Source organism: Triticum dicoccoides, chromosome 7A (genome assembly GCF_002162155.2).
Source record: "Triticum dicoccoides isolate Atlit2015 ecotype Zavitan chromosome 7A, WEW_v2.0, whole genome shotgun sequence".
Classification (NCBI taxonomy): Eukaryota; Viridiplantae; Streptophyta; class Magnoliopsida; order Poales; family Poaceae; genus Triticum; species Triticum dicoccoides.
The window spans coordinates 612,853,073-612,925,161 of NC_041392.1; the positions used below are offsets into that span (position 1 = coordinate 612,853,073).

General features: G+C 46.2%; 1 protein-coding gene and 1 pseudogene across 1 annotated transcript; both read right to left on the reverse strand.

Annotated features, from left to right (window-relative positions):
• Nucleotides 1-15,298: 15,298 nt before the first annotated feature.
• Nucleotides 15,299-17,693, reverse strand: LOC119328481 (protein NRT1/ PTR FAMILY 8.3-like). The gene is made up of 5 exons (XM_037601460.1): nt 17,569-17,693; nt 17,351-17,450; nt 16,989-17,206; nt 16,370-16,908; nt 15,299-16,280 (listed from the first exon to the last, which is right to left on the reverse strand). Exons 1-5 carry the CDS (start codon nt 17,620-17,622, stop codon nt 15,476-15,478), a joined length of 1,716 nt encoding a protein of 571 aa, XP_037457357.1. The 5' UTR covers nt 17,623-17,693; the 3' UTR covers nt 15,299-15,475.
• An 11,900-nt stretch (nt 17,694-29,593) lies between these two features.
• Nucleotides 29,594-32,152, reverse strand: LOC119330065 (annotated as a pseudogene).
• Nucleotides 32,153-72,089: the final 39,937 nt, after the last annotated feature.

Here is a 72,089-nt window from a genome sequence, read left to right on the forward strand (position 1 = left end):
TACATGGATTTTACCGAAAACACTCCATTCTTGGTTAGTTTCCAGTGCAACTGGTATGGTTGTTGAGAAAGGTGAACATCCATCAATATTCTCACGAGATGGAGCCAAGTTCCCAACGGTTTGCCGCTAAAGTCCTCCTGAATTGAATATTGAGAGGATTGGACTGTAATACTGTTGCAACGTACGCATCTCTACGCTGAACAATATTATAGAGATAAGGATACTGGATAGCTAGAGGCGTCTCCTCTAGCGATGTATCCTTCCAGAATCTCATGGAAGTACCATCACCAACGATAAATTTTGTCCTTTGGAAGAAGGCTGATTTCATTCTCATCAGTCCTTCCCAAAACGACGAATCGGTTGGTCTAACCATCACTTGGGATAAGGTTCTAGAATGAAGGTACTTATTGCACAGAATCTGGACCCATGTGGCATCAGTCTCTACGGATAGCTTGTACAACCACTTGTTAAGAAGGCATCTGTTCTTCACCTTTAAATTTTCAATGCCAAGACCACCTTGTGTTAGATGTCTTCGTTCCCTCAAAGCAATCTTTAATCCCAATTTGATTTCATTGCATTGCATACACAGAGGTAACTCATCAAGTTTTTTTTCATTTTAAGAATCCACTATTCCCATGCCACTTTAATATCCCAATTTGGTTCCATTGCATATATCCATGTAGCTCATCGGGCTTTTTTATGGCGGAACTAAGATTTCACCCAATGGGGAAGCATGCATGGTTGTGCATCGGACAATATGACCAAAGGAAACAAGAGCTTCCTAGGTATATTGTGGTGAATGGTTGTAGTATGATGCATGTGGTTGATCCGATGAGAAGCATGATTTCCTCAACATTGGGCCTGATGATTTATTAGTGATACTCAATTTTTATATAAATCAAATTATGAGTGAACTTGTATTTTATTTTTATTTACGAATGTTTTTTTATGAATGCACATCTATAGTTGCTATCGTTGTTTTAGATTTAGCCAAGGGTTGAGATGTCTCTACTGTCTCCACTGTCTTTACTCAATGCCTTTTCCGTCTCATATCACCTCATCGATATATTGTCAAAGTAATAAATTAATAGAACAAAAATCACACCCATTTTCAGCCGTATGATTTGCATTGTTCTTTTCCCATTGATGGTGCGGTGCTTCGTAAACCATTCTGAAAGCGAATTCTCCATTTAACAGATACAAATCTTCGTCGTTGTGAAAATATCCTCGTGTAGTTTAAAACACGATTTACTAATTCTAACCTAGAAAAGAATTAACAAAATTTAACTCCCATGCCATTTGATTGTTCGTGAAGATGTATACAAATGTTTTCCATTTGATTGATTTATTTATTATTTTCAATTTTGAGGTTCATTTTATTTTATCCACACCCCGTGCAACAAGTCACTTGGGGTGAGCAACTGATGTTGCACCTTCGCATATTGACGCACAATTGCATGTCAATTGGTCACCCGTAACTAGAGTTGCACGCCCAACTGCTTTTCATTTTAAAAATACACGGTGACATTTTCTAAACACACATTGGACATTCTCTGAAGACATGTCAAATATTTTTCTAAGATACAAGCCGACATTTTTAAACTACATGGTGAAAATGTTATGAGCACACTTTTCTTTCAAAACATGTCAAACACAATCTAAAATCTAAATGCAATGTCCATATTTTTTTTAGATACGTTGAGCATTTCGTATGATATACAATGATTTTTTTTACATACATCATGATCATTTTTTAAACACATGGTGATTTTTAGTTTATTTACCAAAAAATAGAAACATTTTATGATACATATACAATCACATTATAATACACAACGGATAAACTTTTTATGCATGACGATTATTTTTTTATACAGTACAATGGATATATTTTAGCACATGATGTTTTCTAAATATATAGCATGCACATTTTTAATACAAGTACACGTTGAACATTTTTAATAGAGAATCAACACTTTTCAATATATGGTGAAATATTTTGAATTACACTATGAATATTTTCTAAAAACACAATGAAATTTGAAGTACATGAGAAACAATTTTAAATTTTCCAATGAACATTTTCTTAATACACGATGAAAACTTTTTAGAAAGTGTTAACACATTTAGGAAAAATGTCCATGTAATTGTAGAACTTGATAACGCATGATGACCATTTTTATGTTACATGATAAAAATGTTTGAATTACGCCATGAATAATTTTTATTGCACGACAAACAAGATTTTAAATACATGATGATTTTTTTTCAATACCTGTTGTTGTAACATGATGAACATTTTTAGCACACATATAATATTTATCGAATACATGTGAATATTTATATTTTTTAGCTCATGTATTTTACCCAAAAGAATAAAAAATTGAAAATAAAATAAAATGTCATTACAACCCAAAAGGAAAAAGAAAAGAATAAAATAATAGATCGTTCACTCCCCTAGCATTTTTACAAAGTGTGTTGCTAACATTTTCTGTTTTAGATGAAGTGCGTTACTAGCCCTCTTTACTGACGCAAAAATACCCATGAAAATAGCAGCGCCCACCAGACTGTATACCCCGTGATGTGCAGCCCACCGACATGTTCATTCCCGGCTTCATCAGCTCTCCATTACTGACTAGTAAATGCCACCTCCAACATTGCGATGTTCCATTAGGATGAAAGTACTTTTCATGCACTTGTCATTTTGCCCAAAGGCTTTTGCACTGTGTATGGAAATAAGGGGCATTTGGGAATTATCGGCGGAGAAGATGTTCAGATACACATGTGTTGACTGGTTTCTTAGTCTTCTAAGTCATTTGAGCCATATTACGCGGGACCAAATTATTTTCATGTTTTGGAGAGCCTGACATTTGAGAAATGATCTGATTTTTGGTAAAAGAAAGAAATCTATCTTAGCATCCGCTACCTTTGTGGATAATTATTGGTCATCATTTGTTGCTCATGCCGTACCTCTTGTGGACACAAAAAATAAAGAAAAAGGTCCAATGCATGGATTGAGAACTGTTCCTAATTTGGCGGTGACCAAGATGGATTGGAAGGCCCCGCCTCCAGGTTATATCAAGATTAATGTCGACGCAAGTTCTGTGGAGAGCATCAGCGCCACAAGTGTGGATGTGGTGGCTAGAGATTCTTCTGGGTATGTCATTATATCGTCTTGGGATTTCATAGGGTGCTGTAAAAGTGTGGAGGAAGCGGAGCTAAGGGCGTGTATTGCCGGTCTTTATATAGGTGCTATTATTGTTTTTAGTACTCTCCACAATCCTATAATTTTAGAGACTGACTATGCGTTTGTTGCTGCATCCCTTGCAAATGATCTTTTTGACAGGTCAAATTTGCTCGATTTGAAGAACAAAGCAAGAAGTATCGCTAAGCTGATTAATAGCTTACAAATCAACAAGATTAGCCGCTCGGCCAATGGGGTAGCACATTTAATTGCAAAGTTTTGCTTTGATAATAGATCGGATGGTATTCTTATTAGTAATGTACCACCTTGTATGATGAATTCTATAGTGAACGATTGTAACTCTCTTTTGGTTAATTAATATTAGAGGTGGTGTTCAAAAAAAACATTGCAATGTTCCATTGGTCCACGTAGCAGGAGCATGCGAGCTCGTCCAACATATCACCTCTCTCGTTTTACCACTTTATCACTATCTGGCTCAATTCCTTCTCTCACAATGTTTCTTCGAACTCACTTTTCTTCTCTCTCCTCTAACTCAATAAGAATATTAGCCTTTTTTCAATAACAATATAATTATTACATCCTTATAGCCCGCTTATATCGAGAGTGGATATTGGAACTTGTGCTCTATGGGGCTTGTTTTTTGAAAAAATTGAAAATCACATTTTAAAGTTTCAAAAATTCTAAGAAACACACATGGACATATAAATGTATACTACATTACTGTAATATTTCATGATGAAATAGGCTTTGGTGTGAGATGCACAAAAACAATTATGGACTTGGATAGAGAATAGTGCATGTGCTAGAAATATATGATTTTTTTGTGTAGCTCTCATCAAAACTTATTTCATCACATAGATGTAGTATAAATCCCTAAGGTTCATGTTTTTTTCATATTTTTCAAAACTTTTTTTTTGCGGGTGATATTTTTCAAAAACTTTAACATATGATTTTTACTTTTTTTTGAAGAGAGAGCTCCATGTCGCTCGAGCTGAACAGTACCTTAGTTTACTTGCACTCATGAAGTGAATTAAACAGTGGACCTCGAAATAAACAAAGCAAATTAAATACGTACTCCTAATTGATGGGCCCAAGAGCATACAGTTGCCAACATTTGGCCCGCCCGAATCAGACACCACCACCGACCAAACCCTACATCTCCTCTCCTTATTGTCGCCGCCACTCAGAGCATCTCCAACAGGCGCGGCAAAACGCGCGCCCGCGCGGTAAAAGCAGTTTTTCGCGCGAGTCGGTTGGTTCCGCGCGCTTCAGCGATGGCGGGAAGTAACCGCGCGCGGGAAGCGTTTGCGCGCGCGGGGGAGAAAGCGGCACGCGGCCCGGTAGATTTGGCGCGCCGCTTCACGCGCGCCTATAAAGTCCCGCGCTTCGCCACGCGCACAGAATAGCCACGCGCCCTCCTCCTCGCAACCTCGCCGCTTCGCCACTTTCTGCGCCACTATCGCGCCACCATGCCGTCGCGCCGCCGGGGTGCTTCGGGCTTCCGCGGCGTCCGCGAGCGCCCCAACGGCTGGTACTCCGTCGAGATACGGGCCGGCGACGTCCGGCTCGGCCTCGGGACGTTTCGGAGCGCGCGCGAGGCGGCTCGCGTGTACGACGCGGCGGCGTGGCGCTTGGAGAGGCCCCGGTCGCAGATGAATTTCCGGGACGTCTTCACACGCGAGGAGGCGCAGCGCGTCGCCCCTCCGCCGCGTCTCATCACGGACATGGACCGTGCCGACCACTCTCGGCGGCAGCGCCGTCTCCTCGTTGCCGAGGAGGACGAGCGAGCCATGGCGGAGTGGCACCGTCGCCACCCAGAGGACGTCGACGCCGAGCGTGCCTACTGGGTGGAGAGGACGGCAAGGCGCCGCTCGAAGCGGGCGGACCGGCGTCAGCGGAAGGCAGTGGCGAACGAGCAGTGCGACATCATCTCCGCGGGTGGGAGGTGAAGGAAATATGCCCTAGAGGCAATAATAATGTTATTATTTTATTTCCTTATATCATGATAAATGTTTATTATTCATGCTAGAATTGTATTATCCGGAAACATAATACTTGTGTGAATACATAGACAAACCAAACGTCACTAGTATGCCTCTACTTGACTAGCTCGTTAATCGAAGATGGTTATGTTTCGTAACCATAGACATGTGTTGTCATTTGATTAATGGGATCACATCATTAGGAGAATGATGTGGTTGACATGACCCATTCCATTAGCTTAGCACCCGATCGTTTAGTATGTTGCTATTGCTTTCTTCATGACTCATACATGTTCCTATGACTATGAGATTATGCAACTCCCGTTTACCGGAGGAACACTTTGTGTGCTACCAAACGTCACAACGTAACTGGGTGATTATAAAGGAGCTCTACAGGTGTCTCTAAAGGTGAATGTTGGGTTGGCGTATTTCGAGATTAGGATTTGTCACTCCGATTGTCGGAGAGGTATCTCTGGGCCCTCTCGGTAATGCACATCACATAAGCCTTGCAAGCATTACAACTAATGAGTTAGTTGCGAGATGATGTATTATGAAACAAGTAAAGAGACTTGCCGGTAACGAGATTGACTTAGGTATTGAGATACCGACGATCGAATCTCGGGCAAGTAATATACCGATGACAAAGGGAACAACGTATGTTGTTATGCGGTCTGACCGATAAAGATCTTCGTAGAATATGTAGGAGCCAATATGAGCATCCAAATTCCGCTATTGGTTATTGACCGGAGACGTGTCTCGGTCATGTCTACATTGTTCTCGAACCCGTAGGGTCCGCACGCTTAAGGTTTCGATGACAGTTATATTATGAGTTTATGAGTTTTGATGTACCGAAGTTAGTTCGGAGTCCCGGATGTGATCACGAACATGACGAGGAGTCTCGAAATGGTCGAGACATAAAGATTGATATATTGGACAGCTATATTCGGACACCGGAAGTGTTCCGGGTGATTTCGGAGAAAACCGAAGAGCCGGAGGGTTACCGGAACCCCCCCCCCCGGAGAAGTAATGGGCCATATGGGCCTTAGTGGAGAGAGAGAGGGGCAGCCAAAGGTGGGCCGCGCGCCTCCTCCCCCCTGGTCCGAATTGGACTAGGATAGGGGGGGCGGCGCCCCCCTTTCCTTCTCCCTCCCCACTTCTCTCCCCCTCTTAGTAGGAGTCCTACTCCTACTAGGAGGAGGACTCCTCCTTGGCGTGCCATAGGGGCCGGCCGGCCTCCTCCCCTTGCTCCTTGATATACGGGGGTAGGGGGCACCCCTAGACACATAAGTTGATCCACGTGATCATATTCTTAGCCGTGTGCGGTGCCCCCTTCCACCATAATCCTCGATAATATTGTAGCGGTGCTTAGGCGAAGCCCTGCGATGGTAGTACATCAAGATCGTCACCATGCCGTCGTGCTGACGGAACTCTTCCCCGACACTTTGCTGGATCAGAGTCCGGGGATCGTCATCGAGCTGAACGTGTGCTAGAACTCGGAGGTGCCGTAGTTTTGGTGCTTGATCGGTCGGGCCGTGAAGACGTACGACTACATCAACCGCGTTGTCATAACGCTTCCGCTGTCGGTCTATAAGGGTACGTAGATCACACTCTCCCCTCGTTGCTATGCATCACCATGATCTTGCGTGTGCGTAGGAATTTTTTTGAAATTACTACGTTCCCCAACAGTGGCATCCGAGCCTAGTTTTTATGTGTTGATGTTATTTGCACGAGTAGAACACAAGTGAGTTGTGGGCGATATAAGTCATACTGCTTACCAGCATGTCATACTTTGGTTCGGCGGTATTGTTGGATGAAGCGGCCCGGACCGACATTACGCGTACGCTTACGCGAGACCGGTTCTCCCGACGTTCTTTGCACAAAGGTGGCTAGCGGGTGACAGTTTCTCCAACTTTAGTTGAACCGAGTGTGGCTACACCCGGTCCTTGCGAAGGTTAAAACAGCACCAACTTGACAAACTATCGTTGTGGTTTTGATGCGTAGGTAAGATTGGTTCTTGCTTAAGCCCGTAGCAGCCACGTAAAACTTGCAACAACAAAGTAGAGGACGTCTAACTTGTTTTTGCAGGGCATGTTGTGATGTGATATGGTCAAGACATGATGCTAAATTTTATTGTATGAGATGATCATGTTTTGTAACCAAGTTATCGGCAACTGGCAGGAGCCATATGGTTGTCGCTTTATTATATGCAATGCAATTGCGCTGTAATGCTTTACTTTATCACTAAGCGGTAGCGATAGTCGTGGAAGCATAAGATTGGCGAGACGACAATGATGCTACGATGGTGATCAAGGTGTCGCGCCGGTGACGATGGTGATCACGACGGTGCTTCGAAGATGGAGATCATAAGCACAAGATGATGATGGCCATATCATATCACTTATATTGATTGCATGTGATGTTTATCTTTTATGCATCTTATCTTGCTTTGATTAACGGTAGCATTTTAAGATGATCTCTCACTAATTATCAAGAAGTTTTCTCCCTGAGTATGCACCGTTGCGAAAGTTCTTCGTGCTGAGACACCACGTGATGATCGGGTGTGATAGGTTCTACGTTCAAATACAATGGATGCAAAATAGTTGCACACGCAGAATACTCAGGTTATACTTGACGAGCCAAGCATATACAGATATGGCCTCGGAACACAGAGACCGAAAGGTCGAGCGTGAATCATATAGTAGATATGATCAACATAGCGATGTTCACCAATGAAACTACTCCATCTCACGTGATGATCGGACATGGTTTAGTTGATTTGGATCACGTAATCACTTAGAGGATTAGAGGGATGTCTATCTAAGTGGGAGTTCTTTAGTAATATGATTAATTGAACCTAAATTTATCATGAACTTAGTACCTGATAGTATCTTGCTTGTTTATGTTTGATTGTAGATAGATGGCCCGTGTTGTTGTTCCGTTGAATTTTAATGCGTTCCTTGAGAAAGCAAAGTTGAAAGATGATGGTAGAAATTACACGGACTGGGTCCGTAACTTGAGGATTATCCTCATTGCTGCACAGAAGAATTACGTCCTAAAAGCACCGCTGGGTGCCAGGCCTGCTGCTGGAGCAACACCAGATGTTATGAACGTCTGGCAGAGCAAAGCTGATGACTACTCGATAGTTTAGTGTGCCATGCTTTACGGCTTAGAATCGGTACTTCAACGACATTTTGAACGTCATGGAGTATATGAGATGTTCCAGGAGTTGAAGTTAATATTTCAAGCAAATGCCTAGATTGAGAGATATGAAGTCTCCAATAAGTTCTATAGCTGCAAGATGGAGGAGAACAGTTCTGTCAGTGAGCATATACTCAAAATGTCTGGGTATAATAATCACTTGATTCAATTGGGAGTTAATCTTCCAGATGATTGCGTCATTGACAGAATTCTCCAATCACTGCCACCAAGCTACAAGAGCTTCGTGATGAACTATAATATGCAAGGGATGAATAAGACTATTCCCGAGCTCTTCGCAATGTTGAAAGCTGCAAAGGTAGAAATCAAGAAGGAGCATCAAGTGTTGATGGTCAACAAGACCACTAGTTTCAAGAAAAAGGGCAAAGGGAAGAAGAAGAAGGGGAACTTAAAAAAGAACATCAAGCAAGTTGCTACTCAAGAGAAGAAACCCAAACCTGGACCTAAGCCTGAAACTGAGTGCTTCTACTGCAAGCAGACTGGTCACTGGAAGCGGAACTGCCCCAAGTATTTGGCGGATAAGAAGGATGGCAAGGTGAACAAAGGTATATGTGATATACATGTTATTGATGTGTACCTTACTAATTCTCGCAGTAGCACCTGGGTATTTGATACTGGTTCTGTTGCTAATATTTGCAACTCGAAATAGGGACTACGTATTAAGCGAAGATTGGCTAAGGACGGGGTGACGATGCGCGTGGGAAATGGTTCCAAAGTCGATGTGATCGCAGTCGGCACGCTACCTCTACATCTACCTTCGGGATTAGTATTAGACCTAAATAATTGTTATTTGGTGCCGGCGTTAAGCATGAACATTATATCTGGATCTTGTTTGATGCGAGACGGTTATTCATTTAAATCAAAGAATAATGGTTGTTCTATTTATATGAGTAATATCTTTTATGGTCTTGCACCCTTAAAGAGTGGTCTATTCTTATTAAATCTCGATAGTAGTGACACACATATTCATAATGTTGAAGCCAAAAGATGCAGAGTTGATAATGATAGTGCAACTTATTTGTGGCACTGCCGTTTGGGTCATATCGGTGTAAAGCGCATGAAGAAACTCCATACTAATGGGCTTTTGGAACCACTTGATTATGAATCACTTGGTACTTGCGAATGGTGCCTTATGGGTAAGATGACAAAAACATCGTTCTCCGGTACTATGGAGAGAGCAACAGATTTGTTGGAAATCATACATACAGATGTATGTGGTCTGATGAATGTTGAGGCTCGTGGCGGATATCGTTATTTTCTCATCTTCACAGATGACTTAAGCAGATATGGGTATATCTACTTAATGAAACATAAGTCTGAAACGTTTGAAAAGTTCAACAAATTTCAGAGTGAAGTTGAAAATCATCGTAACAAGAAAATAAAATTCCTACGATCTGATCGTGGAGGAGAATATTTGAGTTACGAGTTTGGTGTACATTTGAAACAATGTGGAATAGTTTCGCAACTCACGCCACCCGGAACACCAGAGCGTAATGGTGTGTCCGAACGTCGTAATCGTACTTTACTAGATATGGTGCGATCTATGATGCCTCTTACTGATTTACCGTTATCGTTTTGGGGATATGCTCTAGAGACGGCCGCATTCACGTTAAATAGGGCACCATCAAAATCCGTTGAGACGACGCCTTATGAACTATGGTTTGGCAAGAAACCAAAGTTATCGTTTCTGAAAGTTTGGGGCTGCGATGCTTATGTGAAAAAGCTTCAACCTGATAAGCTCGAACCCAAATCGGAGAAATGTGTCTTCATAGGATATCCAAAGGAAACTATTGGATACACCTTCTATCACAGATCCGAAGGCAAGACTTTTGTTGCTAAATTTGGAAACTTTCTAGAGAAGGAGTTTCTCTCGAAAGAAGTGAGTGGGAGGAAAGTAGAACTTGACGAGGTAACTATACCTGATCCCTTATTGAAAAGTGGTACATCACAGAAACCAGTTTCTGTGACAACTACACCAATTAGTGAGGAAGCTAATGATAATGATCATGAAATTTCAGAACAAGATACTACCGAACCTCGTAGATCAACCAGAGTAAGATCCACGCCAGAGTGGTACGGTAATCCTGTTCTGGAAGTCATGCTACTAGATCATGATGAACCTACAAACTATGAAGAAGCGATGGTGAGCCCAGATTCCGCAAAATGGCTTGAAGCCATGAAATCTGAGATGGGATCCATGTATGAGAACAAAGTATGGACTTTGGTTGACTTGCCCAATGATCGGCAAGCAATGGATCTTCAAGAAGAAGACTGACGCTGACAGTAATGTTACTGTCTACAAAGCTCGACTTGTCGCAAAAGGTTTTCGGCAAGTTCAAGGGATTGACTACGATGAGACCTTCTCACCCGTAGCGATGCTTAAGTCTGTCCGAATCATGTTAGCAATTGACGCATTTTATGATTATGAAATTTGGAAAATGGATGTCAAAACTGCATTCCTGAATGGATTTCTGCAAGAAGAGTTGTATATGATGCAGCCGGAAGGTTTTGTCGATCCAAAGGGAGCTAACAAAGTGCGCAAGCTCCAGCGATCCATTTATGGACTGGTGCAAGCCTCTCGGAGTTGGAATAAACGCTTTGATAGTGTGATCAAAGCATTTGGTTTTATACAGACTTTTGGAGAAGCCTGTATTTACAAGAAAGTGAGTGGGAGCTCTGTAGCATTTCTGATATTATATGTAGATGACATATTACTAATCGGAAATGATATAGAATTTCTGGATAGCATAAAAGGATACTTGAATAAAAGTTTTTCAATGAAAGACCTCGGTGAAGCTGCCTACATATTGGGCATCAAGATCTATAGAGACAGATCGAGACGCTTAATTGGACTTTCACAAAGCACATACCTTGACAAAGTTTTGAAAAAGTTCAAAATGGATCAAGCAAAGAAAGGATTCTTACCTGTGTTACAAGGTGTGAAATTGAGTAAGACTCAAAGTCCGACCAATGCAGAAGATAGAGAGAAAATGAAAGATGTTCCCTATGCCTCAGCCATAGGCTCTATCATGTATGCAATGCTGTGTACCAGACCTGATGTGTGTCTTGCTATAAGTCTAGCAGGGAGGTACCAAAGTAATCCAGGAGTGGATCACTGGACAGCGGTCAAGAACATCCTGAAATACCTGAAAAGGACTAAGGATATGTTTCTCATATATGGAGGTGACAAAGAGCTCATCGTAAATGGTTACGTTGATGCAAGCTTTGACACTGATCCGGATGATTCTAAATCGCAAACCGGATACGTGTTTACATTAAACGGTGGAGCTGTTAGTTGGTGCGGTTCTAAACAAAGCGTTGTGGCGGGATCTACATGTGAAGCAGAGCACATAGCTGCTTCAGAAGCAGCAAACGAAGGAGTCTGGATGAAGGAGTTTATATCTGATCTAGATGTCATACCTAGTGCATTGGGTCCAATGAAAATCTTTTGTAACAATACTGGTGCAATTGCCTTGGCAAAGGAATCCAGATTTCACAAGAGAACCAAGCACATCAAGAGACGCTTCAATTCCATCCGGGATCTAGTCCAGGTGGGAGACATAGAGATTTGCAAGATACATACGGATCTGAATGTAGCAGACCTGTAACTAAGCCTCTTCCACGAGTAAAACATGATCAACACCAAAACTCCATGGGTGTTAGAATCATTACTGTGTAATCTAGATTATTGACTCTAGTGCAAGTGGAAGACTAAAGGAAATATGCCCTAGAGGCAATAATAATGTTATTATTTTATTTCCTTATACCATGATAAATGTTTATTATTCATGCTAGAATTGTATTATCCGGAAACATAATACTTGTGTGAATACATAGACAAACCAAACGTCACTAGTATGCCTCTACTTGACTAGCTTGTTAATCAAAGATGGTTATGTTTCCTAACCATAGACATGTGTTGTCATTTGATTAATGGGATCACATCATTAGGAGAATGATGTGGTTGACATGACCCATTCTATTAGCTTAGCACCCGATCGTTTAGTATGTTGTTATTGCTTTCTTCATGACTTATACATGTTCCTATGACTATGAGATTATGCAACTCCCGTTTACCGGAGGAACACTTTGTGTGCTACCAAACGTCACAACGTAACTGGGTGATTATAAAGGAGCTCTAGAGGTGTCTCCAAAGGTGAATGTTGGGTTGGCGTATTTCGAGATTAGGATTTGTCACTCCGATTGTCGGAGAGGTATCTCTGGGCCCTCTCGGTAATGCACATCACATAAGCCTTGCAAGCATTACAACTAATGAGTTAGTTGCGAGATGATGTATTACGAAACGAGTAAAGAGACTTGCCGGTAACGAGATTGAACTAGGTATTGAGATACCGACGATCGAATCTTGGGCAAGTAACATACCGATGACAAAGGGAACAACGTATGTTGTTATGCGGTCTGACCGATAAAGATCTTCGTAGAATATGTAGGAGCCAATATGAGCATCCAGGTTCTGCTATTGGTTATTGACCGGAGACGTGTCTTGGTCATGTCTACATTGTTCTCGAACCCGTAGGGTCCGCACGCTTAAGGTTTCGATGACAGTTATATTATGAGTTTTGATGTACCGAAGTTAGTCCGGAGTCCCGGATGTGATCACAGACATAACGAGGAGTCTCGAAATGGTCGAGACATAAATATTGATATATTGGACGGCTATATTCGGACACCGGAAGTGTTCCGGATGATTTTGGAGAAAAGCGGAGAGCCGGAGGGTTACCGGAACCCCCGGGGAGAAGTAATGGGCCATATGGGCCTTAGTGGAGAGAGAAAGGGGCAGCCAAAGGTGGGCCGCACGCCTCCTCCCCCTGGTCCAAATTGGACTAGGAGAGGGGGCGGCGCCCCCCTTTCCTTCTCCCTCCCCACTTCTTTCCCCTCCTAGTAGGAGTCCTACTCCTACTAGTATCGGGGAAGAGTTCCGTCAGCATGACGGCGTGATGACGATCTTGATGTACTACCGTCGCAGGGCTTCGCCTAAGCACCGCTACAATATTATCGAGGATTATGGTGGAAGGGGGCACCGCACACGGCTAAGAATATGATCACGTGGATCAACTTATGTGTCTAGGGGTGCCCCCTGCCCCCGTATATCAAGGAGCAAGGGGAGGAGGCCGGCCGGCCCCTATGGCGCGCCAAGGAGGAGTCCTTCTCCTAGTAGGAGTAGGACTCCTACTAGTAGTCCGGGGATCGTCATCGAGCTGAACGTGTGCTAGAACTCAGAGGTGCTAGAACTCGGAGGTGCCGTAGTTTTGGTGCTTGATCGGTCGGGCCGTGAAGACGTACGACTACATCAACCGCGTTGTCATAACGCTTCCGCTGACGGTCTACAAGGGTACGTAGATCACACTCTCTCCTTGTTGCTATGCATCACCATGATCTTGCGTGTGCGTAGGAATTTTTTTGAAATTACTACGTTCCCCAACAGGAGGTCGTTCTTCACCTCGGACGATGAACGTTGGGACGACATATGGCTCTCAACCTCGGACGACACCGACGAGAATGATGATGGTGATGGTAGCGACTTGGAGTAGTTTTCTATCTATGTATGCCGTAGTAGTTTCTATCTATCTATCTATGTTGTAGTAGTATCTATCTATCTATGTATGTCGAACTATCTATCTATCTATGCCGTAGTAGTTGCACCAATGTAAAATATCTTTGTATCGTTTTTTTATCTATGTAATTTTAATTTAAAAAATATTGTAGAATGAGTGCGCGCTGCATTTTACCGCGCCTGCTGAAGCTGCGCGCCCGCGCGGCTTTTCAGCGCGGCTGCTGGAGCAAACGCTGCGCGCCGCGCCAAACCAGGCGATGGGCGCGCGCCAAATCCGTTTTTACCACGCGGCGCGTTGGGCGCCTGTTGGAGATGCTCTCATTCACAGACACCTCCTCGCTCCTCACTCGTCGCTCGCCTCTCCGCCCAAAACCCTAGCCGGGCTCCTCGTGCTCTGCTCTCCTCCCGCCGCCGGCGGCCATGGACGCGGAGCAGCTCCTGCCGTACATCTACACCTGCCTCCCCGAGCCGCCAGTCTCCCACACCGCCCGCCTCGCCGCCTGCCGTACCGCCCCCTACCACGGCGTCGACCGCATTAGAGGCCTCTCCGACGCGCTCCTCCACGACATCGTCTCACGCCTCTCCTTCAAGGAAGCAGCGCGCACCGCCGTGCTCGCCACACGCTGGCGCCGGGTCTGGCTCTCCGCGCCGCTCGTCCTCGTTGATAACCACCTCCTGGAGTAAATGGCACCGGCGGTCCGAGAACTTGCGCTGCGGATGCAGTTAAGTCACGGTACTTGCAAAGCGAAGAAACCCGTCATAGAACTTGCATTACGGATGCAGATAGGTCACACAGGTCATCTGAACCGGCCAGCTGTCCGGTTTTCTCCCTCTAACGGTCAAGCGCGATAAATTTGTTCACGACTTTAAAAATATATGTGATTCGTGACTTTAAAAAAATGTTCGTGAACGATAAATTTGAAAACTATTTGTTCACGACTTTAAAAAAATGTCCGCAAACGTTTCAAAAAATATATTCATGATCCACGACTTTAAGAAAATGTTCGTGAACGATAAATTTGAAAACTATTTGTTCACGACTTTAAAAAAATGTTCGCGAACGTTTCAAAAAATATATTTGTGATCCGCGACTTTAAAAAAATGTACTTCCTAAAAGCGAAATTGTACTTCCTAAAAAGGGAAAACACTGCCTATGCTATTGCGAGAAGCAAAACTATGCTTTTCGAAAAGGCAAAAACTTAGTTGTGCTTCTAAAATTAAGTGAAAAAGTATGACTGTGTTGGGGCCACGCATCAATAATTATCGAGCTGAATTGGGGCTGCCAAATGCTCATCGAACGGTCCTAAGGTCGTTTGGATCTAAAACTAAAATCCGAACGTTCGGAAATTAGAAATTTCGTTTTTTTGAAATGGTTCACTATTCTTGATCTTTCTTCAGGCATTTCTCTTTCGCTGATGAATCGTGCATTTGTCTTGACCTCTTGGCATCATGCACCGTGGGCTGCAAAAAATCTCTGCCCACGGTGAAGCAAAATTATCAACCCTTCCTGGATTTGTACTTCCTGGCGCAGCTCCCGAACGCTATCAGATTGAGGCAACCAAGTCCGGCCATCATCCAGAAGAAGCGATCCAGGTGACCCTCGTTCAGGTCGTCGGGGATCCACCCCGGCGCGCCGCCAGTCGCCGTCGCCCATTGCACGGTCGTCAGTAGGAACGAGCTAAGGTAGCCGCCGGCCGCTATTGCAAGGAGCCCGAGCGCCGTGCACACGGTCTTCATCGCGGCCGGCGCTTGGCCGTAGAAGAAGTCGAGCTGCCCGATGGTGGTGAGCACCTCGCCCACGCCCATCAGCGCGTACTGCGGCGCCTGCCATAGCACGCTCGTCGAGTTTGGCGCAGCACGGAGGCGCGCCGTCTCTAGAAGCGCTGCAGAGGCCATCGCGAGCACGGGCATGGCGAGTCCGGCACCGATCCTCTGCAGCTCCGAGATGCCTTTCTCCCTCCCGGTGAGCCTCCTGGCAGCCGGAACGAAAGCCCGGTCGTAGAGCGGGACCAGGAGGATGATGGTGAGTATATCGAAGGTGGACATGGATGCCGGCGGGACGCGCACGGAGCCGACGGTGGCGTCCATCGCCATGCCTTGCTCGACGAATGTCGACGTGACCTGCGCCGACACGGCATAGAAGAACACGGCGGACGCCCAGAGCGGCAGCATCCTCACGAGAATCTTGAACTCCTCGACCTGCGTGACGACGCAGAGTCTCCACGGGCTGGTCCGCGCTGGCGCGGCTGCCGCCTCCACCTCCTTGTCCGAAGCCACGAGAATGGCGGCCTTGTCGAAGAATCTGATCAAGCAAGCAGCATATCAGTCATTCAGTCTAGTGGTAACCAAGCACGCGACGCGAGGTAAACTCAGAGGATTGTAGTAACTGACCGGAGATCGGTGGTGTGATCGATCCTCGGAACTCCGGCGAGGCCGTCCTCCAGCATGCCGTAGAGCAGAGAGCTATCGGCCGGAAGCTCGATGCCGCACTTTCTCACGGCAGCGACGACGACCTGGCACACTCGGATGAGCGGGCTGCCGCGGGTACGCTGAAATCTATACGTCCGCAACGCCGCAACCAGGCAAGACAGGCCGGCGGCCAGGACGACCGCTGGGATGGTGAGGCCCAGTGCCCAGCCGCAGTGATCCTGCACCCACACGATGGCCGTGCTGGATATGAGCGACGCGCAGTTCATGTTGAATATGTACCAGTTGAAGAAGGAGCCCTTGGTGGCGCGCTCCGACGGATCGCCGTCGTCGAACTGGTCGGCGCCGAAGGACATGAGGCACGGCCGGAGGCCGCCCAAGCCAATGGCGATCATGTAGAGGCCGAGAAACAAGACGAATTCCTGAGACGGCACAATGTTGGACGACACGATGTTCTTGACGAGCAGCGGCAGGTACGCTGAGAGAGCTGTCATCAGCATCCCCTGCAAGCGAAAACAGAGAGCTGTCAAAGTCTAATAATCTTGCAGAATTCAATTCAAGTCAGGATCAGGCAAAAACTTACTGCGACGCCGATGAAGCAGGAGACGACCATGGTGCGGTACCTTCCGCAGTAGGAGTCTGCGACGACGGCGCCGCCGAGAGGCATGAGGAAGCAGGTGGCCTGCCAGGTGGACACGTTCCTCGCCGCCGCGACGTTGCTCTGGCCCAGGACGCCGGTGAGGTACGTGACGAGGTTGAAGGAGATGCCGTGGAAGGCCAGGCAGTAGCAGAACTCGGTGCCTGCGTGGCACACCATCGATCAAACTAAATTAACCATCACGCAGAGACACCATCGATCCAAGATTAAAACTGAACTAATCATCATCACACAAAGAATTTTATTACTAGTACCAAGAACAGGTGAATAAAGAAGAAATAGATTACCGAGAATTGAGCGGCACGCGCGCCATCCACCCGTGCGATTCTTGAGCGCCGGGTTCCCGTCGAAATCAAGGGACCCGTCGGTGGTGTACGCCTCCGCCGCCTGCAACGGCGATCCCCACCAAAGTTAACAGCGAGACATCATCCATCTCAGGGGTTGAAATAATACACAGGCGAAAGGGAGAAAGAAAATGAAGGAGGCAAGGCTAGGGGGACCAGACCTCGGCGGGAAGGCCGGCAAGCAGGGCCACCGTGTGCTCGCCGGTGGAGGCCATGGCGGGAGCTTGGGAGCGTACACCTGTCGTTTGTAAGATGCTGCAATTGGGCCGTGCAGGCAGCCTCGTCCTCTAAGCTGGCCCCATGTTGTTGGCATAGAGAAAATTTCCGCAGACTATAATTAAAACAGCAAGAGCATCTCCAATGGGACAAGGGGAAGCGTTTGTCTAGACTCTTAGGCCTCTTTTGGTTCATAGAATAGGATTATCATAGGAATAGGAATCTTGTAGGAAATGAGATGACATGTATCTCAAATCCTATAAATAGAAATAGAAAACAAGATGTCATTTGGTTGACACCAAAGAAATTTTTCCACTGAGTCTAGACTCTTTTTTATTTTCCTATGAAATGTGGAGGATACGAACCAATCCTATGTATGAATAGGAATCCATTCCTATGAACCAAAGGGCTCTAAAGGAAAAAATCCTATAAGAATCCTATCCTCTAAAATTCCTATGAAATTCCTCTAAACCAAAGGAGGCTAGAAAAGATTAAATATCACAAAACTGCTCCTGGACTCGGTCCAGGGCCAGGGCAAGAGGGTGCTGTGGACCAGCATAGGCGCGATGCTATGGTCCCTGTGGCTGACACGCAACAAACTTACCATTGAAGGACAGCTCCTGACGCATCCGGCTAATATTATCTATAAATGCTCTTTCCTCTTGCAGCAATGGAGTCCGTTGGTGAAGCCGAAGGACGCTGATCTCATGAAGCATGCCCAAGTCTGTATTCACCAGGTTTACGTTGCGGCTAGGGAGCCGGTGGTGCCAGCCTGAGGGTGGGCACTTGTTTTTGTTTTGGCGAGTCTGCGTACTCAAGGCCATGGGCTTCGGCCTTGTAACAATTCGCGCAGTCAGGCTCTGAACCTTAAGCTTCCTGTTTCTCGCGTAGCTCTGGCTTTTGTCTCGAACTTGTAATGTCCGTGGTTAGCTACTCTGCCTGTTCCGATGTGGGCTTTATTAATTTAAGGCCGGACGCTCCCAGCGTCTACGTTCTAAAAAAATCACAAAACTAGAAAATATCTAAGCGGCCTAGCTTTTAGCACCAGACAAATAACTTCAGCAGCTCCTGTAAAAAAAATTCCGTAAAAGTGGGAAGTTGGCAGACATCAACTTTTCCCAGTTTGTGTAAACTTCTTTCCATAAAATCTGTTTTTATTTCTATTTTTGTTAAATAAACCTAGCTAATGGTGTAAAACCCGCATGTCATTGGCACGAGAGAGAGAGAGTGTGTGTGTTTGCGTGTGTGTGTGTGTGTGTGTGTGTGTGTGTGTGTGTGACAGTGAACTGCATGGTGCGGTGGAGGGTGGTGGTGCGGCGGTGCACCGGCGTGGAAGCGTCAGGAGCGCATCGAGGCGGTGGCCCGTGCATGCGGGCAACGTGACAGCGATACAGGGTGGCCATGCGAGGGCGACAGTGGTGGTATCGCAGCTGTCCCACCGCGGCGACCGGCACGGGGTGGCACAGTATGGGAGGCACGACGGTGGCCCCAGGCCTTGTTGGGGCGGCGATGACAGAGGGACGACGCAACAAAGCGGGCAGCGGAGGGGCGGCGGCCAAATGGCGGTAGTGGCGGTTGATAGACTCTTAGATCTTCCCAAAAAAAAAGATAGACTCTTGGAACACTAGGCTAGATTAGATCCAGTAAACCAACCTTCTCCTAGTGTTGATGAACTCGGGCCGGTGCCGGCCATGGTGAAGTAGCGGCCGGTGATGGCAGAGAGATAGTGACGGTGATGTGCTTCCCGTGAGCACCGCGCTAACCCTAGATCGATAAGGAGTGTTGGTGGGGTTTATGATAGCGATTAACCTCGTAACTCGTGCCCCGGCCCTCACCTCTGTTTATATAGCGCGGGTCACGGGGGTCCACCAACCATGGTTTGGTTGAGCGCCCCCGATCAGGGCGCGATGCAAGGGCCCATTCGACCTGTTGGGCCCGAACGGGAGAGAGATCAACCTAACAACTGTATCGCAGCCGTCCTACCGCGGCGGACGGCACGGGTAGCGCAGTATGGGAGGCATGACGGCGGCCCAGGCCTTGCTGGGGCGGCGACGACAGAGGGACGACGCGACAAAGCGGACAGCGGAGGGGCGGCGGCAAAGTGGCGGCATGCAAGATGACGTCAGGCGACGTGCCGGAGTGACGACGCACGGCACTCATCATGAACTTGTCATCTTCTACCCGTCAAATTATATGGGAAGGGCTAATCTTTCCCTAAACTTAACGTACGGATGAGGTGATTATACAGGATTCCGTAATGTTTTTCTGGATCAACGGAACTGGTGGAGGCCTTTTTTTTTCGCTCAAACTTTTCTTGAATGGTAAGTAGTAGGAGTAGTTCTTTTAGGGATACGGGGTCTGTTGTTGTTCACGACATACGCTAATTAAACAGCCAAGCTGCCTCGTGCGGGGCAGAAAACGATATGTGAATGTGGGCTCTGCAACCGCCAAGGCACCAACGGAAAGTATTAGAGCAACACCAACACCATTCATCAAAATGGACATCATTAAATATCCACAAACACGTCACGGCGTCCGACCATATCTATCAAATATCCGTCATTTGGACAACAGAGACAGAAAGAGAAGAGCATACAAAATAGGTTTGCGGTGGGACTTCTGCAGTAGCGCACAAGCATCGCTCGGGTGCTACTGCCGCGGGGCGAGTCAGGCGGCTGGTGCGGAGTGAGTCGTGCAGAGACGCCACATAGATTGAACCCGCCCTTAGAGCATCTTCAACAGGCGCCGAACGCGCCGCGTGCAAAAAACTGATTTGCCGCGCGTCCATCGTCTGGTTTGGCGCGGCGCGCAGCGCTGGCTCCAGCAGCCGCCCTAAAATGCAGCGCGCGCACACCGCTCCAACAGCGCGCGCAACTCTTACACAAATAACATATGCATTCCAAAACAGAAGCAAAAAGATCAAACACAAACAAAAATAAATCAAAATAAATAGTTTAATTTCATTATTACAACTCAAACAAACAATTTATTGTTCAATACAATAAATAGTGCAATAAACACAACAAATAGTTCAACAATACAATATCAAACGCACAAATCATGATGCTTTTTGTCGTCCATTCCATGCCCACCACTCCTTAATGAGATCCTTCTGAAGATCATTATGTGTTGCGCGACGTCGAATGGCATGATAGGAGGCAACAAAACGGGCAACCCTTTCAGCCCTCCGTCGCACTCGCACCGGATGTCCCAAAACTCATACTGAGAGTAGTCTACATCTTGGCCACGCTCATTCTCGATGATCATGTTATGCATGATCACACAAGCGTGCATGATGTACCAAAGCATTTTCTGATTCCAAAATCTAGCCGGTCCTCTCACAAGAGCAAATTGGGCTTGCAAAATCCCAAAAGCTCTCTCCACATCTTTTCTAGCCGCTGCCTGAGCATTGTGGAAATCAAGTTCTTTCTTACCTTCTGGCTTTTTCAACGCCTTGACAAAGGTTTGCCACTTTGGATAGATGCCATCCGCTAGATAATAGCCATAGTTGTATGTACGGCCATTTGCTACAAACTGCACCGGTGGCAACTCCCCATTTGCAATCTTACTCGTCAGTGGTGACCGGTTGACAACATTGATGTGATTCAAAGATCCAGGCATTCCAAAGAATGCATGCCAAATCCAAGTCTCTTGATCGGCCACCGCTTCAAGGATTATAGTGGAACCCATTTTTTGGCCGTGGAATTGCCCATGCCATGCCTTTGGACAATTCTTCCAACTCCAATGCATGCAATCTATTGAGCCAAGCATGCTAGGAAAGCCGCAAGCTTTGTTCATCGTCAAAAGCCTTGCGATGTCTTCAGCGGTGGGAGATCTCAAATACTCCTCGCCAAACACTTGCACAATTCCGACTGCGAAGCGCTTGATAACATGATAGCTTGGATCTCACCCATAGCCAAGTGATCATCAACTAGATCAGCCAGTATACCGTATGCCAACATACGCAACGCGGCTGTCACCTTCTAAAAGGTGCTATGCCCGAGCTCTCCGGCGGCAATCCTCCTTTGCTGAAAAAAGCGATCATGGCTCGCTAGTTTCTCTGCAATGCGCCTGAACAACTCGGTGCTCATCCTAAACCGGCGACGAAAATACGACTCGGGGTATGTGGGATTCTCCGCAAAAGAATGCCTGATCAATCTGTTGTGGGCATCGATCCTATCCCTCCAAATTTTTTGCCGACCCATAACCGAACCACCGTGTTTCGGTTTTTTATTAATATGCATAGCTAGGATCATTGCAAGATCCTCCTCCTCTTCCATATAAAATTCTTCTTCGGAAGAATCATGCGACGAACTCATCTACAATGTTGAATACTATACTATAAATAAAAAACTACAATTAACATGCACGAAATTCATGGCTTTTGAGCAATACATACCTTCTAGGCGTTTTGTCGAACACCTAGCGGGCGCCGAGCGGCAGCGAGCGCGCGGGCGCTGTTCGTCGGCGAACCAGCACGCGCGCGGGGCGGCGGGCCTAGAGGGGGCCGGAGAAAGCGCGCGCGGGGCAGGGATAGGCCGGGGAAGCGCCGGAACGGTCGCCGGGTGGCGCGGTCGGCGGCGGCGGCGCGGCTGGAGGGGGGGTGGGAGGTGCGAGCGGGCGCAGCAAATAAGCGGCGGGCGATTGCGTTTCGGCCCGCGCGCTGGACTACGTATGCCGCGCGCGCAGTTTTCGCGCGCCCGCTGGAGCAGCTCTTCCGGTTGCGCGCGCGCTAAAAAGGGGGATTTTGCGGCGCGGCGCTAGTTTGGCACATCTGTTGGAGATGCTCTTACGAGAGCACACCACTGCATTCCCACCACCGGGCTAGGAGCTCACTTCAAAAAAAACCACCGGGCTAGGAGCCCATTCACAAAACACAAAATTAATAAGTAAGAACAAAATGAAAAATGAAATAAAAAAGGAAGAATAATAAAACCAAAGATGAAACCGGACAAACAAAAATAATAAATAAATAAACAGAAAGTCAAGACATACAAAAAAAATGAAAAATGAAAAAATAAAAAAGAAGAGAAAGATGAAGCAAAGAAAGACAACTCCTTTCAAAAAAAAAAGAGAAGCCACCGTGGCGGCGTGGCCCCAACTACTACATGCAAACTAGCTTGTGCAAGGGAAATAAAAAGATAGAACAAATCCTATATATTCTATATTTAAGAAGTGTTCGAGCCAGCCTACCCATGCACACGAATATTCAAACTTCTATGTCCTACAGTCCAAGACATCGACTGAGACTTTGCTAAATCTCAGTTGACTGAAATTTAGCAAAACCCACAAAGAAAACTATACGGGCCGTCGCACATGCCGTTAACACACGAGAAACAAAAACATGCTCGAGAGCCTTCACGTGCGCTTGCGTGAACCATAAAGGAACTTCAGTCTAACGGTGAAACATGCAACCAAGTCTCAGTGGATTCTATATTTATGAGATCTTACATCGAGATCCGTGCAAAAAAAAATTTAGTTTTACGTCAAGATCAGTCGATGTTATGTTACCTGATTTAGACTTGATTAAGTCCCCAGACCTAGCCACACCCATTTAGTAAAACCGTTCTTTTAGCCCCACCAAGGCAAGTGCCGCTCAAGCCCAACCTAAATGTGAAGCAACTTATTGGGGTCGGAGGATGGTATCTTTGGTGGATTCGGCGTGAGACCACTCATAACGGATCTCCCCCACCCCCTTGCAAATGGCCAATGTCAATTCTTGCTATAGCTAATAATTTCCAGCAAGCGAATGCAAAGAATATGGCACCAGCGCAATATAGATGCAAGAAGCCGGAGTCCAGGTTTGTAAAACTAAATGCATTTTATATGGCAGAAGGAGTAGGAGCTACTGCAGCAGTGTTCAGGGATGCAAATGGATCCTTTCTAGCTGCTCAATGTATTTATATTTCTTATACATCCAACATGGTTATGACCGAGCATTGGCAATGCGGGATGGTCTGAATTTTGCAAACTCGCTAGGTTTCCTGCGGGTGGAGGCGGAGTCGGACTCGTTGATAGTAATTGAATCTTGTGATGGCCAGACAAGATGGTGGGATGAAGCTGCTGCAACTTTTGCTGAATGTGTGGAGATCTCATCATTGATTGGGAATGTCAAATTCAAGCATTGTTATCGTAGTTCAAACCAAGCGGCGCATGTGCTAGCAAATTACAGTTATTGTAATAAACTTTGTAGTCATTGGACGGACGAGCCGCCAGGCTGTCTTGTCTCAAAACTCATGGACAATGTAATTTCTATTTAAGTTAATAAAGCTAGCTATGACGGCCTAAAAAGTAGAACTGTTCTTGAAATGGTTCACTACGGCAGATCTTTTTTTAGGCATTTCTCTATTGCTGATGAATCGTGCTTTTATCTTGGGCATCATGCACCTGGGCTGCAAAATGGGTGCTTTTATCTTGGGCATCATGCACCTGGGCTGCAAAATGGGTCTGCCTAAGCTCATGTTCACTAGTTTGTGGTCTATTTTTTCTGTCCTAGTTTTTTTATTTCTTGTTGCTGCATTATATATTTGTGGGAGCTTAGATGTGACACCCTTAAAAACATCTAGATGTTTTTTTGACGAAATGCAGCCTGGCTGCTTTCATTGCGATTAGAAGGAGTAAAAGGTTACAAATGGGTAACCAGAGAGTAAACAAAGATTGGCGGAGGTTGGGGTTGGGGAATAGAATAGTGGTGTTGTTGTTGTTTCAAAACTAACCCTCAATCAGGCTCCCTTGGCCTTTCAATCAGTGCTATCACCCGACGTCTCCCAGCATCGATCCAAATCTTTGCTTCCTCCTATATGTTGGAAAGAACCTGATCAATCGTAGAGGCTTGTTGGCTGAAGACACGGGCATTTCGTTCCTTCCATAGTGACCACCAAATGAGCGCACTGATCGATCTCCAAGTTTTTTTGGCGTCCTTCCTGAGCCTACCCGAAGTGCGTGTCATCCAGCCCAGGAGGGTATCATCTGTGGGCAGTGGCGCCATGTCGCTCGGCATCATCAACAAGTCAAGCACTCGAAGCCACAACCCTTGCGTAAATGGGCAGCTCGCCAATATGTGCATCGCCGTCTCTGGCTTTGGAGTTTGTTGGCATAGCAAACATATTGGGTTATGTGGCCAGCCACGCTTGGCAAGGTTATCAGCCATAAGGCAACGTCCTTGAATCGCCAGCTAAACGAAGAACTGGCACTTCGGCGGGGCCTCGGAGTTCCAGGCCATTTTGGCAAAGTCCTGCTTGATGGTTGCTGCAAAGAGAATTCTGTTCACAGAGGCTGCGCTGTAAACACCATTGGCCGTCCATCTCCATGAGATTGAGTCCTGCTGATCTGGATTGAGGTGCACTGCTTGAAGGTCATGCCATAGGTTTGTGAACTGGAGGAGCACGTCAGCAGTCATGTTGGCCTTGAAATGTCTCATCCACTTGTCATTATGCAAAGCCGCAACAATGGTTATGCGCCGGAGGGTGCACTGGCCAAAAAGGTCGGGGTAAGTTGTGCATAGACTTTGACGCCGAAGCCATGGGTCAGTCCAGAATTGTGTGATCATGCCATCCCCAATTGAGAAGTCCACCGACACCTCGAAAAGTTGTCGCACGGTCCGGTCGACAGGCAGGGGAAGCCCAATCCATGGCTTGGATCGATCCATCCAAGATAACCAAAGCCATCTGCATCTCAGGGTCAAGCTCTTGTGTCCCAGGCTAGCACGCCCAGTCCGCCCATGGCACGAGGCAGGCATACCTACTTCCAATTTATCAGACATTTCCCACCAGGGGCTTCATCTTTATTGGCCGAGAGGAACCTACGACAGAGCTTGTCAATCTTCTTAACCATCCACGGATTTGGGTCGATCGCCAACAACTGGAATGTGGGGATAGCATATAGGACCGGTCTGATCAGAGCAACCCGATCGGAAATCGACATGTGCAGCTTGTTCCACACCTTGGTCTTCTTATGCAGCTTGTCAAAAATGGGCTGGTAATGGATTCTTTTGAGCTTCGTGACACCTAGCGGCATCCCCAAGTAGGTGCAGGGGAATTCTTTAACCGGACATTGAAGGGTGGCAGCAAGTGTAGCGATGTCTATCTCCTCACAGCGGATGCCGCATATACTGCTCTTCTGGAAGTTTGTCGTCAGCCCACTTGCATCAGCAAAGGTGTCAAAAATGGCCTTGGTTACAGTGATCTCATGTCTCGAGGGCTTGATGAACATGACAACATCATCTACGTAGAATGATGCCCTGATGGATGGCAAGTTCGTAGCGAGGGGGCTGAACAACTGGTTACTGACGGCAGTACGGATTAGGGCGTCCAACATGTCAATCACAAGGACAAACAACAATGACGATAGCGGGTCACCCTGGCGCAGGCCTTTGTGATGGTAGATTGTTGCTGACAGGTCGCCATTTACAAGGATCCTTGTGGATGCCGATGCAAGGATCAATGAGATCCAGTTGCGCCAGTTTTGACCAAAGCCTTTTGCAGTGAGGACTTCAAGCAGGAACTCCCAGGAAACACTGTCAAAGGCCTTTTGCACATCAAGCTTGAATAGGAGGGCAGGGATCTTCTTTAGGTACAGCTGCCGTGTCATGCCTTGTGCGAGAATAAAATTGTCGTGCAAAGATCTTCCTTTAAGGAATGCACTTTGAGTGGGCAGCACAAGGTCATTCATCTTGGGCTGCAGTCTTGTAGCAAGAATCTTCATTATTAATTTTGCTAAGAAAGAAATGAGACTGATTGGTCTATAGTCCTTGGCCTCTTCAACATCTTCACTCTTAGGAATAAGAATCATCGTGGCTTCATTGAGACATTGCAGGTGGGTTGAATTCAGGTTCTCGAACGCCTTGATTGCCATCATAATATCGGCCTTGATCACCTCCCAACAGACCTGGAAGAAGTGCGCAGTGAATCCGTCCGGTCCCGATGCCTTTCTTGGGTTAATTTCCATTAAGGCGACCCTTACTTCCTCTTCTGAAAAAGCATTGTCCAATGCAGATAGGTCAGAAGCAAGAATACCAAGCTCATCATATTTTAGTCTACAGCCGCGCATCTTCTTTTTGCCAATTAGGTCATTGAAGTGGTTCCAGAGAATCTCCATCTTCTCCTGCTGCCCAGAAACCGATAATCCATTGTGCTTGAGAGAAAGCACTAATTTTTTTCTCTGTCGTGCCATTGCTTTTGAACGCAAGAAAGCAGTGTTGCCATCACCATCCCTGATCGAATCAATCCTAGACCTCTGCCTCCAGTGTGACCTCTGCAGCGCAGCAATTCCCAACAAGTTCATTTTCAGCATTCCTCTGAAGCTGCGCTTAGCGGCTGTTAAATCCCTGTAGTCCATGGCAGTGTCAAGCATACCAACAAGCTCATTACAGATCGCCATCCGGATCTTCAGGTCACCAAGGAGAGAAGCACTCCATTTCTTCAGAGCACGCGCAGTGCGCGTGAGCTTCCAGTGCAGGATGAGATACGGGTCTGTACATGCGTAGGGTCTGTTCCATGCCTCCGAAATCACATGGTCAAACCCCTCTAGCTTGGACCAATAGTTCTCAAACCGAAAGTGTCGCGGCGGCCTGAAGAATGCATCCGTTGTTAGCAGCAAAGGGCAGTGGTCAGAGAGGCTAGAGGAAAACGCTCGAAGGATGGAGTTGGGGTAGATCGTGTTCCACTCATCATTGAATAGTAATCTGTCAAGCTTCACCATAGTGGCTCTCTCCTGCTCATTCGTCCAAGTGTACTTCCGCCCGTGAAGATACATGTCTGTTAACTCGAGCTCATTGATGAACCGACGAAACACAGCCATTGTTCTCCGATTAATGTTCAGGTTATTCTTCTTAGCTGCCAGGGCAATGAGGTTGAAGTCACCAGTGCAAATACACAGAATGTTGCTAGGGCAGTATAACCTGAGGTCATCCAGGAATTGCAATTTCTCTGAATCAGCTTGAGGCCCATAGACAGTGACTAAACTGAACCTTTGTCCAGACAACCTCCAAACACAACCAGCTGCTATAAATGAGTTTTGGATTGAACTAGGCACAATCGTTACCACATCAGGATTCAACGCAACAATTATGCCACCACGAGTCCCAACAGCAGGTGAGTAGCAGAACTCGGTGAACTTCACTCCACAACATTGAGCAACAACTTGGCAATCAACAAAGTCTAATTTTGATTCTTGCAGACAGATAACAGCAGGCTGATGCAAATTGACGATCTCCCGGACCACACCGCGACGTGCCGGGTTATTTAGACCCCGTACGTTCCAGAGAAGGATACAGAAGCTACTCATGGGGAAACAAGATCGACAAACGACAGGGACAACACCTTGGTTAGGTGCGTCGACCTCGACGGCCGCCGCCCTTGACGGTGCCAGTCTTGGCGAGTGCCTGGAGCGCCTGGATCTGCTGTTCAGTTAGGGGCTTCTTGAATGTTAGCTTGTAGCGCTCGAGCACCTCCTCCTCTTCCTCCTCTCCAGGCTCGGGGATTGCCAGACCCCTCTTGCTGATGATAAGGCGTCGGGCGAGGCGCATTGAGGGATTTCCTCCACCGGTGATGTCAATCTTCCTTCCTAATAGCCTATGGCTGCGGCGAGTGCCGGTGGCCGCTGAGCAGCTAGCGCGCTTTTTCTGTGGCGGCGCGGTGCCGGGAGTGTCTAGCAGCGGCGGCGACAGGGGAGTGGTCACACGGGAGAGGAGCCGCTCAATATCTGATGGCGATGATGGTTGTCCCATGGGTCGAGCAGCCAGTCTCTCAGCATCATTCCCCTCAATTTGGGCCAGAGTGATGTTTACCAGTGGCTCAGCATCGTGGGTTGTGCTCAGCGTCATGGGGGTCATTCGGCCCATTGTATATTGCATCACCGGGCCCAACAGATCCAAAGGGGTGCTCATCTCCTCATGGCCCAGGTCCAACCCAGCAGGCCAGTGAACGCGCGCAGCCAACGGTGTGTCCCCTTGCACAGAGGCACCTAGGTCAGCGCAGGCCTCCAGAGGGGGGACGGGATGCAGCGCAGGTGCTGCAGGGGTAAGGTGCAGCTCTTCCTCTAGGATTGCAGGGGTGTTGGGGAGGCCACCAATCATAAGAGTGGCAAGCTCCTGTGCACACACAGTACCCGACCGAGCAGCATCAGCTGCCTGACCCTCGGTGCCCGAGAGCACGCCTACCGCGTCGCCAGCAGGCATGCCATGGCCCTGCCAAGCAGCAGGATCAGAGGAGACGCCGTCAGCAGCATGGAGGGCAGGAGGAACCAACTGTTGCTCTAACAGCGTGGTTACGACGTTAGAGCCACCAGTGGGCACCGTCTCAAGCACGGCGGGTGGCTCGCACGGCTCCATCAGAGACGACGAGATGGAACGAAGCCGCTGGGCGGAGCCGGCACCACCACGCACTTGTCTCCTCTCAGAACGAGCCATCGAGGAGGCTTGCTGCACTCGCAGATAGTCGACGGCGGCATAGCCATGTGCCCATGGCTGCGGGTGCTCCTCCGAAGGCTCGCCATCTTCGTCTTCATCGTGTCCGCCGGGAGGGTCGCAGCGGCCAGCAAAAGCCGCTAACAAAAACATGGTGCCCGCCACGATGAACACTAGCGCCGAGTTCGTGAGGCGGGCTTCTTCCGCGGCAAGGCACATGGCCCGGCGGCCACGGCGCAGGCCTCCAGGGGCGAGGAGCGAGGCGGGGTTGCTCGCAGCCATCTTGTCCGCTGGCGGTGGTGGGGGCGGGACCGGCGCTGGAGGTGTCAGTAAGCAGATACGCGTCTGGACTGGGGCACGCGTGGAGACGGGGTGGTCCGGCGGGAAGACTAGCCTGGAGTGCACCGGTGGAGGGGTAGGGTGTCGTTACGGTGGAGGCGGCGGCGGTGGTGGGCAGTCGAGCGACGAGAGCGACACACGAGGAAGGTGCTTCCTATGACAGAATCGGGCGGTGTGTCGCTCTCGCACACAATGCAGGCAGCGGACGGGATTGCGGCAGCAGACGACATGGTGTCTGGTGTCTAGGCAGCGAAAGCAGCGGCCACAGACATCTTCTTTGTAGCCGGAATCTCCATTACTGCCAGTAGGCTGTGAATTAGACAAACTGCTGCAAAAATATCTCTGCCCACCAAGAAGCAACTTAAAAATCAGCAACCCTTCCTGGATTTGTAACTCCTGGCGCAGCTCCCGAACGCTATCAGATTGAGACAACCAAGTACGGCCATCAGCCAGAAGAAGCGATCCAGATGACCCTCGTTCAGGTCGTCGGGGATCCACCTAGGCGCGCCACCAGTCGTCGTCGCCCACTGCACGGCCGTCAGTAGGAATGAGCTCAGGTAGCCGCCGGCCGCTACCGCGAGAAGCGCGAGCGCCGTGCATACGGTCTTCATCGCGGCCGGCGCCTGGCCGTAGAAGAAGTCGAGCTGGCCGATGGTGGTGAGCACCTCGCCCACGCCCACCAGCACGTACTGCGGCGCCTGCCACAGCACGCTCGTCGAGCATGGCGCCAGGGGCTCCGCCCTCGCCGCACGGAGGCGCGCCGTCTCGAGAAGCGCCGCGGCCGCCATGGCGAGCACGGGCATGGCGAGGCCGGCGCCGACCCTCTGCAGCTCCGAGATGCCCTTCTCTCTCCCCGTGAGCCTTCTTGCCGCCGGAACAAAGACCCGGTCGTAGAGAGGGACCAGGACGATGATGGTGATTATATCGAAGGTTGACATGGACGCGGGCGGGACGCGCACGAAGCCGACGGTAGCGTCCATCGCCCTGCCTTGCTCGATGAATGTCGACGAGATCTGCACCGACACGGCATAGAAGAACACGACGGTCGCCTAGAGCGGCAGCATCCGCACGAGAATCTTGAGCTCCTCGACCTGCGTCACGATGCAGAGCCTCCACGGGCTGCGCGGCACCGGCACGGCTGCTGCCTCCACCTCCTTGTCAGAGGCCACGACAATGGTGGCCTTATCGAAGAATCTGATCAAGGAAGCAACAGATCCATCTTGAGTAAGTGGTGAATTGAACCAAGCAAGCTGCAAGAAGATACGAGGAGAATTGTAGTAACTGACCGGAGATCAGTGGTGTGTTCGATCCTCTCGACACCCTTCATGGCGAGGTCATCTTCCGGCATGTCGTAGAGCAGAGAGCTGTCGGCCGGCAGCTCGACGCCGCACTTTCTCACGGCAGCAACCACGACCTGGCACACTCTGGTGAGCGGGCTGCCGCGAGTCCGTTGAAACCTGTAGGTCCGTGACGCCGCGACCAGGCAAGAAAGCCCGACGGCCAGGACGACCGCCGGGACGGTCAGGCCCAGCGCCCAGCCGTAATGATCTTGCACCCACACGATGCCGGTGCTGGATATCAGCGACGTGCAGCTCATGTTGAACACGTACCAGTTGAAGAAGGAGCCCTTGGTCAGGCGCTCCGATGGGTCGCCGTCGTCGAACTGGTCGGCGCCGAAGGACATGAGGCACGGTCGGAGTCCGCCCAGCCCAACGGCAATCATGTACAGGCCGAGAAACAAGACGAACTCCTGAACCGACACCATGTTGGACGAGGTGAGGCCTCTGATGGACACGCCGTTCTCGACGAGCAGCGGGAGGTACGCCGAGAATGCTGTCATCAGCATGCCCTGGCCAAAAAACAGAGAGACCAAATTCTAACGATCTTCCATAATGCTGTCTGCTCTGAATTTTCTCGATTAATTGAAGTGCTCCAGGCATGATGTCGACTGCAGAGTATCGTAATTAATTGAAGTGCTACTCTGTATGCTATTCTTGATTGCTCCATTGGGACATGACATCGAGATGCAGAATGTGCGCAGAGTGGCCGGGAGGAGGATCAAGTAACGTACTGCGACGCCGACGAAGCAGGAGACGACCATGGTGCGGTACCTTCCGCAGTAGGAGTCGGCCACGACGGCGCCGCCGAGGGGCATGAGGAAGCAGGTGGCCTGCCAGGTGGACACGTTCCTCGCCGCGGCGACGTTGCTCTGGCCCAGGACGCCGGTGAGGTACGTGACGAGGTTGTAGGAGATGCCGTAGAAGGCCAGGCAGTAGCAGAACTCGGTGCCTGCATGGGCACCATCGTTCCAAGATTAAAACTGAATTAACCATCACGCAAAGAAATTTATCACTACCGAGAACAGGTGAATGAAGAAGAAATAAATTACCGAGAACTGAGCGGCACGCGCGCCATCCACCCGTGCGATTCTTGAGCGCCGGGTTCCCGTTGAAGTCGAGGGACCCGTCGGTGGTGTACGCCTCCGCCGCCTGCGACGGTAATCCCCACCAAACTTAATAGCGAGACATCATCCATGCCATGTGCTAAAATCATGCAGAGGAAAGGAGAGAAAACAATTGAATTGAACCAGAAAGAAAAGGATTTTTCACGGGGGAGAAAGAGGCGAGGGGGACGAGACGGACCTCGGCTGGAAGTCGGGCGAGCAGGGGCACCGTGTGCTCGCCGGCGGAGGCCATGGCGTGCGAGAGGAGCCTGGGAGCGTACGCCTCTCGCTCGTCCAATGCAGTGGGTGGAGATTAGGGTAATCTTGTAGGAGTAGCCGTCCTGACGGACGCATCCTGGCAATTGGAGCGGCTGCAGATGCGAGGTAGCTAGGCCGCCTTAGCCAAGGCGACAGTGATTGAGCCCTTTGCTGAGACTGAGAGCGACATGTAAAATGTGGACGGGGCAACCGCGGCCATGGCGCCAACCAAAAGAATCAGGCGGCAAATCGCAAATGAAAAGATAGATAGAAGAATATTATCGGGTGACTGTGCCACATCCACTGGATTTAGCACGCAAGTATGGGCGTGCTCTGCGGATGCTAAATGGTTTCTTCCCTTTTTGGGACGACACCAATGATTCACACTTATGGTTCGCGATGGTTTAGAGCATTTCCAGCTGTTCAGTTTTTCACGGGTTTGAAATAGCGCCGCCCTGCGGGTGAACCGACGATAATTTTGGCATGGGGGCAATCTGATTCTCAGCTGCTGCCTCAGGTCGTTCTCAGGCGTCGATTTCGGCCCACTAGCGACGCAAATTGGCCCATTTTTTAGCCTGTTTTCGGCATAAATTGGTCCATTATCGACGCAAACCTACCAATTTCGGCCCGTATTCAGCGTGCTTGGGCACAAATTGAACAAAACCTATTTTTATCACATAGTTCATCACAGAAAACCAATAGAAATCAAATAGTTCAATACAAATTATATATTCAACAAATAAAAACTCTTATTTCATCACACGTTGAGCTAGGTGTTGCCCTTGAGCCTCCATAGGTGCTCCACCAGATCCTGCTGCAGTTGTTGATGCATTAGTGCGTTTCGGATCTTCTGACGAATATTGAGGAAGGCAGTCCAGGTTGCCGGTGGGTGGTGATCAACTTGGGCAAAATGACCCTGCATGTAATACGGTTTAGTGTCAAACACTGGTTCTTCCTGCTCGCTCTCAAGTTGACGGAGCAAGTCATGATCTCCCACATTTGATCTTTTGACCAGGTCTGAGCGGGGTATTGGACAACGGCAAATCAAGATTGGATCACACCAAATGCCCGCTCGACATCCTTCCTGCAAACCTCCTGAACCTTCGCAAAGTTGGAATTCTTGACTCCTGGCGCAGGGTTTGAAATAGTCTTCACAAATATGGACCATATCGGATAGATGACATCTGCTAGGTAGTATCCCTTGTTGTAGTGCCGCCCATTGACCTCGAAGTTCACTGGAGGAGAATGACCTTCAACAAGCTTGGCAAAGACAGGGGAGCACTGCAGTACGTTAATGTCATTGTGAGTTCTGACATACCAAAGAAGGAGTGTCAAATCCAGAGGTCGTGTGTGGCCACTACCTCAAGTACCGCACTGCAATCGCCTTTGACGCCTTTGTACATCCCCTGCCAAGCAAATGGACAGTTTTTCCATTTCCAATGCATGCAGTCGATACTTCCAAGCATCCCAAAAAATCCTCTTGCTGCATTCTATGCTAAGATCCGAGTGGTGACTTCAGCATTGGGTGATCGCAAGTATTGCGGTCCAAACACTGCCACCACTGCCCTGCAGAACTTGTAAAAGCACTCAATGGTCGTGGACTCGGTCATGCGCCCATAGTCTTTCAGTGAATCACCGGGAGCTCCGTATGCAAGCATCCTCATAGCTGCCGTGCACTTCTGAAGTGAAGTGAATCTAAGTGTGCCGGTGCAATCCTTCTTGCACTTGAAGTAGCTATCGAACTCCTTGATGGAATTCACAATCTTGAGGAAGAGCTTTCGGCTCATCCTATAACGGCGCCGGAATACTTTGTCGCTGTGCAGTGGAGCGTCGGTGAAGTAGTCGGAGTAGAGCAAGCAATAGCCTTCCAGCCAATGCCACTGCTTTGCCTTCAGCTAGCCCGATGCCGAGCCACCTCGCCGCGGCTTTGCATTGATCGCGAGTAGGCTGGCCAGGGCGGCGACGACCATGACATGCTCTTCGTCTTGGGCGTCGGCATCGGCTTCCTCCTCCAGCAGCGCCGTGAGTGCCTCCTCGTTGTTCGAGTCCATCGTCGAGCAGACAAATCACCGAACACCTAGCAGGCGTGGTAGGCGCGCAGCCACCGGGATCGGCAAGGCGGCGGGAGGGTGTGTGCGGGGGGAGGGGGGAGGGGCTGGGGAATCTGGACATGTAAGATGCATTTTCGCCTAACAGTGGTGGCCCAGTGTGCTGGATTCGGCCTGGAATCGTCGGGCCCAAAAACGGGCTGAGATGGCGGATTTCGGCTTCTTGGGGCACAACTGGGTTTTTTTTTCAGCGCCGGCTCAAAAAAAGTCGCCCTGGGGCCATGTTAGGGGCGCGGCCGAAGATACTCTTAGGATGGTTTCTGTGACAGCTTTGACTCGCCGTGCATTTTCTTTTCGAAAATGCTATCCGGCTGTCGTACGATATTTGACACATGTCAGCGAACGCTCTAATCGCCGTAGGTTTGCACGAACGAATCTTGAAGCTAGCTAGGGTGCGTCGTGGGCGGTGGTTTCCACATGGTTGGTGGCGCATCGCCACCGGGTCAAGCGCCGCTGCTCACCATCGACAAGTCTTCATCCGTTACTTCTGACATCGCTGCTATCGGCGAAGGTAAGCGCCGTTGCTCGTCGCTTTGTTGTCGTGCATTTCGCTCTTTTGTTGGCACGTAAACTTCTCGTGCCCGGTTGGGCAAAGAGCCCAGGCAAATGCTCTCAAACGTGCTAGACGGCGCGCACGACGGGTGGCCGACACACCCGTGCACAACCGGGTATGGGAACCGGACAGTTGCGTGCAACGAGAGGCCGGCCAGCCCCCTCTCCAACTCGGACGGCAAATGGACGCACAGCTGGGCAAGCCATAAACACGAGTCTCGCACCAGCTACACAACCTGGCTGGGTCCGAAGGACACAGTCAGGCAGACCCCAGCATGACACGGGCGAGCTAGCTCCCGTGGCGGCCGAGGACACTGACGGGCTGACCCGGTGTTGCCATCGCGCCCGAGGCAACGCGCGGGGGCGACAAAATATACCTCATGACTGTGGCCCCGGTCGCACGCACGTCCCATCCTTCATTGACCCCCGAGGGAAGTTGTGCCGCTGCGAGCCCCCGTGTAGATCAGACGACCGAGAGATCGCCATGGAGCTAGCCGCGGGCCCCACGCGCAACCGACGGCGCAAAGGGTACTCGCACCCATAGGAGGCAGACTCGACTGCACGATGGCTCGCGCGCACGGGCGGTCTAGCCGACATGGACCGCTGAGACGGGTCGCTTGCGTGCGGGATGTTCGGGCAGATCGGACGTCCCGCGCGGGCGGACGACATCGAGAGGCAGACCTGGCTGCACATTCGCGTGCAGGCAGCGTGCGGGAATGCTCTCATGGCCGCGGAGGAAGCCATCCCATGATGGTGGCCCCAAGTACGCCCCGTGATCCACCAGTCATGCACCGCTGAGTCGGGACGCTCGGTGCGCACGGTCCAGGCATATCAGAGTGCGCGGGGAGCCTACGAGAGACCCTCATGGCACGCCAATGGCAAGCAAGACGCCGCAGAGGCCTTGTTCACCCTCGATGGCCCTAGAAAGCGGGTACTCCAGCATCCATTATAAGATTATTAATAACATGTGAACAAAAAATTGAAATATATATGACTTATTACATTTGATTATGTATAGTTTAAAAAAATATTGAATAAAAGTAGTAAAAAAGCGGAAATCCAATTCGGCTTTAAAATGCTTTTCAAATGTCAAAACATGAAAAAGAAGTGTCTATAGTTACATCTAAATGCTACTACCCGCAAATTTTTAGGTGAAAATATTAAGCACGTTTGCATGCGCAAAAAAACAACAAGTTGAACACCGAACGCCACCTCCATAACACCCAATTTTGTTTTTTCATTGACGCAATACTGCTACTCCGTTTCGCATGAAAACTATCAAGCATGATTGCGACACTAACATGAACATCTATAAAAGAAAATTCTGAATTTTCTAAATTTATTTACTATTTTTTAATTTATTGTTCATCCGAATGCAAATGCACCTAGTGTTGGTGGTGGGTCTTATTTCATCCATAATTGTACGATGATGTGTCATACTTGCATGTTGAGATAAATAAAGCTAGTGTGGATGACTCAATATATAGGATTCTTGTGCAAAGATAATGTAATTCTAGTGATACAAAAAGTGGCATGAGTCCTTTTTTGTCATTCTAGATTTTCCACTATTGCTGATCTCGGTTGGATGTGTGAGTTGATACAAGTTAATTGTTTTTGGGATAAAGAAATCGTTGCAACATTATTTGATAATCAAAAGGTCACTAGTTGAGTTCGCAAAAGAATCAAAATTAAAATTCCAGAAGAATATAATCACCATTTGTAAAAAGTGTTCACTTATGTTTGACTTTCAACAATTATATTAATCTTTGTTTGAACGTTTAGGTTCTAATAGTAAGTAATACCATAACACGCACTTCTAATTTGACTCACCTTCGACAATAGGGTTGCCACATACATTATGTTTCAGCATCCATAATTTTGTAAGATTCAACATAAAAAATAACACTCGTAAAAAAATACAATGCCGATGTGTTATAAAAAAAATACAGATTTGACTTATTACGACATTATAGTCCACCTCACCGACAGTTTGAAACATCGTCTATATAGCACTGCTCTTTTTACTAAGAGGGTAAGCAAAAGTGGGCTTCATCTACAATTAAATATTCTCATATAAAGATAATGTAGTTCTAGTGGCACACATTTTTTTGCTGGCGTGCTATTTCTGATGATCTCGGACATGGAGTTTCGCTCTTGGATGCAGATCTTGTGATGCTCGATTGATAGTTTTCCATGCAAATACTTAGGCCGTACTCTCAGGCTGGTCATAGTGAGGGTATCATAGCCGGTATCATGCACTCGGGAATAACAAACATGATGATGTGGCAGTGAATTAAAGAAGAGAAAGAGAGGATTAGAGTAACATAGGTAGATACCATAACATAATAAATGTTATACTACTTTGTGTCATGTATGGCTATAAATAAGGTCATTCATGATATTACTTTATAATACTATGCACTATAAAAATAATATCATACATTAGTATCATATGCATGATGCTAGTATATGATACTCTCAACTACAAGTAGCCTCAGCATAAGGAAATTGATAACGGCGCAGTTTCAATACCGTGTTGAGTAGCTGGCCACCAAACAGTCGACGTGGAGAGCAACCTCCTTGCCAAAGAGTGGCAGGCTCATTCTTGTGAAGACGGTGCTATGCGCAATCCCAATGTATTCTCTGCTAGCGTTGGAGCTCCGCTCCAAGACAATTGTGGCACTACAATAGATTAGCCGTGCTTTTTGTGGTGTGCCAAACATGAAGCATGGGACGGTAAATGTGTCGTCGCATGGGAATCGGTTTGCACACCCAAATAGCTTAATGCGGCTTTGACGGCACAGTGGTTACGGTTGCGGCGCACTGGCAGATTGAGACCATGAAAGGAGTTCAGGATCACCATACCAACCGAGGCACTCACAATCTATCATTCGGCGGTGGTGGCCATAGTGGGCGACGATGGCGACGGGCCTTTTCTGAGAGGACCACTGGCTCAACGCTTACCGCATCCAAGAGCTTGCGTCCACGTTATATGCGAAGGAAATATGCCCTAGAGGCAATAATAAAGTTGTTATTTTATATTTTCTTATTCATGATAAAGATTTATTATTCATACTAGAATTGTTTTGATTGCAAACTTAAATATATGTGTGAATACATAAACAAATACCGTGTCCCTAGTATGCCTCTACTAGACTAGCTCGTTGATCAAAGATGGTTAAGGTTTCCTAACCATAGACATGTGTTGTCATTTGATGACGAGATCACATCATTAGGAGAATGGTGTGATGGACAAGACCCACCCGTTAGCTTAGCATAATGATCGTTTAGTTTATTGCTATTGCGTTTCTCATGTCAAATAATTATTCCTTCGACTATAAGATTATGCAACTCCCGGATACCGGAGGAATACCTTGTGTGCTATCAAAGGTCACAACGCAACTGGGTGATCATAAAGATGCTCTACGGGTATCTCCGAAGGTGTTTGGTGAGTTGGCATAGATCAAGATTATGATTTGTCACTCTGAGTATCGGAGAGGTATCTCTGGGCCCTCTCGGTAATACACACCATAAGCTTGCAAGCAAACGACTAAGGAGTTAGTCATGAGGTGATGTATTACGGAAAGAGTAAAGAGACTTGCCAGTAGCGAGATTGAACTAGGTATGAAGATACCGACGATCGAATCTCGGGCAAGTAACATACCGATCACTACAAAAAATACACTTACGTGATTATACGTGTTTGTCACAGTAGGTCACGTTTTTTGTCATGCATGTACATCCATGATGATTTTATGACAGAATCAATACAATATCTGTGCTGCCGTAGAAGTGTTCCATGACATTACCAAAATTATTATCACGAAAGTGTCCACTTCCATGACGATAAATCGCGCGTCATAGAAGTGATTTCGTCAAGGGTAACCGACACGTGGCATCTACCGTAACGGGTCACCGTTAAGCTATCGGGTTTCAGTTTGGATCCGATAACCCGTTAACAGCCCAGACCAATGGAGATTTTCCACGTGTAAAATTCTAAATGGCCAGAGGAACCACGTGTCGGCTCACCGTCGGGACATATGTCATCCAGTCATTGAACAGAAGGCGCCTATGATACATCGACATGTGGAACGGCCTAACAGAGGCCCATTCCGGTGAAAAGGCCGAGTCGTTTGACTTGGTCAAAAGGTAGCGGGCCGGCCCATGAAAAGCCTGTTAACGGCTTGTTCGCATATAGCCCATTTACAGCTCGCTAAGTCACAGCCTGTTACGGCTTATCCGGATTAGGCCCAATAGCATCGTAACTCTTAGCCCATTAACGGCCCGTGGTGAAACTGGCCCGTAATGAACAGTGTATCACTTTATATCCATTAACGGCCCATTAGTCTACCGGCCATTTCCAGCCCGTGTTAACTTTCGGCCTTCTAAGGGCCCATTTATTCTTGGGATCATTGAGGGAGTCCTGGATTAGGGGGTCCCCGAGCGTCCGGGCTATGTGACGTGGGCCGGACTGGTGGGCCGTGAACATACAATATAGAAGGCCTCCCTCGTGTCCGGATGGGACACTCCTTGGCATGGAAGGCAAGCTTGGCGTTAGGATATGAAGATTCCTTTCTCTATAAACCGACCCTGTACAACCCTAGCCCCCTCCGGTATCTATATAAACCGAAGGGTTTAGTCCGTAGAGGCAGTCATAATCATACAGGCTAGACATCTAGGGTGTAGCCATTACGATCTCGTGGTAGATCAACTGTTGTAACCCCTATACTCATCAAAATCAATCAAGCAGGAAGTAGGGTATTACCTCCATTAAGAGGGCCCGAACCTGGGTGAACATTGTGTCCCCTGCCTCCTGTTACCTTCGATCCTTAGACGCACAGTTCAGGACCCCCTACCCGAGATCTACTGGTTTTGACACCGACATTGGTGCTTTCATTGAGAGTTCCTCTGTGCTGTCTACAAAGGATTCGATGGCACGTTCAATCGTCCACAATGATGCTATTTTGGGGGAGATTTTTTCCCTCGGGCCAGATTTTCATATTCGGCGGCTTCGCACTGCGTGCCAACTCGATTGGACACCTCGAGCAGATCGACAGCTACGCCCTTGGTCATCAGATCAGTTTCGGGAACCTAAACTATGTCGCCGATATCCGAGGAGATTTGATCTTCGAAGGGTTAGCGGCCCCGATCATCGCTCTAGCCTTAGATATGGGGCAGGCTGTCAGGTCCGAAGACGGGAGTGTAGAGCCCGCCTGATTCCTTGCAATTACGGAACTTGTTAGCAGAGATCCAGAGGGGACGGTGTCATCGGCAAACACGAAGACGAACCAAACTCCCCTTTGTCACTGAAGCACCGGATACCCCGCCGGACTCTATGTCCTTACTCTCGAGGTCCGTGTCAAGCGGGCACTACCAGGAGGCTCCAACTTCGGACAGCCCCACGGACTCTCGCCTCTTTGTCCAACCCTCACCTTTAAACGAGGTTGTGGACTTAATGCGATCACTCGCCATTATGGAAGGATCACTTCCAAATTATGCCCAGCCCAGACTAGGGGCTGCGAGTGAGGAATTTTACGTCCCACCCACCACCCACTTCATAGCCACTATCGAGGATCTAACCGACATGCTGGACAACGCCTCCGAAGACATCGACGATATGGACGACGATGCCGAGACGAACAAGGCCAAAACCCTCCGTTTACCAGAAGATGGACGGCCACCTCCACATACGACGTGTACATGGTTGATACGTCTCCAATGTATCTATAATTTTTGACTGTTCCATGCTATTATATTATCTGTTCTGGATGTTTAATGGGCTTTATTATACACTTTTATATTATTTTTGGGACTAACCTACTAACCCAAGGCCCAGTGCAAATTGCTATTTTTTTTGCCTATTTCAGTGTTTCGCAGAAAAGGAATATCAAACGGAATGAAACCTTCAGGAAAGTTATTTTTGGAACAAACGTGATCCAGGGGACTTGGAATAGACGTCAAGAAAGGAGCGAGGAGGCCATGAGGCAGGGAGGGGCGCCTGCCCCCTGGGCGCGCCCCCCACCCTCGTGGGTCCCTCGCAGCTCCACTTACCTAGTTCTTCCTCCTATATATATATGTATATATATATGTATATATATATGTGTATATATATGTGTGTATATATATATATATATATATATCCATATACTCCAAAAACATCCAGGAGCACCAGGAAACCCTATTTCCACCGTCGCAACTTTTTGTACCCAAGAGATCCCATCTTGGGGCCTTTTCCGGAGCTCTGCCGGAGGGGGAATCGATCACAGAGGGCTTCTACATCAACACCATAGCCTCTCTGATGATGTGTGAGTAGTTTACCACAGACCTTCGGGTCCATAGTTATTAGCTAGATGGCTTCTTCTCTCTCTTTGGATCTCAATACAAAGTTCTCCTCGATTTTCTTGGAGATCTATTCGATGTAATTCTTTTTGTGGTGTGTTTGTCGAGATGCAATGAATTGTGGGTTTATGATCAAGTTTATCTATGAACAATATTTGATTCTTCTCTGAAATCTTTTATGTATGATTTTTTTCTTTGCAAGTCTCTTCGAATTATCAGTTTGGTTTGGCCTACTAGATTGATCTTTCTTGCAATGGGAGAAGTGCTTAGCTTTGGGTTCAATCTTGCGGTGTCCTTTCCCAGTGACAGCAGGGGCAGCAAGGCACGTATTGTATTGTTGCCATCGAGGATAAAAATATGGGGTTTATACCATATTGCTTGAGTTTATCCCTCTACATCATGTCATCTTGCCTAATGCATTACCCTGTTCTTATGAACTTAATACTCTAGATGCATGCTGGATAGTGGTCGATGTGTGGAGTAATAGTAGTGGATGCAAAATCGTTTCAGTCTACTTGTCGCGGACATGATGCCTATATACATGATCATGCCTAGATATTCTCATAATTATGCACTTTTCTATCAATTGCTGGACAGTAATTTGTTCACCCAACGTAATACTTATGCTATCTTGAGAGAATCCACTAGTGAAATCTATGGCCCCCGGGTCTATTTTCCATCATATAAGTTTCCAATCTATTTTACTTTGCAATCTTTATTTTTCAATCTATATCATAAAAATACCAAAAACATTTGTCTTATTATCTCTATCAGATCATACTCCCGTAAGTGACTGTGAAGGGATTGACAACCCCTATATCGCGTTGGTTGCGAGGTTCTTATTTGTTTGTGTAGCTGCGAGGTGACTTGCATGAAGTCTCCTACTGGATTGATACCTTGGTTCTCAAAAATTGAGGGAAATACTTACGCTACTTTGCTGCATCACCCTTTCCTCTTCAAGGGAAAACCAACGCAGTGCTCAGAGGTAGCAAGAAGGATTTCTGGCGCCATTGCCGGGGACATCTACGCACAAGTGAAGACATACCAAGTACCCATCGCAAACTCTTATCCCTCGCATTACATTATTTTACATTTGCCTCTCGTTTTCCTCTCCCCCACTTCACCCTTGATGTTTTATTCGCCCTCTTTTCCATTCGCCCTCTTTTTCCGTTCGCCTCTTTTTCTCTTGCTTCTTGTGTGCTTGTGTGTTGCATTGTTTGTCATGATGGCTCAAGGTAATACTAAATTGTGTAATTTTTCCAATACCAGCAATAATGATTTTATTAGCACTCCAATTTCTCCCCTTACCGATGCTGAATCTTGTGAAATTAATACTACTTTGCTAAATCTTGTCATGAAAGATCCATTTTCTGGCCTTCCTAGTGAAGATGCCGCTACCCATCTAAACAGCTTTGTTGATTTGTGTGATATGCAAAATAGGAAAGATGTGGATAATGATATTGTTAATTTGAAGCTATTCCCGTTTTCGCTTAGAGATCATGCTAAAACTTGGTTTTCTTCTTTGCCTAAAAGTAGTATTGATTCTTGGAATAAGTGCAAATATGCTTTTATCTCTAAGTATCTTCCTCCCGCTAAGATCATCTCTCTTAGAAACGATATTATGAACTTTAAGAAACTAGATCATGAGCATGTTTCACAATCTTGGGAAATGATGAAATTAATGATTCACAATTGCCCTACTGATGGTTTGAATTTATGGATGATCATACAAAAAAATTGCTGGAATGAATTTTGCTTCTAGAAATCTTTTAGATTCGGCCGGGGGAGGCACTTTTATGGAAATCACTTTAGGAGAAGCTACCAAACTCCTAGATAATATTATGATTAATTATTCTCAATGGCACACCGAAAGATCTACTAGTAAAAAGGTTCATGCTATAGAAGAAATTAAAGTTTTGAGTGGAAAGATGGATGAACTTATGAAATTGATTGCTAATAAGAGTGTTTCTTATGATCCTAATGATATGCCTTTGTGAGAATAATAATGAATCTATGGGTGTGAATTTTGTTGGCAGGAACAATTGTGGTAACAATGCGTATAGAGGAAACTTTAATCGTAGGCCGTATCCTAGTAATTCCACTAATAATTACAGTAATTCCTACAACAATTCTTATGGAAATTATAATAATACGCCCTCTGATTTTGAATCTAGAATTAAAGAATTTATTAGTTCGCAAAAGAGTTTCAATGCTTTGATTGAAGAAAAAATGTCTAAGACTGATGAGTTGGCTAGGAACGTGGACATAATTTCTCTTGATGTTGATTCTTTGAAACTTAGATCTATTCCACCTAAGCATGATATCAATGAGTCTCTCAAAGCCATGAGAATTTCCATTGATGAGTGCAAAGTAAGAACCATTAGGATGCGTGCTAAAAAGGATTGCTTTATAAAAGCGTGTTCTTCTAGTTTTGATGATAATAAGGAAGAAGATCTAAAAGTGATTGATGTGTCTCCTGTTAAATCTTTGTTTTTCAATATGAATCTTGATAATGATGGGACCGGAGATGAGTCAACTTTAGTTAAAGGCGTCCCAATAATTCTGAGTTTTTAGATCTTGATGCAAAATTTAATAAAAGTGGGATTGAAGAGGTCAAAACTTTGCATAGCAATGAACCCATTATTTTGTATTTCAAGGGATTTAATTATGATAATTGCTCTTTGATAGATTGTATTTCCTTGTTACAATCCGTGCTAAATTCTTCGCGTGCTTATAGTCAAAATAAAGCTTTTACCAAACATATCGTTGATGCTTTAATGCAATCTTATGAAGAAAAGATTGAATTAGAAGTTTCTATCCCTAGAAAACTTCATGATGAGTGGGAACCTACTATTAAAATTAAGATTAAAGATCATGAATGCTATGCTTTATGTGATTTGGGTGCTAGTGTTTCCACGATTCCAAAAACTTTGTGTGATGTGTTAGGTTTCTGTGAATTTGTTGATTGTTCTTTAAATTTGCATCTTGCGGATTCCACTATTAAGAAACCTATGGGAAGGATTAATGATGTTCTTATTGTTGCAAATAGGAATTATGTGCCCGTAGATTTCATTGTTCTTGACATTGATTGCAATCCTACATGTCCCATTATTCTTGGTAGACCTTTCATTAGAACGATTGGTGTAATTATTGATATGAAAGAAGGGAATATTAGATTCCAATTTACGTTAAGGAAAGGTATGGAACACTTTCCTAGAAAGAAAATTAAATTACCTTATGAATCTATTATGAGAGCTACCTATGAATTGCATACCAAAGATGACAATACCTAGATCTATTCTTATTTTTATGCCTAGCTAGGGGCGTTAAACGATAGCGCTTGTTCGGAGGCAACCCAACTTTATTTTTGTTTCTTGCTTTTTGGTTATGTTTAGTAATAAATAGTTCATCTAGCCTCTGTTTAGATGTGGTTTCATACTTTTAATTAGTGTTTGTGCCAAGTAGAACCTTTGGGAAGACTTGGGGGAAGTTTTTGCGATCTTGCTGTAAAAAACAGAAACTTTAGCGCTCACGAGATTTGCTGCCATTTTTTACTGGAGAGTGTAATTAGGTTGATTATTTTTGAAGATGATTAACAGAAAAATTCCTCACGTCCACCAATTTATTTCAGAATTTTTGGGGTTACAGAAGTATTTGAAACCTACAGATTACTACAGACTGTTCTGTTTTTGACAGATTCTGTTTTTCTTGTGTTGTTTGCTTATTTTGATGAATTTATGGCTAGTACCGGAGGGTATGAACCATAAATAAGTTGGAATACAGTAGGGTTAAAACCAATATAAATAAAAAATGAGTTCATTACATTACCTTAAGTGGTGGTTTGTTTTCTTATACTAACGGAGCTCATGAGATTTTCTATTGAGTTTTGTGTTGTGAAGTTTTCAAGTTTTGGGTAAAGATTTGATGGATTATGGAATAAGCAGTGGCAAGAGCCTAAGCTTGGGGATGCCCAAGGCACCCCAAGGTAAATTCAAGTACAACCAAAATCCTAAGCTTGGGGATGCCCTGGAAGGCATCTCCTCTTTCGTCAGGGCATCCCCTCTTTCGTCTTCGTCCATCGATAACTTTACTTGAGGCTATATTTTTATTCACCACGTGATATGTGTTTTGCTTGGAGCGTCTTGTATGATTTGAGTCTTTTCTTTTTAGTTTACCACAATCATCCTTGCTGCACACACCTTTTGGGAGAGACACACATGAATTGGAAATTATTAGAATACTCTATGTGCTTCACTTATATCTTTTAGAGCACAGTGGTGGTTTTATTTTATAGATATTATTGATCTCTCATGCTTCACTTATATTATTTCTAGAGTCCTTTAGAAAAGCATGGTAATTTACTTTGGTATAATAAAAACTTTCATAAAAAGGTGCATTGAATACTATGAGAAGTTTGATACTTGATAATTGTTTTGAGATATAAAGATGGTGATATTAGAGTTGTGCTAGTTGAGTAGTTGTGAATTTGATAAATACTTGTGTTGAAGATTGAAAGTCCCGTAGCATGCACGTATGGTGACCGTTGTGTAACAAATTTGAAACATGAGGTGTTCTTTGATTGTCTTCCTTATGAGTGGCGGCCGGGGAAGAGCGATGGTCTTTTCCTACCAATCTATCCCCCTAGGAGCATGCACGTAGTGCTTGGTTTTTGATGACTTGTAGATTTTTGCAATAAGTATGTGAGTTCTTTATGACTAATGTTGAGTCCATGGATTATACGCACTCTCACCTTTCCATCATTGCTAGCCTCCTCGGTACCGTGCATTGCCCTTTCTCACCTTGAGAGTTGGTGCAAAATTCGCCGGCACATCCAAACCCCGTGATATGATACACTCTATCACACATAAACCTCCTTATATCTTCCTAAAAACAGCCACCATACCTACCTATTATGGCATTTCCATAGCCATTCTGAGATATATTGCCATGCAACTTTCCACCATTCCGTTCATCATGACACGCTTCATCATTGTCATATTGCCTTGCATGATCATGTAGTTTACATCATATTTGTGGCAAAGCCACCATGCATAATTTATCGTACATGTCACTCTTGATTCATTGCCCTTCCCGGTACACTGCCGGAGGCATTCATAGAGAGTCATATTTTGTTCTAGTATTGAGTTGTAATCATTGAATTGTAAATAAATAGAAGTGTGATGATCATCATTAATAGAGCATTGTCCCAAATAAAAAAGGGGAAAGGCCAAAAAAAGAAATAAAATAAATAAAAAAGGGACAATGCTACTATCCTTTTTTCCTCACTTGTGCTTCAAAGTAGCACCATGATCTTTATGATAGAGAGTCTCTTGTTTTGTCACTTTCATATACTAGTGAGAATTTTTCATTATAGAACTTGGCTTGTATATTCCAACAATGGGCTTCCTCTAATGCCCTAGGTCTTCGTCAGCAAGCAAGTTGGATGCACACCCACTTAGTTTCTTTTGTTGAGCTTTCATACATTTATAGCTCTAGTGCATCCGTTGCATGGCAATCCCTACTCCTTGCATTGACATCAATTGATGGGCATCTCCCTAGCCCGTTGATTAGCCGCGTCGATGTGAGACTTTCTCCTTTTTGGTCTTCTCCACATAACCCCTATCATTATATTCTATTCCACCCATAGTGCTATATCCATGGCTCACACTCATGTATTGCGTGAAAGTTAAAAAAAGTTTGAGATTACTAAAGTATGAAACAATTGCTTGGCTTCTCATCGGGGTTGTGCATGATGAGAGCATTCTTGTGTGACGAAAATGGAGTATGACCAAACTATATGATTTCGTAGGGATGGACTTTCTTTGGCCATATTATTTTGAGAAGACATGATTGCTTAGTTAGTATGCTTGAAGTATTATTATTTTTATGTCAATATTAAACTTTTGTCTTGAATCTTTCAGATTGGAATATTCATGCCACAATAAAGAAAATTACATTGAGAATTATGCTAGGTAGCATTCCACATCAAAAATTCTGTTTTTATCATTTACCTACTCGAGGACGAGCAGAAATTAAGCTTGGGGATGCTTGATACGTCTCCAACGTATCTATAATTTTTTATTGTTCCATGCTATTATATTATCTGTTTTGGATGTTTAATGGGCTTTATTATACACTTTTATATTATTTTTGGGACTAACATACTAACCCAAGGCCCTGTGCAAATTGTTGTTTTTCTTGCCTATTTCAGTGTTTCGCAGAAAAGGAATATCAAACGGAATCCAAATGGAATGAAACCTTCGGGAGAGTTATTTTTGGAACAAACATGATCCCGGGGACTTGGAGTAGACGTCAAGAAAGGAGCCAGGAGGCCACGAGGCAGGGAGGCGCGCCTGCCCCCCCGGGCGCGCCCCCACCCTCGTGGGTCCCTCGCAGCTCCGCCGACCTACTTCTTCCTCCTATATATATATCCATATACCCCAAAAACATCTTGGGGACTTTTCCGGAGCTCCGTCGGAGGGGGAATCGATCACGGAGGGCTTCTACATCAACACCATAGCCTCTCCGATGATGTGTGAGTAGTTTACCACAGACCTTCGGGTCCATAGTTATTAGCTAGATGACTTCTTCTCTCTCTTTGGATCTCAATACAAAGTTCTCCTCGATTTTCTTGGAGATCTATTCGATGTAATTATTTTTGTGGTGTGTTTGTCGAGATCCGATGAATTGTGGGTTTATGATCAAGTTTATCTATGAACAGTTTTTGATTCTTCTATGAAATCTTTTATGTATGATTTGTTAACTTTGCAAGTCTCTTCGAATTATCAGTTTGGTTTGGCCTACTAGATTGATCTTTCTTGAAATGGGAGAAGTGCTTATCTTTGGGTTCAATCATGCGGTGTCCTTTCCCAGTGACAGCAGGAGCAGCAAGGCACGTATTGTATTGTTGCCATCGAGGATAAAAAGATGGGGTTTATATCATATTGCTTGAGTTTATCCCTCTACATCATGTCATCTTTCCTAATGCATTACTCTGTTCTTATGAACTTAATACTCTAGATGCATTCTGGATAGCGGTCGATGTGTGGCGTAATAGTAGTAGATGCAGAATCGTTTTGGTCTACTTGTTGCAGACGTGATGGCTATATACATGATCATGCCTAGATATTCTCATAATTATGCACTTTTCTCTCAATTGCTCAACAGTAATTTGTTCACCCACTGTAATGCTTATGCTATCTTGAGAGAAGCCACTAGTGAAACCTATGGCCCCCGGGTCTATTTTCCATCATATAAGTTTCCAATCTATTTTATTTTGTAATCTTTATTTTCCAATCTATATCATAAAATTACCAAAAATATTTATCTTATTATCTCTATCATATCTCATTCTCGTAAGTGACCGTGAAGGGTTTAACAACCCCTTTATCACATTGGTTGCGAGGTTCTTATTTGTTTGTGTAGGTGCGAGCTGACTTGCGTGAAGTCTCCTACTGGATTGATACCTTGGTTCTCAAAAACTAAGGGAAATACTTACGCTACTTTGCTGCATCACCCTTTCCTCTTCAAGGGAAAACCAACGCAGTGCTCAAGAGGTAGCAATGGTGGACACACCCAAAGAGGATGGTGACAATGGCAAGGAGAATCCGGTACAGGACAAGCCTGCCGAAGCCCCTCCGAAACATCGACGTCAGCCACGCCACTCAAAACCGCGTCGTGACAAAGACGACAATACCGACACCGAAGACAATAATACTTTGGAGAATGTCGAAGACCCTGAAGCCCCTGTAGAGCCAACATCCGGACATTATGATTGGGAGGATGGGCAGGTAAACCCCGACGATCTTGTCGAGAATGAGGGCTCGGAGGATAGTAACTACCTACTGACCTCCGAAGAGGATGTGAGCCTCGGTGACGAAGATTTCATCGTACCGGAGGAACCCCTCAAACAAGAGCGCTTTAAGCGCCGGCTAATCGCCACCGCAAGAAGCCTCAAAAATAAGCAACAACAGCTTCAAGCTGATCAAGACTTACTCAATGACAGATGGACTAACGTCTTGGCAGCCGAGGAATACGGCCTCGAACGCCCAACAAAGGGCTACCCGAAGCGCAAGCTGCTACCCCAATTTGATGATGAGGCCCTGGAGCCCATACCGCCAACGCGTGACGCTGCTGACAGACCTAACCGATCACCGCGTGGCCGGGACAGAGCGGCAACTCAACTCAAGCCCAGCACTAGCCCGCACCACCTCGCCATAAAAGCAGGGGAATGGCGGCTCCAGAATATACATATGACCTACGACAGGACCTGGACAATAGAGCCGGTTAAACCAGATAAATCTATGGATCAAGGAGATGTGCCCCAGCGCGAGAGGACGGCCGTCAGGCCTGGCGCGACAAGCACAACCTCACTCAGGCCGAAAATCGCATACGGACTTCATCCGAACTGCGTCGCGACATCGCCCGACACAGAGGCACCGCACACCCCCTATGCTTCACCGATGAGGTAATACAACACTAGTTCCCAGAAGGGTTTAAACCCGTGAACATCGACTCATACGACGGCACGATGGACCTCGCAGTCCGGATTGAGGATTTTCTTCTCCACATACACATGGCTCGTGGGGACGACCTACATGCCATCAAATATCTCCCCCTGAAACTTAAGGGACTAGCACGACACTGGTTAAACAGTCTCCCAGAAAATTCTATTGGCAGCTGGGAAGATCTGGAAGATGCCTTTAGAGAAAACTTCCAAGGTACCTATGTACGACCCGGATGCCGACGACCTCAGTCACATAGTCCAACAACCCGGAGAGTCAGCACGGAAACTCTGGACAAGGTTCTTAATTAAAAAGAACCAAATTGTTGACTATCCGGACACCAAAGCCCTCACGGCCTTTAAAAACAGCGTCCGCGACGAATGGCTCGCCCGACACCTCGTCCAAGAAAAGCCGAAGTCCATGGCAGCCCTTACCACACTAATGATCCACTTTTGCGCGGGAGAAGACAGCTGGCTAGCCCGCAGAAGCAATAGCACCAGCGACCCCGGCACCTCTGAAGCCAGGGATGGCAATGGCAAACCATGACGCGACAAGCACAAGCGTTGAATCAACAACGAAAGTACCGAAGACACAACGGTCAACGCTCGATTCAGCGGCTCTAAATCCGGTCAGCAGAAGAAGCCATTCAAACGAAACAGAGATGGTCCATCTAGTTTGGACAGAATACTCGATCGACATTGCCAGATTCACGACACCCCCGATAAGCCTGCCAATCATACCAACAGAAACTGTTGGGTCTTTAAACAGGCCGGCAAGGTTAACGCCGAACATAAAGGGAAAGGGCCGCCCAACGAGGACGGCGACGAAGAGCCTCGTCCACTGAACACGGGGGGGACAGAAGAAATCCCCCCCGAGGTAAAAACGGTGAATATGATATATGTCACACATATCCCCAAGTGGGAGCGCAAGTGTGCGTTAAGGGACGTCTACGCCGTTGAGCCGGTCGCCCCAAAATTCAACCCATGGTCGGCTTGTACGATCACCTTCGATCGAAAGGACCACCCAACTAGTATCCGTCATGGAGGTTCGGCTGCTCTGGTCCTCGATCCAATCATCGACGGATTCCACCTTACTCGAGTCCTCATGGACGGCGGCAGCAGTCTCAACCTGCTTTATCAGGACACTGTCTGCAAAATGGGCATTGATTCGTCAAGAATCAAGCCCACTAAAACTACCTTTAAAGGAGTAATACCTAGTGTAGACGCTTGCTGCACGGACTCAATAACATTGGAAGTCGTCTTCGGTTCACTGGGCAACTTCCGAAGCGAAGACTTGATCTTCAATATCGTCCCCTTCCGCAGTGGATATCACGCACTGCTCGGACGAACCGCTTTTGCCCGTTTTAATGCGGTCCCGCACTACGCTTATCTAAAGCTCAAGATGCCCGGCCCACGTGGCGTCATTAAAATCAATGGAAACACGGAACGCTCCCTCCGTACCGAGGAGCATACCGCGGCCATCATGGCTGAAGTACAGAGTGACCCTGTCAAGCTGCACACCTCATCGGCCATCAAGCCGCCGGACTTTATTAAACAAGACTGGTCAGTTCCGCATGCTGACAGCTCGGTAATTCCAGAGCTAGACTAGCAGTTTTGCCTCCGTCAATCGCCACACACAACCGCAAAATTCATACCACGCTTGCATAATTATGCACTCAAAATACCTTGGGCATCAGCGGTGGCACAATACGGACAGGCCAATAGTACGGTTCGACCCTATACAGCCTTCCCTTTTTCTTAATTATTTTTCCTCTTCTACCACATGTGAATTAAAACCTATTCATCCTACGGACTTACAAGGACTCTTTTCGAGCCCGGTTTCGTACAAATAGCAGAAGACCATTCCTCTCAAGGAACCTCTCTCTCCAAGGCGAAAGCAACGCAGATGTGCGGCAGGAGGTCCAAAGGATTTTGTAGGCCAAAACTTTATTCAAGAACATGTATAGAGCTTTTCCCCTTCTTCTTAGACCCCTGGCTTGTAAAATGGCCTTGGTGATTATGGTGCCCTCTGTAAGATTACGTTTTGATGTATCAATCAAATTCCAGTGAAAACAATTTTTATTCGGTATCGCCTTTATTCATAGACTGTATACCGTCTCCTCAGTTGTCTCACTCACATACCTCGTCAAAAATTGCCAGGGGCTCTATAGGATCACACATGTGTCGCCAATAAAAGCCCTAATATCTTTATAGCACAATTCGGCGTCCCGAGCTTGCCATTATATGCATCGGCTCCGAATCTTGTCTTTGGTCAATAGTTGGGTTGCCTGGCTCCTGTGTTTGCTACCTTACGTTCCGTTTGTTAGGCTAGGGTAGTAAAGGGAGAACTACTGCGATTGTGCTTCTGGTTTGTCTGGTCAAGCACCTCAGTAGAGAAAGCCGAAAAGTGACTGTCATGATGCGGCGAGAGCCGGTCAGCCGCTCGACGACTTATTAAAATCTTTAGCGATTGTTTCCATATTACACGAAGGACCGCTTTTCCGGTCACATACGCAACGCATCCATATCCGGATAGCCGCGTACATACCAGGGGCTATCTTTTAGCCCCATCGTCAAACCCCTATGGCTAAGTGAGAGTGGTAAAGCCACATAGTCTGATTGCTTGGTTCGCCGCATTGACACCTCCTTCATGGACCAAGACGTTGGGTCAAGTGTGATCATGTGCTATTCCGAACACCCCTGTAGTATCTACGTGGGGGCCGAAGCCGACGACTGGAAAACTGTCAGGAATACAAAAACGGTCGCATAGGAGGGAAGAACTTTTAGACAAAGACTTAAATATACTACAAAGCCTTCATATACAATGAAAACGTCCGGACAATTCGGGTACATTTATTCAAACATAATGCCCTTTGAGGATTGACCCTCTATCAAGTGGGCACCCTCTAGGACGTCCTCTAAATAGCGCTCCGGCATGCAGTGGTTCTTGCCTCCGGGAGGGCCCTCGACAGCCACTTCGGCAACCTTCATCTTTGCCCAGTGCATCTTGACGCGGGGAAAGGCCATCCATGCACCTTCTATGCACACCGAACGCTTGATTGCATCGATTGGGGGCACTACATCAACAAGTCACCGCGCTAGGCCAAAATAGCTGCTCGGAATGGGTTCGGCTGGCCATAGCTGAACTATGACGTCCTTCATGGCCGCTTCGGACATCTTATGTAGACCGGCCCACTACGCCATTTGATCATTCAGCAGCGCTCGGCGCCCCCGCGCCGCGAACCGTGACCAGAATAGCTTCTCCGTCGCATGTCCCTCCTGAGCCTGGAAGAATTGCGTGGTGTTGGCGGCACTCTTTGGAAGATCCGCAAAAGCGTCTAGAGAACTCCACAGTCAATTAAGCAAGGCATATCTCTGATCACCAAACATAGTCTATAAAAGGAAGGGCTTACCAGCCGCTATCTGTCTGGCCTGCCGGACCTCCTCGCGAGCCGCCCTAGATTCGGGCCGTGCCTCTTTGGCCTCCTCAAGGGCCTTGGCGAGCTTCGTTGCCTCGGCTTTATTCTCCTCCTCGAGGGACTTGCACTTGCGAGCGGCATCCTTGAGCTCTTGCTCTACTACAGATACCCGCTCCTTGACCTGGCGCCAGGTGGCCTGTTCGGCCTTCTAATCTGCAGCCGCTTTATCAGCGGCCGCATTGCTCACTCTTGCCTGTTCCTTGGCCCAGGCAAGTTCACCCATGAGGGTCTCGACCTCAGCAGTGCCATCTACAATTTCACACATAACAGAGTCTAAGTTTCAACTTCGCATTTGCACATTCATATAGGCACAAACGGGATGCTCAAAGCATACCTTGTGCCTTGTCAAGCCGCTTGTTAATAAGGATAATGTCCTCATCGGCCTGCTATTGTTGCCATTTCATTTCGGAAAACCTCCGTAGCCTGGGCGGTTGCTGCTAATAGTGAAGCCTGTTTTTCCAGCCAAATAAGTATGTTAGTTCCCGCAGACATATATAGATCCTCTGTTCGCCCTTCCTCATAGGCCGACCAGAGTCTCAGGGGCTACTATCTATATACAGGCATATTTTCCATATGGAAAGTTGCTAAAGACATTACATCGCATACCTCGAAGCCCGTTGGTAGTCTCGTAAAGGCTTCATTCAGCCCGCTTTTAGCGGCCCGCTTTTAGCGGACTGAATCTTCCCAGCCAACGTACCCATCAAGGTACGGTGCTCCTCCAAGATGGACGCACACCGCAGTTCGTTCCTCAGGATGTTCGGCGCCTCCGGATCCATGGAGGTCGCCGTAAGAATAGGCGCTCCCCCTCCCTTGAATTGGGCCGCTCATTCGACTCCGGATCCATCTCCGGAGCGGTATTCGGTTGGGGGCCGAACAATCCAGGGCCCCCATCCCCAATCTTCACGAGGATCGTGTCCCCCGTGTCCTCAACGATCGAGGTATTACCCTCTGGTGCCGTACTGATGGTCCCCTGCACCTTTCGACGATCCGGAGAAATCCTCTAGGATGATACTTCAATGTCATCGACCCTAGGGGCGAGGAAACTTGTGGAGGCGTCTCGCTCTCCATCATCTCCCGTGGCAAATCCCCTGACGAGGAGAATTGTTGAGGGAGATCATGGGCTGGACTGAAACACATGGTTTAATATTATTCTCACAATTCATAAAGGAGTGGATGTATGTAAAGCATCCTCAGGTACTTACGATTAGGCAAGGGGCTTGGTCCGGGGGCGGGGCTTGGGGATGTCTTCGGTGTCTGAATCTGAGTCATTCGAAAGGGATAACTTTCCCCTCTTATACGCCCTCACCTCCGGGGTCTGCGGAGACCACCCTCTTTTTCCCTTTGAGAGGAGAGTTATCTTATTCTTCCTCCTCATCGTCCTTGTTTTCATCTCCCTCGTGAGAGGAGGGAGCCTCGGTCCCTCTGGACATAGCATCTGAGGCACCTTCATGGTGGAGGACACTTTCGGCCTCCTTGTTCTTCTTCTTGTCCTTCTTTACCGGCACCTGGTATGGCGCCGGGACCAGCATGCTCATTAGGAGCGAATCAGCTGAGCCTTTGGGAAGGGGGGCCGGACAACTGATCTGCTCTGCCTTCTTTGTCCAAACCTGTTAAAAAGATGGAATGGTTCGTGTATCCCCTGGATTAACAAATAGCTTAGCCCTTACTGGGGGGATGGTTGCAGTCAAGACCAACGTCTTCAGACGTCTCCGGCCATGACTTTTGAGATTTAAAGAGCAATTTCCAGATCTCTTTGTGCGTCGTGCTGAAGAATTGTTGCAGAGTTCGCGTCCCTTCCGGATTAAACTCCCATAAACAGAAAGGTCGTCGCTGGCAGGGAAGGGTTCAGCGGATGAGCATCACCTGAGTCACGTCAGTGAGGCGAGTGTTCTTCTCTATGATACTTTTGATGAGCTTTTTCAGCATTAGCACCTCATCGGTCAATCCCCAGTCTGGACCCTTGTTGGTCCATGAAGCGAGTCGTAGAAGGGGTCCGAATCTAAATGTAGGGGTGGCCACCCACTTGCTACCGCGGGGTTCGGTGATATAGAACCACTCCTGCTGCCATGTCTTGACGGTATCCACAAAGGCCCCTTTAGGCCAGATAGCGTGAGGAAGCTTGCTCACCATGGCTCGGCCACAATCCGCGTGCTCCTCATCGACCACCTTCGGCTTCATGTTGAATGTCTTGAGCCACAGGCTGAAGTGTGGGGGGATGCGGAGAAATGCCTCGCACATGACAATGAACGCCGAGATATGGAGGAAGGAGTTCAGGGCTAGATCATGAAAATATAGCCATAGTAGAACATGAGGCCATGAAAAAAGGGGTGAAGGGGAAACCCTAACCCACGGAGGAAGTGGGGGATGAACACGACCCTTTCTCCAGGCTCTAGAGTAGGGATGACTTGCCCCTTTGTCGGAAGCCTCTGTGGGATTTCCACGGTTAAGTACCTCGCTTCCCGGAGTCCCTGGATATCCTTCTTCGTCATGGAAGAGGCCACCCACTTGCCTTGAGAACCGGATCCGGACATGGTCGGAGAGAGTGGTGGCAATGGAGAAGGATTGAGACTTGGGCGCTGGAGCTCAAAGATGGGAAGGCTGAGGAAGGAGAAGGCGTGGGGTAAAAGAAGGGTCCTTATCCCTTTATAAAGGCAACGAATGTCAAGAAACCCCACACAAGCCTTAAAATTTACCTATTCCCAAGGGGTCGAGCGGATGGCGCAGTTAGATTACCCAACCCCTCATTGATGAAAATCCCGCAATAAGGGGGCACGATCTCTGCCTCGACAAGACGTGTCATTGGAAGTTGCGTCTCGAAATGTGAAACGGGATGTCAAAAAAAGATTCAAAATAATAATAAGGCCAGAACACAATACCTCGCCGAAAAGGTTGTCAAAAGACATAACCTATTTTTGTTTAAAGTATTTTGCCCTCATGGTCCAGGGTTCTAACTATTGTACAGAGACAGATATAGTTCTTTTAATCGACTACTTTGGAGTATTCAGAGGAGGAACCCGCCTTGCAATGCCGAAGACAATCTGTGTGCCGGACACATCGTCATTGAAGCCTGGTTCAGGGGCTACTCAGGGAGTCCTGGATTAGGGGGTCCCCAGGCGTCCGGGCTATGTGACGTGGGCCGGACTAGTGGGCCATGAAGATACAAGATAGAAGGCTCCCCCCCGTGTTCGGATGGGACTCTCCTTGGCGTGGAAGGCAAGCTCGACGTTCGGATATGAAGATTCCTTTCTCTGTAAACCGACCCTGTACAACCCTAGCCCCCTCCGGCATCTATATAAACCGAAGGGAGTCCGTAGACGCAGTCATAATCATACGGGCAAGACATCTAGGGTTTAGCCATTACGATCTCGTGGTAGATCAACTCTTGTAACTCCTATACTCATCAAAGTCAATCAAGTAGGAAGTAGGGTATTACCTCCATTAAGAGGGCCCGAACCTGGGTAAACATCGTGTCCCCTGCCTACTGTTACCTTTGATCCTTAGACGCACAGTTTGGGACCCCCTACCCAAGATCTGCTGGTTTTGACACCGACACTCATTTCCAGAATTCGATTACTTACTTTCCGTTACTGGCCTGTTTCGCTTGTGGGCCAAATTCAGCCCGTGGTTACAGCCGGCCTGTTTGTGGCCCGTTAACCCGTTGGGCTGTTTTCATAGCGTCATCGAATACGGCCTATTAACGACCCGTTATGGTCGGGCCATAAAACAGACGATTTCCACTCTAGCCCGTTTACGACCCATTTTGCGGTCCGTTATTGGCCCACAAATAGTATGGCCCATGTTTGGCGAAACGATTATACGGCCCGTAGAAGGCCAATAGATGAGACGACACGTAGAAGGCCCATGGATCCTACGGCCCGTGGAGGTCCATGGTCACTACACCAGGTAGCAGCACCATGGTCACAACAGTCCGTGTGTTGCCATGGTTGTTGTGGCCTATTTATAAAAATAGGTTATTGTGGCCACTAGAAAAATGCGGAAAAAGAACTACAATGACTACAAGCAAACAACTAAACAAGACAATAAGGAAATAAATAAGCAAGCAAATAACGCTAGGCTATTACGACTATTACACATATTACATCCACTGGGCATCAAAGTTCGCCACCAGTGCAAATATAGGGAACAAAGCAGTATATTACATAAACTGGCTGTCTAAATTGGCCACCAATGCAATAAACGCGGCAGCAAAACAAGTCCATAACTGAAACAACTTCAGAAGAGCTCAAGAAACGTTTTCCCGGGTATCAACCATGCTAGCAATAAGCTTAGCAATCTTATTAGCTTTGTTCTGTTTAGCGCTAAAATCCTCCAACGCTTGTTGTTGCACCAGAAAGTATGCATATGAATGCTCCAGGGACTTCCGCAGTCCTTCCACTTCTTGTCGCAGCACAGCTGATCGATGTCTTTCAGCTTGTAGTTGAGACTCAAGAAACCGAACTGATTCGGACAGTGAGTTTGAATAGCTTGCGCAAGCGGTAGTGGCTAGTAACTCGAACACTAAACCAAGACAAGACTTTGGGGTTGTCTCACTGTCTTCAAGATAGTTTTTCTTAGCTGTTTTATCAGCTTTGTTGGAGACCAACAAGGATGTCTCACTATCCTGAACCTTATCTGCATTACTTCCTTTACCATTGCTTAATAAGGCACTCTTCCCCAATATTCTGTCAGAATTTTAAAAGAAGAAACAAGCAAACACATAACATGTTTAGCATGTACTAGTATATGAAACTCATTTCGGTGAACCAATTCATTAGTAAGGTGGACAGGATTAAACCACCAAGTCTTCTATTGCCAAGTAGTACATAATAAAGGCATCAAACAAACATATATCTATGTCCTATGGTCATTACATTGTCTTACCAAATCAAAATAGAGACACGGTTCAAATCATATCACTTCAACACAAAGCAGCACTGAAAGAATACAAAGTGTGGGAAACTACACGACACAACAAGATTTCAGATGGGTACCACGGGTCTACATGTATAACAACACTATTGGCTCTGTTGTGATTCTAGTAATGTGCATGATATGGGAAGTCAACTATACACAATTGAAATTGAAATCAATAGAGCTATTCATAATAGCAAACCTGTTAAAGAAACATGTGTAAATATACCTGTTGTGCCATTGGAATTTCGATTGGATCCTTCAATTTAAAAATAAGTCTGTATGAGTAAATACAGTGATACAAGAGCAAAGTAGTATGCACGATAGCAATGGAATCTTAAATGAGAACAGTTGTTCTTCAGGTTTAAGCATCTGTTCTACATGAATAAAGTACAATAAGATGCAAGAATATAGTACTTAAAAATAGAAAATGAGCTCATAGACCTTACCATATTCTTGGTTCGGGACCAGTACAGAACAAGGCATTCCCAGTCATCGTCTAGTAAATGTATCTCAGGAGAACGTAAGGGAATTTGATGAGTTTCTTTACCAGTGAAGTATGTTTTCTTCAGGTAATTCCGATACGTCCACCAAGCATTCTTGAAGATAGCAGAGGTATTAACACAGTTTACCTCATCCTGAGTTTCCAAATCAGTCCTTCTCTATAGAGAAAAATGGGAAAATTTGCTGTATTATAACCATCATGGAGGTAGAATGTATGGGACAAAGCAAAGTAATTGCCATGAATAACATTAATTACACATAACTATTGGACAAACATCTGCAACTGGCATTTTCCTTCATCTTTAGTATAATATTTCCATGATGGGAAGATACACACATAGGATTTAACAACATCAAATGCGATAGATGCTAAACTACGACTGGATGGCTGTGCTTCCTCCACGGGAATAGGTGTACTAATTGGTGGAGTTGGGGTTCGCCGTGGTAGTATTGACGCTTTGGGCACTAGAGCTGCCTTACTAATTGCGCTTGTTTGGGAGCTCTGTGGTGGAGATGGTGCTGTATAACAGGAACTGGGTTACTATCTGTTGGGTTGAGGTTAGATTGGGTGAATCTGGTTCTCTGTCCATCGCAGCAGGGGTACAATCTGCGAGAGTCTGGGGTATGTGTGGTAGGGATGGTTCCCGTGCATGTACAACCGCGATTCTATCTTCACCAAGAGGTAGCACTGTTTTATTTGAAGACTGTGTTTTTACTCCGCTAGATACTGCCATCACCCTCTCCAATTCAAATGGCTGATAAACAAGAAACATAGTTGAATGTATAGACATTGTATTAGAACCGATGCAATAGATAGTGTGGAAAAAAGAGGGCATGAAATAGTTTACATGTATATTGTTTAACTAAAAAGGATAACATGACATCAATTCACATATATTATGTATATCTAAACTGGATAGCATAGCAATGACACAATTCAAAGATATGATGACTAACTAAACATGATGGCATGAGATAATTATATGATGTCTTTAGTAAACAGGTTCGCATGACATAATTCACATACATGTCATCTAAGTAATCAGGATCGCATGATTTAATTCACATATGCGATTTATATGCTAAGAAGAGGGCATTCACATATATGATGTCTGAGCTAAGAACATGGTGTTGAATATTGTGTATATGATGTCTAAACGATGCAATGCAAGACACCATATACATGATATAAGCAGTATAACCATGCCAAGTTAGAGCATACACCTCGGTGGGGGAATAGGACTGGTCAATTGTCCCTGAATCCATCTTTGAGGAGCTATTGGGACCCAACAAGAGATCTTCTTTGACATGTAGCACTGTCTTCTCTAAAGACCTTGTTTTCACTCCAGATTTTTCCATTACCCACTCAAATGGTTGATTCACAGGAAGAGTAGTTTAATGTACAAACATTGTCGACAAATGGAAATGTATGAAGAAAATGATGGGCAAGATATCATTCAAATATATGAAGCCTAGTTAAACAGGACAACATTGCATATTTCACATATATTATGGCTGGCTAAAAGAGATGAGACTGCATAATTCCCATATATGATATAGAAACTAAACAACTGGCATTACAGAACATGTCTAAACTAAGCAGATGACATATATGATGTCGAAAGTAGGCATTGCAAGGCAACATATGCATGATATGACCAACATCATCATGCCAAGTTAGAGCAAACACCTTGGGGGTAAATAGGAGTGGTCAACTGCATCTGAATCCACCTCAGAACAAATATCTTCCTCTGGATTACAATCTGGAGAGGGGGGAGGGTTTGCCATTGAACCCACCATGGAGTGATGTCTTCATGACATTGTATTCTTGTGCAAAACTCTTCTCTTTTTCTCTACATGTTCAGCATGACTGTGTACAATATCTGACATGCATAGTGAGATTATCCAAGGAGAGCATGCAAAATTCTAGAGTGATGGTAACTGATGATAGCTGGAACTACGTCGGTATTTCCTTGGAGAGGGAGGGATGATGTAGCACAGCGACGGTAGGTATTTCCATCAGTTATGAAACCAAGGTTATCAAACCAGTAGGAGAACCAAGCAACACAACGTAAACAGCCCCTGCACACAAATAACGACACCTCGCAACCCGACGTGTTAAAGGGGTTGTCAATCCCTTCCGGGTAACGGCACCAGAAACAGCGTGTGACGGGAGATAAAGTTGTAATGGATTGAAATAATAGATCACAAATAAAATAAAGTGCAGCAAAGTATTTTTGGATTTTTGGTTTAATAGATCTGAATAAAAATGCAAAGCAAAAGTAGACCATGAGGGAAATAGATGAGAAATAAGACCCAGGGGCCGTAGGTTTCACTAGTGGCTTCTCTCGAGAAAAATAACAAATGGTGGGTAAACAAATTACTGTTGGGAAATTGATAGAACCTCAAATAATTATGATGATATCCACGCAATGATCATTACATAGGCATCACGTCCAAGATTAGTGGACCGACTCCTGCCTACATCTACTACTATTACTCCATCGACCGCTATCCAGCATGCATCTAGTGTATTAAGTTCATGGAAAAACGGAGTAATGCAATAAGAATGATGACATGAGGTAGACAAGATCCGTTTATCTATATGGCGATAGATATAGATCTCATCTTTTTATCCTTAGTAGCAATGATACATACGTGTCGGTTCCTTTTCTGTCACTGGGATCAAGCACTGTAAGATCGAACCCACTACCGGGCACCCCTTCCCATTGCAAGATAAATAGATCAAGTTGGCAAGAAAAAACACAAATATCGGAGAAGAAATACGAGGCTATAAGAGATCATGCATAAAAGAGATCAAAGAAACTCAAATACTTTCATGGATATAAAAATATTGATCTGATCATAAACTCGAAGTTCAACGATCCCAAAAAACACACTGCAAAAGAGTTACATCATATGGATCTCCAAGAGACCATTGTATTGAAAATCAAGAGAGAGAGAGAGAGATGAAGCCATCTAGCTACTAACTACGGACCCGAAGATCTACAAAGAACTACTCACGCATCATCGGAGAGGCACCAATGGAAGTGGTGAACCCCATCCGAGATGGTGTCTAGATTGGATCTGGTGGTTCTAGACTCTGCGGCGGCTGGATGAATATTTCATCGACTCCTTTAGGGTTCTGGTATTTTTGGGGTATTTATAGAGCAAAGGGCGGTCCGGGGGGCACCCGAGGTGGACACAACCCACCAGGGCACGCTTGGGCCTCCTGGCGCGCCCTGGTGGGTCGAGCCCCCCTCGGGGCACCCCTCAGGTGCAACCAGGGTCCATTGCCTTCCTTCTGGCCCATAAAAAATCTCCGTGAATTTTCATAGCATTTGGACTCCGTTTGATATTGATTTTCTGCGATGTAAAAAACATGGAAAAAAACAACTGTCACTTGGCACTATGTCAATAGGTTAGTAACAAAAATGATATAAAATGAATGCAAAATGATTATAAAACATCCAAGATTGATAATTATAGATACGTTGGAGACATATCAACATCCCCAAGCTTAACTCCTACTCGTCCTCGAGTAGGTAAGTGATAGAAAGAGAATTTTTGATCTGGAGTGATGTTCATCAAGTCATATCATATTCTTTTATTTATAGCATGGACATTTGGACTTTTATGTGATTAAAAGCAATAGTCTAGTTTTGACATAATAATTTAGATACTCAAGCATATCAACAAGCAACCATGTCTTTGAAAATATCAATGCTAAAACAAGTTATCCCTAGCCCATCATGCTCAAACATTGATCCATTCATGAAACACACTCGAATATTAACTACACCCAATACTTGAGCATGATCATATGGCCTCCTAGTTGGTGATTTTATGAGAGAAGATGGAGACTCAAATTTCAAAATAAAAATTGCATAAAGTAAAAGAAAGTCCCTTCGCAGAGGGAAGTAGGGATTTGTAGAGGTGCCAGAGCTCAAAGCAAAAAAATTAGAGATAAAAACATTTTGGGAGGTGTATCCATCCCACCAACGAAAATGACTTAGAGTTCCCAATACTTTCCATGCATAGATATGCCATAGGCGGTTCCCAAATAGAAAATCAAGTTTATTCCTTTTTCCACCATAACTTTCACTTTCCATGGCTAACCGTATCCACGGGTGCCCTCCATACCAACACTTTCCAAGGAATTTATTATTTGACAACATAAAGTAAATTCATTTATTTTTGCATTTTAGGACTGGGCAACCCTAATACTTTTTCCTTACTCTCGTGCAATGACAAGTGAATAAACACTCATCTTGAGAATAACACATCTAGCATGGAAAATATTAGCCACCCCTCACCGCTCTGTGAGTGAAAAAACACGAAAAGAGAAGTTTCTTTTGAAAATTAGAGATGGCACATGCAAATTTGCTTAGAACGGCAAAAGAATACCACATATAGGTAGATATAATAGACTCATGTGGCAAAACTGGTCTAAGGGATTTTTGATGCACGAGTAGAGGTCATACTTAGTGCAAAATGAAGGGTAGCAAAATATTGGGAAGCGACCAACCAAGAAACGAATAATCTCATAAGCAAGCATTAAGCATAATTAATACCGAATAATGCACCACAAGTAGGATATAATTTTCATTGCATGATTATTGACTTTCGTGCATGCATAGGGAATCACAAACCTTAACACCAATATTCTTACTAGAGCACAATTACTCATCAACATAACTCACATATCACATCATCATATCTCAAAACTATTACTAAGAATCAAGTTTATTTTTGTTGGGGATATAACTATTAGGCGTGACCCGCCCTGGAGGGGCCGGGTCATCCCTATGAAGATTCACCATAATGAAGCCCAAGATTGTACGACGGTTCACAGATAGGCCTAGTATAAGGCCCAGGCCCAAAGGCGGCTCAAGGCCCGTAGAGATAAACCACCGTATGTACATGACTTGTATTGTAAGGCGGGAATAGTTAGAGACCGAGCCGGACAATGTTTATGAGCCGGCCGGGACTCTATGAGCCGCCGGGCATCAGCCTCTGTATATAAAGGGATGACCCTGGCGGCGGTTCAGGACAAGAAAACACAGATCGAAAGCTAGGTCAAGCGGATTCGCTCCCTAGCAATCGAAACATAAGCAATACCACCTCAAATTGGATTAAGCTTTTACCTTCATTGCAAGGGGCCGAACCAGTATAAACTCTCGTGTACTTTGTCTCGTTTTAACCCCTTTAAGCTCCCTAGTTGCGATGGCTCCACGCTTAAGTCCTTTCACTAGGACATCTGCCGTGACAATTCCACGATGGTTGGCACCCACCGTGGGGCCAGCGCATGGTGGATTTGAGTTCTTGAAGGGCAGCTTCGAGGAGCTCAAGGGATACGCTGTGGGCCGGATGACCAAGAGTCGTCGCGGCAAGCTCTACATCGACGATGCAGGCTGGGGCCCCGACGCCGACTCAATTGAGTACAGGTATCGGGTCCCCTTTGGCGGGATCCATATCTTCATCGGCCGGATTGGCGACCCGGGCCCTGAACCGGACATCTGCACCGACATCGTCGAGACGGCTCAGCGTGCGAGACCTGCCCGGGCTCAGCCGGCCGTGAAGCGTGCCTTCATGGGATGCATCCATGAAGGGGAATTTTCTGAAAGATCTGTGTCTGGTGGTGAGATGGCCGTCCAATCTGATGGCGAGTCATCCACGGGTGAGACAGATTCGTTGTATCAACTGCAAGATGGTGGGCTTGGGGGCTGTTCCGATGGTAGCAGTATTCCGGACCCCTTTGAGCCACCGAGCAGAGCGGGGATCTTCATGGCTGGCACGCAACTCGTTCAAAACTCTATGGCTGGAGCAGCGATAACCTCCGGATCAGCGGCAGCCGGGGCAAGAGGCCCTATGCGCCCGCTAGCTCAGGTGTTGATGGAACTGATGGATAGGATGACAACCTTGTTAACCACCGTGGTTACTCCGGCGGATTAGGATCAACATGGTGCAGAAGTGGCACGGTTACGTGAGGAGGTAGCACAAGCCAAGGAAAACCTAGCAACAGAGGACGTCAGGATGGCCGCAGAGTGGGCGGCTTTGGATGCTCGAGCACAACAGATTCAATCCGAGGCTTTTCAGCTTACGATGAATATGAACGCATCAAATGAGGTCATGAGAAGAAGGCACCAGAAGGCTCAATCCCGTCTGCCTCTAACATATGATCCTAGAAACCTCTTCCGCACACCCGGTGAAGTCCCTAGTAACCCGCCGGAGGTAAACCACGTTGCAACACCCGGGGCGGGGACGCCGGGTCAGCCACGGGCGATGGAACCTCCTCGAATGAATACTGCTCCACCTCATTATGTACCAACGCCACCGGGTCATTATTCTAACCCTTTGGAGAACATGATCGTCGCGGCGGCACGATTGGCGGCTCTCCCGTTGGAGGGCGACTCTCCGACGGTGGTTGAAACACGAAGGGCCAGAAAACTTCTCCAGACGGCTTTAGCACAGCAGGAGGCCTATTCTTATAGTCGAGACAGGGTTCATTCGACCCCTCGCCCAAGCCGGAGTCCGAGTTATAGCCGACACATGGATTCAACAGCTGTTTCAAGCAACGCTCAGCGCCATGACCAGCTGGGCGGGCATGACCCGGCGCGTGATGGAGCTCTCAATTTGGTTAACCAGGACATGATACGCCAAGAAGCTGAGCGGGCGGTTCAGTAGGCGGCTGAGCAGGCGGCTCAGTGGGCGGCTTACCAGTCTTTTCTGGTTTATCTGATGACTTCTGTTGAGGCACGCGTAACCGCGAGGACTGGAGGTGTCCCTTGTTTGGTGCCGGCTCTGCGTAATGAGCATTTCCCAAGGATTTCATGGGGCCTCGAAAGGTACCTAATTATACGGCTGATTTACAGCCCGGGGCATGGATTGAAAGTTATGAGATGGCCATGGAATTATTGGAAGTCACTGATGCAACAATGGCCAAGTACTTCACCATGATGTTGGATGGGACGGCCCGCACTTGGTTAAAGGGGCTGCCACCCAACTCCATTAGTTTGTGGGCAGAGTTGAAGTCCCGGTTTATTCAGAACTTCAAAGACACATGCAAGCAGCCCATATCAATTGTGGATTTGACTAATTGCAAGCAAGAGGAAGGTGAGTCCACGACCCATTGGTGCGCCGGGTCAAGGCCATAATACATTCATTTGATAAGATGGATGTCGGCTCTGCAGTCTTAATGTTGGAGAAGAATTGTCATTTTACGCCTCTAAAACAGAAGCTGGGGCGACTCAAGTGCGGTTGTAATGACATGGGTCAGTTAATGGGCGGCTCTAGTCAAGTATGCTGATTCTGACAGTACCAAGTATCCCGAGTCTGAAGAAGAGAAGACAGGGAAGGGAAAGAAGAATGGCAATGGTAAGGGTCAGTAACATAACCCCACGAATCAAGGAGGCAATAATAAATGTAAGGCTGACGGTAGTTTGGAGTTTGTGGCTAACACAAATGCACAGGGCAACAATCAATAGCGTAAGGGGAGGGCACCTCCTTGGTCCGGCGGGTCAGGTCTGACTCTTGAGCAGTTATTAAATGAGCCCTGTCCAAGGCACGATACTCAGCAGAAACCAGCCACTCACCTGTGGAAAGACTGTATGATCATGAAGGCTTTCAAAAACTCTAACATGTTCGATGGCAATCATGGGCTGGGCAGTGTCTTAGGTGGCGGAAGTTTTCACGACCCGGGCGGCGGTTCAAATTCCAGCTTTCAAGGCTCTCAAGGAAATCAAGGTGGCTATAACCAGCAATCTGGTCAGGGAGGTCAGCAGCAGCAGTCTGGATATCAGAGCAACCCCAAGCAGTTGAACAGTGGGCAGTCTCATGTGTTCACCACCAGTTTGTGCAAACGGGACCAGAAGCTTCATAAGAGGGATGTAAACGCTGTTGAGCCGACAGTTCCTCGTTATTTAAGATGGTCTGAGCAGCCTATTCTGTGGAGTAGGGCAGATCACCCTCCCCGGGTTGATAATCCGGGTCACTTGGCTTTAGTGGTGGCGCCTCAAGTTGGTGGATATAAATTCACTAAGGTGCTCATGGACGGAGGCAGTAGCATCAACATCCTCTATTATGAGACTTTCTGACGTATGGGGTTGACTGATAAAAACCTTAAGACGTCTAACACTGTTTTCCATGGAGTAGTGCCTGGTAAGTCGGTGTATACAGTGGGTAAGATTGAGCTGGAGGTAGCCTTTGGAGATGAGCATGATTCTAGGGCTGAGAAATTAACTTTTGAAGTCGTCAAAATCAAGAGCCCGTATCATGCCCTATTTGGACGGCCGGCTTATGCCAAGTTCATGGCGCGACCTTGTTATGTTTATCTGCAGCTTAAGATGTCGGGTCATAAGGGTACTATCATCGTGCATGGGAGTCGGAAGATAGCCTTGGAATGTGAGGAAGGAGATGCTGCCTATGCCGAATCTGTGTGTGCGACAGAGGAATTGAAGTTCTATAAGGACAATGTTGACCCGGCAGACATGACGTCTTTATAGAAGCCAACCACAGAACATGAGCCAGTGTTAAAGTTTAAATTGGCTGATGAAACCAAGATTGTTGAGTTTTTTTCCAGGAGACTCATCTAAGCAGTTCAGTATCAGTGCTAATCTAGATCCTAAATAGGAAAGCACGCTCATCGAGTTCATCCGTGAGAACTGGGACATCTTTGCATGGAAACCTTCTGACATGCCGGGTGTACCGAGAGAACTCGCTGAGCACACTCTCAATATTGATCCAAAGTTTAAGCCGATCAGGTAGTTTCTTCGGCGGTTCAATGAAGAAAGGCATAAGGTTATTGGTGAGGATGTGGCCCGACTCTTTCCGGCCGGGTTCATTATTGAAGTCTTCCATTCAGAGTGGTTGGATAACCCGGTGCTCATGCTTAAAATGAACGACACCTGGCGTATGTGTGTGGACTACACGGACTTAAACAAGGCTTGTCCAGCTGATCCTTTCGCTCTTCCTCGTATGATCAAATCATTGATGCTACGGCAGGTTGTGAGCGCTTGCATTTTTTGGATGCTTATTTTGGGTATCATCAGATCAATATGGCGGTAAAGGACCAGGAGAAGACGGCTTTTATTACTCCATTTGGAGCCTTCTGCTATGTATCTATGCCTTTTGGGCTTAAGAGTGCCCAGGTGACTTATCAACGGTGTGTGCAGAACTGTCTTCACAGTCAGATTTGGCGCAATGTTCATGCTTATGTGGATGACATCGTAGTGAAGTCCAGAGAGAAGGAGACCTTGATAGATGATCTGAAGGAAATCTTTGATAACCTTCGGGTCTACAAGATGATGCTTAACTCGGCCAAGTGTGTTTTTGGAGTACCAGCAGGCAAGCTTTTGGGTTTTCTGGTTTCTAATGGAGGTATCGAGGCTAACCCGGAGAAGATCAAGGCAATCACTTCTTTGGCTAAACCAGCGTGTATCAATGATGTTCAGCGTTTGGCGGGTCGTATTGCTTCTTTAAGCCGGTTCATAAGCCGGCTAGGTGAGAAGGCCATACCGCTGTACCAGATGATGAAGAAGACAGACGATTTTGTCTGGAGTGATGCTGCTAATACCGCCTTTGAGGATTTGAAGAGACAACTCGTTGGGCCGCCGGTCCTTGCTGCTCCTATTCATAAGGAGCCATTATTATTATATGTGGCCGCTAACACCCGTGCTGTTAGCATGGCCATTGTAGTAGAGCGCAAGGAGGCTGGCAAGGAATATCCGGTTCAACGGCCTGTTTACTACATTAGTGAGGTACTTATTGAGTCCAAGCAAAGATATCCTCACTGGCAGAAACTCGTTTGTGGGGTATTTATGGCGAGCCGGAAGCTTAAGCAATATTTCCAAGGTCATCCCATCATGGTGGTTAGTTCTGCTCCTTTAGGAGATATTATTCAAAATAGAGATGCCACAGGACGAGTCGCCAAGTGGGCCATTGAACTTGGACCTCGTGGTTTGAAGTATATGCCACACACCGCTATCAAGTCTCAAGCATTGGTGGACTTCATCAACGATTGGACAGAGTTGCAGATGCCCGAAGAGAAGCTGGATAATACATATTGGACTATTCATTTTGAGACTTGATATTTTCTTTTTCTTTATCCTTCTTGGATATCTATCACTTTGGCACTAATTTTCATGTGTTGCTTTTCATAAGCTCAAATAAATATAACTGATGATCATGAGCATAACAAATTTCTTTCTCTCAAAATAATTTAAGTGACACAAGAGAGAATATCTTCAAAAATAACAAAGCACACCGTGCTCAAAAAGATATAAGCGAAGCACTAGAGCAAGTCCTAGCTCATAAAAGATTTAAGTGAAGCATAGAGAGCAATTCTAACAAGTCATGACATAATTTTGGCTCTCTCAAAAAGGTGTGTCCAGCAAGGATTGATGACTTAAAACACAAAATAAAACAAGCAAAGACACATATCATACAAGACGCTCCAAGCAAAACACATATCATGTGATGAATAAAAATATAGTCTCGAGTAAAATACGGATAGTTGTTGGAAGAAAGCGGGGATGCCACTCGGGGGCATCTCCAAGCTTAGTTGGTTGCTCATTTTTGGATAATAGCTTGGGATGCCGGGGCATCCCCAAGCTTAGGCTCTTACATCCTTCCTTCATCCATCGTAAGATAACCCAAAAATTGAAAACTTCAATCACACAAAACTCAACAAAGCTTTTGTGAGATCCGTTAGTATAAGAATAATAAATCACTACAATAAGTGTTGTATCAAACCAATTCATATTTTTTGTATTATATCTATGTATTCCAACTTTTCTATGGCAAAAACTCATCAAAGAAAACCATAGAGCCATCAAAATAAGAACACAACACAAAGAAAACAGAATCTATCAAAACAGAACAGTCTGTAGCAATCTGACAATTTCGAATACTTCTGTAACTAAAAAAATCTTAAAACTTAGGACGACCTGAGAAATTTGTATATTGATACACAACAATTGGAATGGGTATTTTATCGCTCTCTGTTAAAATTTGAAAATTAATTTCGTGAGTGTAAAACTTTCTGTTTTTCAGCAAGATCAAACAACTATTGCCCAAGAAGATCCTAAAGGCTTTACTTGGCACAAACACTAATTAGAACATAAAAAACACAATCATAGCATTAGCATAATTGTGTGAACACAGAAGAACAGGAAGCAAAGAGCAAAAATAAATTGTATTCATTGGGTTGTGTCCCAACAAGCGTATAGTTTTACGCCCTTATCTAGGCGTAAGGCAAGGATCTAAGTTTTGTCTTCCGAAGGTTTGGAAACTTTCGTAAGGGTTTTCTCAAACCCGGGAGGCTCTTTACGCTTCCCTAAATTCTTTGAAAAAGAATCCATCTTAAGATCCAAAATATCCAACCGCTTGTTGCAAAGAGTAATCAAGGTATTCATGCGATTGATACTACCATTGAGGTGTTTGAGGGGTTCATTATATTTCTGAATTTCAACCACATGCTTATGCAAATCACCAAGTTTTCCAACATTTGAGCTCCCTCAGGGGTAAAATGAAACCCCTTCTTTTGAGGTGGAATTCCCAAGATTCCCTCTAAGAGTTCACAGGCAGCATTGGCATCAAGTTCAATAAAATTTCCTTTAGCGGCGAAATCAAGAAGTTGTCTATGATGCAAAGCAAATCCTATGTAAAAAATACGAAGCAAAACCTTGGCGTCCCCCATTAAGTTGGAAATACGATACGATTCCATAAGCCTATACCAGGAATCTTTCAAATTTTCTCCTTGTCTTTGTTTGAAGTATAAGACTTCAAAATCTGGTGATAAAGGAGGGGTAGGGACGCTAGCCATTGAGACTAGAAAGCAAGAGAACGGCGAACGGAAAAAGAGAGGCAAATAAAACAGGAAATTTTTGTGAAGTGGGGGGAGGAAAACGAGAGGCAAATGGCAAATAATGTAAATTGTGAGGAGATGAGATTTGTGATTAGGAACCTAGTATATGTTGAAGATCCTCCCCGGCAATGGCGCCAGAAATTCTCCTTGATGGTAGCTGGAACTACGTCGGTATTTCCCTAGAGAGGGAGGGATGATGTAGCACAACGACGGTAGGTATATCCCTCAGTTATGAAACCAAGGTTATCGAACCAGTAGGAGAACCAAGCAACACAACGTAAACATCCCCTACACACAAATAACAACACCTCACAACCTGACGGGTTAAAGGGGTTGTGAATCCCTTTCGGGTAACGGTGCCAAAAACAGCGTGTGACGGGAGATAAAGTTGTAATAGATTGAAAAATAGATCACAAATAAAATAAAGTGCAGCAAAGTATTTTTGGATTTTTGGTTTAATAGATCTGAATAAAAATGCAAAGAAAAAGTAGGTCGCAAGGCAAATATATGAGAAAGAAGACACGGGGGCCGTAGGTTTCACTAGTGGCTTCTCTCGAGAAAAATAGCAAACGGTGGTTAAACAAATTACTGTTGGGTAATTGATAGAACTTGAAATAATTATGACGATATCCAGGCAATGATCATTACATAGGCATCACGTCCAAGATTAGTAGATCGACTCCTGCCTGCATCTACTACTATTACTCCACACATCGACCGCTATCCAGCATGCATCTAGTGTATTAAGTTCATGGAAAAATGGAGTAATGCAATAAGAATGATGACATGATGTAGACAAGATCCGTTTATATATATGGCGGTAGATATAGATCTCGTCTTTTTATCCTTAGTAGCAATGATACATATGTGTCGGTTCCCTTTCTGTCACTTTGATCAAGCACCGTAAGACCGAACCCACTACAGGGCACCTCTTCCCATTGCAAGATAAATAGATCAAGTTGGCCAGACAAAACCCAAATATCGGAGAAGAAATACGAGGCTATAAGAGATCGTGCATAAAAGAGAACAAAGAAACTCAAATACTTTCATGGATATAAAAATATAGATCTGATCATAAACTCGAAGTTCATCGATCCCAACAAACACACCACAAAAGAGTTACATCATATGGATCTCCAAGAGACAATTGTATTGAGAATCGAGAGAGAGAGAGAGAGAGAGAGAGAGAGATGAAGCCATCTAGCTACTAACTACGGACCAGAAGGTCTACAAAGAACTACTCACGCATCATCGGAGAGGCAGCAATGGAAGTGGTGAACCCCATCCGAGATGGTGTCTAGATTGGATCTGGTGGTTTTGGACTCTGAGGCGGCTGGATGAATATTTCGTCCACTCCTTTAGGGTTATGATATTTTTGGGCTATTTATAGAGAAAAGAGGCGGTCCAGGGGGCACCCGAGGTGGGCACAACCCACCAGGGTGCGCTTGGGCCTCCTAGCGCGCCTTGGTGGGTTGTGGCCCCCTCGGGGCACCCCCAGGTGCAACCATGGCCCATTGCCTTCCTTCTGGCCCATAAAAAATCTCCGTGAAGTTTCATGGCATTTGGACTCCGTTTGATATTGATTTTCTACGATGTAAAAAACATGGAAAAAACAGCAACTCACACTTGGCACTATGTCAATAGGTTAGTACCAAAAAATGATATAAAATGACTATAAAATGATTATAAAACATCCAAGATTGATAATAAAATAGCATGGAACAATCAAAAATTATAGATACGTTGGAGACGTATCAGTA

What these genes read in the sequence shown, in the direction of transcription:
- LOC119328481 (XM_037601460.1), bottom strand. Translation starts at nt 17,622, where the DNA reads ATGGCCTCCACCGGCGAGCACACGGTGGCCCTGCTTGCCGGCCTTCCC. An exon ending in TTGCCGGCCTTCCCGCCGAG is followed by an intron (nt 17,451 to 17,568) that starts GTCTGGTCCCCC and finishes TCGCCGTTGCAG; the next exon opens with GCGGCGGAGGCGTACACCAC. An exon ending in CGCGTGCCGCTCAATTCTCG is followed by an intron (nt 17,207 to 17,350) that starts GTAATCTATTTC and finishes TGTGCCACGCAG; the next exon opens with GCACCGAGTTCTGCTACTGC.